The sequence below is a fragment of the Mobula hypostoma genome, chromosome 4, assembly GCF_963921235.1.
Source record: "Mobula hypostoma chromosome 4, sMobHyp1.1, whole genome shotgun sequence".
Taxonomy (NCBI): domain Eukaryota; kingdom Metazoa; phylum Chordata; class Chondrichthyes; order Myliobatiformes; family Myliobatidae; genus Mobula; species Mobula hypostoma.
Genome location: NC_086100.1, coordinates 78,832,905 through 78,904,993, shown reverse-complemented (window position 1 = coordinate 78,904,993; position 72,089 = coordinate 78,832,905). Strand labels below are relative to the sequence as shown.

At 41.6% G+C, this 72,089-nt stretch overlaps 1 long non-coding RNA gene across 1 annotated transcript; it reads left to right on the top strand.

Annotated features, from left to right (window-relative positions):
• The first annotated feature begins 27,330 nt into the window (after positions 1 to 27,330).
• LOC134344850 (uncharacterized) lies at positions 27,331 to 70,499 on the top strand. The gene is made up of 4 exons (XR_010017541.1): positions 27,331 to 27,405; positions 68,263 to 68,417; positions 69,418 to 69,486; positions 70,410 to 70,499. It is a non-coding gene; the product is annotated as an uncharacterized LOC134344850 (long non-coding RNA).
• Positions 70,500 to 72,089: the final 1,590 nt, after the last annotated feature.

Here is a 72,089-nt window from a genome sequence, read left to right as displayed (position 1 = left end):
ATATGACTCAGATACCTTAGTTATTAATAGCCATTTTTGGTGTGTTGGTGAGAAGATCCAGGTATTTGAAAAATTACTCACAACTCAAAAGAAGCATTATGAGGGCATTGTAACTTAGAAATTGTCCTGTTACCTTTGTTCAAAGGTGATCAGCTTGTGTGTGTCCCATATAAAGACTTTTACTTCTACCAAGTGTATCTCTCCAGTGGATTCGTTCACAGTCACGGTATTTGGGGGCTCATCTGAGATACATTTATATCCCATTGTGTGGCCGGTGATCTCAGCAGTCTGAGTGGGGGAGCAGGTTTTTAAGATTGGTACTCATACTTAGATCTGTTCATGTCAATGACCAGTATCGTGAACATGGTGAAGAACTGAACAGCTAGATAGAAAAGTAGTGTGATGTGTGTGCATACATATGTGCTTATATAGGAAAGTAGACATCTTTGTGTAATTTGGTGAGACAGAGCCATTAGTTGCAAAGGGTGTTTACTGACCGTCTGGATGCCAGTGAGGTGCACATATACTCGTCGTGGAACTGTATAGAAGAAAACTCATTTGCGGGTGTGTTGGTGTGTTTTAAAAATAAGTGCTTAGCCTGGGTGTAACAGTTTTAAATGCAAAGGAATGCAACATGCATAATGAGTTCAGGTGCACGTGTGACAGATTACAGACTACATATTCTGGGAATTTAAGTATCTACTGTTTAATTTTTATCCATCATTTATGTTTTATGTAGTGTGGGAATTAGTGTGGAGAGAAGGTTGTTATAGCTGGAGGTGGTAATGGGAACAAGATCCCACTACCTATTAAATGCTCCCAATGGCGTGCACCTCAAGTAGCCTCTGACAACCAAGTCCAGCTCCTGGCCTTCACCTGTGGCTTAGCTGCTAAATCCAGCAGAACCATTTCTACTGAAAGGAGAACAGACAAAGATGGGTTACTGGCACCTTAAAACCAGTCGCTTCAGGCAGATGGGGCTCACGGGGTCGGCAGCTCATCTAGGAGAATGAAATTTCTGGTCTCAAACCTCCACTGCCTTGGGGCTATACACACTCATGGGGAAGGCTTTGGGAGTAGATTCCAAGGGAAAAATCCAGAGCTGGAGTCCTTAAAGCAGTCCTATATTGAGTTCAATGCTGACTAGCAACTCCTGTGTTGCTGCTGATACAAAACTGTGTTGGTCTCTGCCATTCCTTTGGGTTCATTAGCTGGGTTGAGATGGGGAGCTTGCTGAATGGACAACAGCTTGCTCTCCATATCATACTGCCCAGGCCTTCGTATCTAGACAGCTAGGACACAATATCCATGGTCAACTCTGACCGACGGAGACCTGAGAGATTTGAGGAGGAGGGTATACCCAGATATATCCATCAGCATGGTTCCTATTAAGGTCAGGTAACATTAGGTCAAAAGCCCTGATGATCCACACTAGCCTTTGACCTTGATTACAGCCATCCATAAGCCCTTCACACCTGGGGAGAAGCAACATTTTTTGTCAGAGTTGCCCTTACTTAGACGCCTGTGGGAATGCAGAATTCTGGCACAAAATCGAGGAAATGTTTGAAGTTCGTCAGATGCACCCGAAAGATATACTCATGACAGTAAAAGCAAAGCGCATGAAGAATATATGGGACAGCATGGACTAGGGAGTGCAGGATGGTACATGGGCAACTTCTGGAAACACCAGCAATGAAGAGAGATATCGCTTTTTTAAGAGGGTGTAAGAGAGTGACTAGGGGAGGTGAGCATAACTGGGGAACAATAACATCATCGGTTCACAGAGCTGATGAGCCAGACAGAATGTAAGTATCGAATGTATGAGGAGAATTCAGCGTTGGGTAATCTAGGGCAGTATAACCCAGTCTTCCTGAAAATGCTGAAGGCAGGCCTGAGCTCAGACCACCAGCAAGTTTTAGGCTTGGGTATAGCGGTGGGATTGACCTACTCCGTGATAGTATCATGGGCCGGTAAGATAGACCAGAGGAGGGTGAAGAGAAGTGGTAACGTAGCTGCTGTGATGTCACAGAGGATTTGCTTTGTGTGTCAGCAACCAGGGCAGCTAGCAAGTAATGCTGGAATACAATAGATGTGGAAGGGTAAAGGAGGTGACTTATTACAGCTTTGGCCTCTTACACCATGGCTGGAGGCAGTATCCTGAAAAAAGAGGAAGATATGTGAGCCACTCACCAAAGCAGGCACCCTTTCTTTCTGATTTGACTGCTGAACAGATTATGAAGCTGGTGAGGTCAGACAAATCACTGATGGCAGCCTCTATTGTCAGTAGTGGCCGTCCACAATGTACACAATAGGTTTATTAGGGGGCCAGCTATGCAAAATGTTAGTGGACACGGGATCATCATTATTGATATCAGATTTACCCTTGCCCACGAATGGAGAGGCAATTTACATTACTTGCGCAGGAGGTGAAACAATAAGGGCAGAGAGAAGTCAGCCTCCAGTACTTGAGATTGAGGGAGTGCAGCTTCCTGTAGGTTTCTGTGTGTGCCCAAACAATGAAGGTACTAAGTGGGTATTGTCACACGGAGCAAGGCAGGTGTGAACATAGTCTCAGGAAAAGGAGAAATAACATGGACAAGACAGAGACAGCGAACATGTGTGATCCACAAAGCAGCTAACATGGCCAACAGAGAGACAGCAGCTCCAAGCAGGGAGGAGAGACAGGGCGATGTCAGGAGGTCCCAAAGGTAGGGGCCAGGCACATTCAGAAGCTGTTAGTAGTAGTGCAGCTACCCGTGGAGGTAGCAGTGATTAAAGTAAAGGTCCACCAGAAAGGGGATAGTTAGGAGCAGAAAGGGAACAGGTGGGCAAACATCCGTGCCAGGAGGGCAGTGGAAGAGCAAGAAGCAACAGAAATTCCAAGTGTACAGGAAGAAACTACAAATAGCATGTTAGCAAAATTACATGGAGATGAAAAGGACCACTGTAACCAGGGTAACATATTGATGGATCAAACAAAACAGTCGCAGCATAATGGTGTTTGGCGAGAGCTGGGGGTGAGAAGATAGTCCTCCCACAGAGAGGTGATCAAGTCATGGTAAGGGAGCTGGCTGAAAAGACAGGTGAATGGAACCACAGGTACTGCTCCAGACGAATGATGCCCATGTTGGTGTACAGTCCCGGCAAGGCAGCCAGTGGAAACACTGGACTCAAGTTCAACTGTACAACTTACCTTCTTGTTGCCCCACTGACAGAGTGAGAGATCAAGTGCACCCAGTAACAGAGTCATTACAGAGAACCTAAGTGATGAACATCAGCTGGCTGCATCAGATTTCACCACAACGGATGGAAGCAGACCCACACAAACACAACAGCAGAGGCCACCAGGACAGCGTGACAGCCAGCCGTGAACAGCATGTTAAAGTATAATAGTAACCGGCTGGTAGATGATTAGTTATTTTGCTCAGAATAGAAAATATTGGGTAAAGTAGATGCGAAGGGATCCGAGTTACAGCAGCGACATCAGGTTCCAGAACTTCAATGGCTTGGCAGACTAAGAGAGAGAAGGAACTACACACAGCATCTGAAGGCGGTCACCCCAGTCAGAATGGGAACGAATGGGATGAGATGGTGACACTGGAGTGAGATCCTTGCAGTCATTTAAATAGAGACCACCCCAACCCCTCCTCTACATCAATGACGGGGACTGAAAAACTGGTTGCCAAGATTCTGACAACCTTTTGTCATGGCATGGAGTGTGAACTGTTACCTGTGAACCTGATACATTTACCTTGCTGGTGCCCCTGATGAGGGAACGACAACCAATAGCCACTGTTGAGTTTTAGCTATCAGAGAATGGAGGAGTGAAGATAAGAACATGATTAAACTGCTTTTGGTCAGCAGGGATGCAGGCGGCAAGCATACAGATGATAACGCTGCATTTTAAAGACAGTTGGTTAAATTTCAGGAACAATCCCTGTTTAGAGCCTTGTGGGTAGCTATTAGGTGATAGTAGTGCAGATGTAGATATACATAGGGCTATGATAGGTAATTGTGGAAGATGGTCTGAAGTACAGGGCATTTTTCTGTCCTATTTAATTAGACCCACCTTTGAGCTAAGCTTTTCTTGGAACAAATTTATTTATGTCCAGGAGGGCCAAGAGGAGGGACTGTTAGGGTATATTTTGGAGATATGCAATATAGCAAATACTAATTTCAGACCATAAGACCATAAGACAAAGGAGCAGAAGTTGGCCATTCGGCCCATCGAGTCTGCTCCGCCATTTTATCATGAGCTGATCCATTCTCCCATTTAGTCCCACTCCCCCGCCTTTTCACCATAACCTTTGATGCCCTGGCTACTCAGATACATATCAATCTCTGCCTTAAATACACCCAATAACTTGGCCTTCACTGCTGCCTGTGGCAACAAATTCCATAGATTCACCACCCTCTGGCTAAAAAAATTTCTTTGCATTTCTGTTCTGAAAGGGCGCCCTTCAATCCTTAAGTTGTGCCCTCTCATACTAGACTCCCCCATCATGGGAAACAACTTTGCCACATCCACTTTGTCCATATCTTTCAACATTCGAAATGTTTCTATGAGATCTCCCCTCATTCTTCTAAACACCAAGGAATACAGTCCAAGAGCAGACAAACGTTCCTCATATGTTAACCCTCTCATTCCCGGAATCATTCTAGTGAATCTTCTCTGTACCTTCTCCAACGTCAGCACATCCTTTCTTAAATAAGGAGACCAAAACTGCCCACAGTACTCCAAGTGAGGTCTCACCAGCACCTTATAGAGCCTCAACATCACATCCCTGCTCCTATACTCTATTCTTCTAGAAATGAATGCCAACATTGCATTCGCCTTCTTCACTACTGATTCAACCTGGAGGTTAACTTTAAGGGTATCCTGTACGAGGACTCCCAAGTCCCGTTGCATCTCCGAACTTTGAATTCTTTCCCCATTTAAATAATGGTCTGCCCGTTTATTTTTTCTGCCAAAGTGCATAACCATGCACTTTCCAACATTGTATTTCATTTGCCACTTCTCTGCCCATTCTTCCAATCTATCCAAGTCTCTCTGCAGACTCTCTGTTTCCTTAGCACTACCGGCCCCTCCACCTATCTTCGTATCATCAGCAAACTTAGCCACAAAGCCATCTATTCCATAATCCAGATCGTTGATGTACAATGTAAAAAGAAGCGGCCCCAACACGGACCCCTGTGGAACACCACTGGTAACTGGCAGACAACCAGAATAGGATCCCTTTATTCCCACTCTCTGTTTCCTGCCAATCAGCCAACGCTCTATCCACGTATGAAACTTTCCCATAATTCCATGGGCTCTTATCTTGTTAAGTAGCCTCATGTGTGGCACCCTGTCAAAGGCCTTCTGAAAATCCAAATATACAACATCCACTGCATCTCCCTTGTCTAGCCTACTGGTAATTTCCTCAAAAAATTGTAATAGGTTTGTCAGGCAGGATTTTCCTTTAAGGAATCCATGCTGAGTTCTGCCTATCTTGTCATATGCCTCCAGGTACTCTGTAACCTCATCCTTGACAATTGACTCCAACAACTTCCCAACCACCGATGTCAAGCTAACAGGTCTATAATTTCCTTTTTGCTTCCTTGCCCCCTTCTTAAATAGCAGAGTGACATTTGCAATCTTCCAGTCTTCCGGAACCATGCCAGAATCTATCGACTTTTGAAAGATCATCGCTAATGCCTCCGTAATCTCCACAGCTACTTCCTTCAGAACACGTGGGTGCATTCCATCTGGTCCAGGAGATTTATCTACCTTTAGACTATTCAGCTTCCTGAGTACTTTCTCTGTCGTAATTGTGACTGCGCATACTTCTCTTCCCTGCCACCCTTGAGTATCCGGTATACTGCTGATGTCTTCCTCAGTGAAGACTGATGCAAAATACTCGTTCAGTTGCTCTGCCATCTCCTTATCTCCCATTACTATTTCTCCAGCATCATTTTCTATCGGTCCTATATCTACTCTCACCTGTCTTTTACTCTTTATATACTTGAAAAAGCTTTTAGTATCCTCTTTGATATTATTTGCTAGCTTCCCTTCATAGTTAATCTTTTCCCTCTTAATGACCTTCTTGGTTTCCTTTTGTAAAGTTTTATAAACTTCCCAATCTTCTGTCTTCCCACTAATTTTTGCTTCCTTGTACGCCCTCTCCTTTGCTTTAACTTTGGCTTTGACTTCTCTTATCAACCACGGTTGCATCCTTTTTCCACTCGAAAATTTCTTCTTTTTTATATGCCTGTCTTGCACCTTCCTCACTTCTCGCATAAACTCCAGCCACTGCTGCTCTGCCATCTTTCCTGCCAGTGTCCCTTTCCAGTCAACTTTAGCCAGTTCCTCTCTCATGCCACTGTAATTTCCTTTACTCCACTGAAATACCGACACATCAGATTTCGGCTTCTCTTTTTAAAATTTCACAGTGAACTCAATCATGTTATGATCACTGCCTCCTAAGGGTTCCTTCACCTCAATCTCTCTAATCACCTCCGGTTCATTATACAATCCCCAATCCAGTACAGCCGATACCCTAGTGGGTTCAACAACAAGCTGTTCTAAAAAGCCATCTCGTAGACATTCTACAAGTTCTCTCTCTTGAGATCCAGTGCCGACCTGATTTGCCCAATCCACTTGCATGTTAAAATCCCCCACAATTATCATAACTCAGCCCTTCTGACAAGCCTTTTCTATTTCTAGTTGTAATTTGCAGTCCACATCCCTGCAGCTGTTTGGAGGCCTATAAATAACTGCCATCAGGGTCCTTTTACCCCGGCTATTTCTTTGCTCAACCCATAAAGATTCTGCACCTTCCGATCCTATATCACCTCTTTCTAATGAATTAATATCATTTCTTACCAATAAAGCCATGCCTCCCCCTCTGCCTACCTTCCTATCCTTCCAATACACCGTGTATCCTTGGATGTTCAGCTCCCAGAGACATGCATCCTTTAGCCAGGTCTCAGTGATGTCCACAATATCATACCTGCCAATCTGTATCTGTACGACAAGATCATCCACCTTATTCCTTATGCTGTGGGCATTTAAGTATAACACCTTAAGACCAGTATTTGATACTTTTTGCTTTGATTTCACTGCAACTTTTTTTTGCACTGCAACTCATTCCAATGGCTACAAATTTGCTCCATCACCTGCCTGTCTTTCCTGATATCTTTACTGCTCACTATCTTAGATTTATTTCTGTTTTCCCCTTCCTCCACTCTGTCATTCCAGTTCCCATCCCCCTGCCAAATTAGTTTAAACCTTCCCTAACAGCTCTACTAAACATTCCCGCCAGGATATTGGTCCCCTTCGGGTTCAGGTGTAACCTGTCCTTTTTGAACAGGTCATACTTTCCCCAGAAGAGATCCCACTTATCCAAGAATCTGAAGCCCTGCCCCCTATACCAGTCTCTCAGCCACACGTTCATCTGCCTGATCCTACTATTCTTGCCCTCGCTAGCACGTGGCACAGGTAGCAATACCGAGATTACTACCCTGGAGGTCCTTCTTCTCAGCTTCCTTCCTAACTCCTGGAAATCTCTCTTCAGGACCTCCTCCTTTGTCTTATCTATGTCATTGGTACCAACATGTACCAAGACAACTGGCTGCTCGCCCTCCCCCTTCAGAATATTCAGGACCCGATCCGAGACATCCCGTACCCTGGCACCTGGGAGGCAACACACCATGCGGGTATCTCACAGAATCTCCTGTCCATTCCCCTGACTATGGAATCCCCCACGACTACAGCAATTCTCTTCTCCATCCTTCTCTCCTGCACAACAACACCAGGCTCAGTGCCAGAGACCCGGTCACTGTGGGCGTCCCCTGTCAGGTCATCCCCCTCAACAGCATCCAGAACAAGATATTTGTTGCTAAGGGGGACAGCCACAGGGGTGCTCTCCACTATCCGGGCATTTCCCTTCCCTCTCTTGACAGTGACCCAGTTTTCTGACCCCTGTAGCCTAGGGATGACTACCTCCCTGTAGCTCCTGTCTATCACCTCTTCACTTTCCCTGATAAGCAGTAGTTCCAGATCCCTAACACGGTCTCTGAGGAGCTGCATCTCGGTGCACCTGGCGCAGATGTGGCCATCAGGGAGGCTGGAGGTCTCCCTGGATTCCCACATCTGACACCCGAACAAAGCACTAACCCTGCAGGCATGCTATCTAATTCTACAGGAATGGAACAGGAAAAATAAGTCTACTCACTCAGTTACCTCACCAAACAAACCAACTTTTTAAACCGTTAGGTTGTACGGTTAGCTGTGAGAGCCCTGCTGTTCCTGTCTGTCCAGGCCGTTCTGCAAAAGTGGGTGGGGGGGTGGGGGGGGAGTTTCTATAGCAACTAATCTTCAGATCTTAATATGGATTGTAGATTGAATTTAAAATGCAGCTCAGAACAGTGGTCTTCCCGGAGCTGCATTTTAGAATAAATTTCAGACCAGGAAAAATCCAATTGATCTGTGACGTCTGCATATGCAAGAATACAGTCAACACCCCACTGCATGAATACAACTCAGAGACCTTCGTAATTAACACTCATTTTAGGTGTGTTGGTGAGAAGATCAGGTATTTGAAAAATTGCATGTAACTCAAAAGAAGCATTATAAGGGGATTGTAACCATAGAAATGATCCTGTAACCTTTCTTCTTTAACATTTAAATTGTGCTGTAATGTTGGGTTGGGAAGTCTCTCTCTCTCTGTCTCTCTCTTGAGTGACTACAAAGGCTGTCAGCTTGTGTGTGTCCCGAATAAAGACTTATATATCTACCAGCTGCATCTCTCTGGTGGCTGTTCTCAGTCATGACAAGCTCCAAGATCTAGGCCTAAATTCCTCCTTGTCCAAATGGATCCTTAATTTCCTCCTTGCAGACCCCAGTCAATTTGGATTATCAACAACTCCTCCACAATTATCATCAGTGCCGATGCACCACAAGGCTGTGTGCTTAGCCCCTTGCTCTCCTAACTTTATACTTATGAATGAAAGGATAAGCACAACTCCAGTGCTATATTTAAGTTTGCTGACGACATCACTGTCGTTGGCTGAATCAAAGGTGATAATGAATCAGAATATAGGAGGGAGACTGATAATCTGGCTGAGTGTTACCACAGTAACAAGCTCTCACCCGATGTCAACAAGACCAAGGAGATGATTATTAACTACAGGAGGAGGGAATTGGAGGTCCATGAGCTTGTCCTCATCGGGGACTGATCAACACCTCCACACACTACAAAAGTACGGCGTCATCTCTACTTTCTTAGAAGTTTGCGTAGATTTAGCATGTCATCTAAAACGTTGACATACTTCAGTAGATGTGTGGCGGAGAGTATATTGACTGGTTTTATCATGGTCTGGTATGGAAACACCAATGCCCTTGGATAGAGAAGCCTACAAAACACAGGTGATTTGGACCAGTCCATCACGGGTAAAGCTCTCCCCACCATTGTACACATCTACACAGAGTGCTGTTGCAGCAAATCAGCATCCACCATCAAGGACTCCCACCATCCAGCCCATGCTCTCTTTTCACTGCTGCCACGAGGAAGGACGTACAGGAGCCTCAGGTCCCATATCACCAGGTTCAGTAAGAGTTATTACCTCTCAGCCTAGGCTCTTGAATCAGAGGGAATAACTCAGCTTCAATCACCCTAACAATGATCTGAACACAATCTTTGAACTTGCTTTCATGTTCTTGAAATTTATGTTCATTTATTTATTATTATTATTATATTGTTGATTTTTCTATTTGCACTGTCTTTTGCATTTTAGTTATTTGTCCATTTTGTTGTGTCCTGTCATTCATTGAATCTGTTCTGTCTCTTTCTATTTACTGTGAATGCCCACAAGAAAATGAATCTCAGAGTTGTATACAAGAGATTATATATATTATATATAGTAAATTTACATTGAACTTTGAAATGAATAGTGCAACATACCTCGAAGTTGGAAGAAGCTACTTTTTTTGGCATATCCCCACTTCCATGAGCCCATTCAAAGTATGCTGATATGGTCAGTGCAGATCTGAATGAGGTTAAAATGACATAAAATTTGACCGATCTATCACATAATCAATAAACCCTTAATTCTGCCTCTTCTGTCTTGGTCACTTCAACATTTTTGCACTAGAACACTTCATACCATCCCATTATTTTGTGCCTGCCACCCTATTTATTGTTGCATTTATTATTGCCATACATGCTGTTACTCTGTAAGCTTCACTGGAGCAAGGAAGCTTTTGCACCCTGGTGTATATGGAAATAGGTTAATTAAAATCTGAAAGTGAATTAAAATAGCTTATTAAGTCAAATATCTTCTGAAGTAAAAAACAAACTTTTGTCAATAAATCAATGAATTGTAGAGACAACTTGATGCTTAATTAAAGACCTAGAAAGCAAGTAATAATAATTAGTATTTTTTCAATTATGTCTGTAAGTAACTAACTTAGACGAAGATGTATTTTGCATTTTCTATACCTTGGTACCTCTATGTAGTTAATAGTTTATATTTCATAAACATATATTGTCAATTCATTTATTCAAAGAAAGGGACTACTATATCTCTAATCTGGCCCTTGCACCAAGGGGCAAACCTTTCCTAATCCACGCCAAGCCCTATCCTTATATCCTCATCACAAGAGTCTTCCACTCTCCTCAGCTTATTCAATAGATTCTGTACCATTTCAATACAGTATATTCCAAGCTGAAGAAATGTTTACGAGGCCCCAGTCTCAGCCCATTGCTTCAGATGTGAAGTACAGATGAGAACTAAAGTTTCAAAGATTCCAAGCTTGCTTCTATGCTTCAGCTTCCTTCTAACACAAGCAAACATTTACTCTGCTTGGTAATTCATTTATTCAGAATCTTCTCACAAAGTTAAAACAAATAATCTATGTACATTACAAAATAGGAACACTTGTTCAGAAACCAGGATGTATTGTACAGTCAGGTGATTACAGGTAATGCTGTTTACATATAAGAACCAGAGTGGAATTTCAATTAGCTCTGTTGTTGTAACCTACATTCTTGCTTTTCTATGAGAACATAGTCTTTAACCAAATGAATTTTAAAAAATGATGAACATCCAAAGCAACACGATTCGTATGCTCTCTTGACAACTGATTGTCGTTCTGATTTGTGAAAAAAAAGTGCTTTTTGTTATTGTGAACAATTAAGGTTTAGAGAAAGGTATTTTAATATAACTTTAACAAACCCATTGATGTTATTCTGTACTGCAGTCTCTATAATCCCTTTCTTCCCTTTAGGTTCCAGCTGGACTTAGTCCTTAAACTGCTGGAGAACAGTGCGGAAAGAACAGGTGCTGTTTTCTCCCTGTAGGGATTAGTTTTTAGTTCCAAGTGCTTCTGCCACGTTTTGTCACCCTGCAACTTTATCCTTCAATCTCTTTGAATTATGGAGGACAGCATGTGTATAAATGTCTCTCTCAAGCAGACTTCATCATGATCATCATGACTCCAGTATTTCTACTATTTTTTAAGGTTTCTTAATTGTACATATGATTTTTTTTGTGTTCTATCGATGAGCAGCAATGAATCATCTGATTGGCCTATCAGAGTTCTCTCCGAGAACTAGTTGACTTGATCTGCATTTCTGATCTGACTATTGTTCACGATTGCACTTAATATATAAAAAAAGGTACTGTAATATTTGCAACCTATATGGTAAAACAGTTGAACTCAGAAAAATTCAACAGAATTATATGAGATTGAAATAGGTGTCATGGTAATTCTGGAAGTGTACACTCTATGGCCACTTTATTAGGTACAGGATTGTATTTCTATAATTTTATGGTCTACTACTGTAGCCCATCCACTCAAAGATTTGACATTTATATTGAGAGATGCTCTTCTGTACACCATGGCCATAATGGTGACTTGACTACTCTCGCCTTCCTGTCCGCTTAAACTAGTTTTGTCATTCCTCTCCCATTAGCAAAGCATTTTCACCCTCAGGACTGCTACTCTCTGGATTTTATTTTTGCTTTTGGCACCATTCTCTGTAAGCTCCAGAGACTGTTCGGCGCATGAAGATCTTAGGAGATCAGCAGTTTCTGAGATACTCAAACCAACCTGTCAGGTACTAACAATTATTCCACAGTCAAAGTCACTTAAATCATCACAATTCTTCCCTAGTCTGATGTTTGGTCTGAATAACAACTGAACTTCTTGACCATGCATGCCTGCATGCTTTTATGCATTGAGTTGCTCCCACATGACTGTCTGATTATATATTTGCATTATCAAGCAGGTGTAACAGTAATAAAGTGGCTGCTGTGTCTATTGTGTGACGCTACGTGGGCGGCTGTAGCTTCTTTGCATGTGGAAGGGTTGCAAAGTCAAATTGTTGGCAATTTTCAAGCTGTACTCCCATCAATTTACGATATCTGCAGTGAAGAATAGATTCCAAAAGCAGCTTTTCAAAATTGATTTGCTTTCTGCTGGTCAGCTCAAAAGACAAATACAAGCAGAAAAGCTTCATCTATTTTACAAAATGTTATAAAAGTACTATTTAGCTTCCCAAAAATAGGCCAAGTAGTTTTTTTAATATATACATTGTGGATAATTACTAATCACTGTAAATTAATATCATAAGGGGGTGTATAATATCCTTCAATAGGTATCTACTGAACATATGCTTGGGTACTTCGCTTAAAGCTGGTGTTTCAGTACACTACTGAAGGAAAACTACATCTCCCCCTCCCCCTCCAGCTTTCAAATCCCTTACTCACTCTTCCTTCAGTTAGTCCTGACGAAGGGTCTTGGCCTGAAACGTCGACTGCGCCTCTTCCTATAGATGCTGCTTGGCCTGCTGCGTTCACCAGCAACTTTGATGTATGTTGAAGGAAAACTACATTGTCAGAAGTGTTACTTACAATTTTAGCTGACTTCCAAGTTTTTTTCTACCCGGTCTGGGATTTTTTTCAGCCCTTCAGGATGTCTGCCCTCCTTTCTCCCTCAACGGACTCTACGTACAGTCAACATTTTCTGACAGTGCAACAGGATTGACTGGATTGGAAGGAAGCAGGAGAAGCCTGGCCCGAGGGCCAAATTCTTTCAAATGGCCACAGATGATGCAATGGCACAAATTGTAAAGCAAAGAATTCTTCCAAACCTTTGATCAATATTTATACCTTGTATGTTACACACTGTAAGGTTTCACTGCTAATGTAATGGCTTCTCTGTAATGTTCCACTGCTAAGGTAAGGGTTTCTCTGTAGCAGCAATGTTTGGGTTATGATTAGAGTTAATGGACATGTTAGCCACTGAGTGGGATGTTGTTCTTTCTTGTGTGTCTGAGAGCCAGGAATTCATCCGAAGGTCAGCGATGATAGGAAGAGGTCGGTGGTGGACGAACGGCCTTATCAGTGAGCTCCAACGTTGCGCACATTAGGCTGTTTCATGAGAATGGGCCCTTTTTTTTTGCTTCTTTACTAACCATGTAGTCAAATTAAGAATTATAAAGCTCAATCATTTAATTGCATATTGTGTACTGTTTGTTATTTCGGGGTACTAATTTGTAACGGGGACACATCGCGCAGCATCCACCCAAACGAGATTTCTTATGTTTGGCCAGGCCAGGAGCTATCATCCCCTATATTAAGCCGCTAGCAAACAGAGAGTTAAATGTATAAAATTGTGATGGTATTGGGGTTCCTGCCTGCAAAGCCAAATCTCAAAAGAAGATTGTAGGCCCTCTATGTTATGGATATCTACAGATATGCTCACTATAGGACCTATATATTGCATCCATCTACACTTTAAGGACTAGCTTACTTCCCTGTCCAGTCACTGCAGCTGCTTGATCTGTGGGTCCCCCCCTCCTCCACCAAGGAGAAAATACTTCCGGCTACCAGAGTAGTTTAAACACAGTTACTTTATTTTTAATGATACACATTTACATTAGACAAACAGTACCTTACACACATTTAACATTGACAGAAGATTTCTGATTTATAAAAGATTTCTAAATTACCAAGATTTACAAATCACCAAGAATTTCCAAAGACAGGTATAATCCTTATTAACTAGGAAAGCATACCAATGAGCTGCCCATGAATGAGTCATCTGTCACAGAAAATGAAGGTTGAGGAATGAATTCTAGTTCTTCTTTTTGTCATTCCATGTTTCTGTCATACTCCTTGTCATTCCTAACAACTACCAATGCTGCTGATATTTATACTGTTTTCTATTAGATGACATCATCTACATGTGATGCTTTCCAGATATATTTATTTTAAAGTAACTCACACAAATGTCTTAAAAGCTTCTGGCGACAGAGATCTCAAATACCCACAATCAATGCTCTGAGGGCGGACGTTCTGAGTACACAAATATAGCAACTTCTAATCATGTTTAATGTGCTAAGTGACATAACTCTATTGTCTTTCATTTGGCTAATGGAGACAAGCAGTCTCCTGGTCATTCACTTTGCAAGCCAGACGTCTTTGCAGCCAGCCACCTGCTGCGGTAAGTAACCCGTGCTTTGTAACACTGTTGTTTGCAAAGCTGTGTCTCCAGCTTCAAACTGATTGCAGCTGGTAATTTACATTTAGAACCAGAGAATGATTCTTCTTTACAACAAAATTTGAGTTTAACTTTATGACCAAAAATTCTGACCCTCTGGAAAAGTTATGTCACTCTGCTAGAAAGTTAAGGTCAGCAGTAAGCCTCTCAGGCCCCGGAAAGTGAAAAATCCATCACAAGGTTATTTAAATGAATACAAATGTTATACAGGTTGAAACTTTCTGGTCCAGCATCCTGTGGTTTTGTCATGATTTGAATTTGTGCAGATTTGTACTGATGAACTAATTCTAATTAAGATCTATCTGAACCCATATTTAATAAATGGAGATGCAAGAGAGACTGCAGATGCTGGAAATCTGGACCACCACACACAGAATGATGGAGGAACTCAGCAGGTCAAGCAGAAGTCTTGATCCAGCCCCTCCCCAACTATTTTCTGCAGGCTCTCACCACAACCCCCAACATTTTTCTTTCTGTTAGGGAGTATTCTAGAGTAATTTCAAAATAGCAGATATTAATTCAAACAAGAACCAATCTTCAGCTCATATTGTAAATGTAAATAATTTCAGGAAGCTTGCAATTAGCCTTCAGTGCTTATTGTAAGTTGCAAACAGTAAATGGAAGTTGAAAGAACAGGCTGCTCCACAGACTAAGAGATTGCATATGAGTCAGCCAAACATTAAGAGAATTGGTTTGTGGTAATTGGATTGCATCAAAGCAGACAACATGGCTAAATTGTTTACACCATTGTGACCGGTGACTTCAGCCATCTCGGTATTATTTTTTTAAAGAGCAGCACCCACACTTAGATCTGTTTAGGCCAATGGCCAAGGTATCATGCAGTAACAAAGGACATGGTGGAGAGCTGAACTGGTAGATAGAAAAGTGTGTGTGTGTGTGTGTGTGTGTGTTTCTCTATTTTGTGTAAGGGACGAGCTACCAGATAGTGCTGGGTAAGTTGTCAAGACAGGACCAGCAGTTGTGAAAGGTTGGCCATTCGGGACGCTAGAGGTTGCTTGTGTACTCTTCAGAGGGGCAACTGATTAAGTGTAGAGTGGCTACTGAGAATACTTGGGTAGTGTGGGAGATACCATGTGGGACACCAGAGGGTGTGTCTATAGTTGTTCAGGAAACTCTTTTTTGTGTCTGAATATGTTTGGGAAAACCTGCGACTCAAAGTTTAAGAAGGGCAATAGTGCAGAAATATATAACAGTGAGACAGTGTACAAGTAGACCTGGACAGATTGAATGAACAGTTGGAAGACTTAAGGCAAGAGAGGAGAGGGTGAAAAACAGGCAGAATAATCAGAACAATACAATAATTAATTAGTCGGAGCTTTAGGAAGACTGAGAGGCAAATGAGATAAGGCCTAGCAGTTGGGTGCTCGCTCGGCAGCAGGCATGGGAACAATGGCTGAGGAATGTGATGAGGTAAATTGGGAAGTGTTGGATCAGGGAGATGACAAGTGGGAAAGTACCCACAAACAGGAGAGGTTATACTCGGTTTCTGCCTGTCAGAATGGCACCTTTAGAGACCAGGCAACGGCAGGCCCAGAACCCTGATGATCTCTTCCAGCCACTCACACTCATTGCTACCATCCACAAGCCCTTCAGTCCAGGAAAAAGCAGAGCATTACATACAAACTTCACTCAGTTAGGTTTGTGTGTGGCAATGCAGAATTTTGGCTTAAGATAAAATAAATGATCAAAATCCAAGACATACACATATTGGTTACAGCAAAATGCCCAAGAAATATGTGGGACAATCGTACCCCAGGGGAGTTGGATGAAACATGGACAACTAGTAGGAATGCCAGCAACAAAGAAAGATATCAGAACTTTATGGAAGAAGTGAGCTAGCATCTTGGAGGAGAGAGTAACTGCGGAATAATAATGTCAGTTGTTCAGAAGGCTGATGAACCTGCATTGGACTAGCGCCAAAGACCCAAAATACCAGGAATACTCAGGGCTGGGCAGTCCAGGGAGGGATAATCCAGTCTTTCTGAAAATGTTCAAGGAAGGGCTGAGTCAGCCCACCAGGAGGTTTTTAAACTTGGGCATAACAGTGGGATCCACCTACTCCACAATAGTTTCATGAGCCGGGGAATTAGATGGAAAGAAATGGAAGAGGGGTCATAAGGTGGCTGAAGCAGGCATAGCTGCTGTGAAGACGCAGGGTCTTGCAACAACCAAAGGTACTTAGCAAGGGTCTATCATGCCAGACATGGAAGGGCAGAGGAGATAATATGTGACAACTGTGGTCTCCAGGGCCACGGGTGGAGACATTGTCCTAACAGGAGAAGGAGACATGAGAGTCACCCGCCAAGACAGGTAGAGACCAGAGGAGAACCCAGGCCCCCAACCCTGAAAGTGCCCTCTCTGTCCAATCTAACTGCAGACCAGATGATAGAACTAGTAAAGACAGGCTTAGGGTCAGACAAATAGCTGGCAGCAGTCCCCATCGAGAGCGCTGGTGACCCATGGAGGTACACAACAGTACAAGGGGTGATTGATAAGTTTGTGGCCTGTGGAAGGAGATGAGTTATACAGTTCTTGTTACATGCATGTGCAGTTCAACTTTTTGAGTGATTATGCAGAAAGTTTGAAGTTAATAACTCATCTCCATCTACCTTAGGCCACGAGCTTATCAATCACCCCTGCTGTGGACCACTTGCTGGAGGTCCAAGACGCCGACTTCTACAAAGAAGTATGCTCCACGACCACTGGACTAAGTGTGTAAATGTAGAAGGGGACTATGTTGAAAAATAAATGTGCTAGGTTTTCTAAAATTGACTCCTTCTACCTTAGGCCACGAACGTATCAATTACCCCTCGTATTGTTAGGTGGCCAGCAATGCGATTTGTTAGTGGACACAGGAGCATCGGTATCGATAACTGACCTACTCTTGCCAATGACTGGAGAGGCTATTTAGATTACGGGTGTATGGGGAAGAACATTGCAAGCAGAAAGAACTGAGCCACAGATACTTGAAATCAGTGGAGTGCAGCTTCCAGTGTGTTCCTGGGCCTATCCGAATATTAAGGAACTATCCTTGGAATAGATATACTGAGGGAGGAGGGGCTGTTATATATTCCAGAAAGGGAGAAATAATATGGACAAGTCAGGAGCAGAAAACACGTACAACCAACAGAGTACATTACCTGGTCAGTATAGTGCAGCTATTCTAATCAACAGGGACTAGAGCCAGGAAGGTGTCTATGGGTTACTCTACCAGCAGTTGACAGGGATGTGGGCTAGACACAAGCAAGTTTGTGGTTGGTGAAGATATACCCAGTTAAAATAGAGAGGGACCTGTATAAACCCCATTAGTGGCATCCTATAAAAACAGATGCCCTACTAGTAGTTCAGAGCATAGTGAAGGAACTAAAACTGCAGGGGATACTAAGAGAGACCTTGTCAACCACTAACTCACCTATATGGCCAGTATAGAAACCAGGTGGATCATATTGGTTCACAATAGACTATACCACAGCCTCAATAAGACCACACTAAGATGGCATCCCCTTGTGACAAGCCCTGCTACAATCCTGAATGACTTGTCTCCGGAACATAAAATGTTCTAAGTCCCGACATTGCTAATGGATTTTGGGGGCTCCCATTAGCACCTGAGTCCCAAGGCTGGTTTGTCTTCATCCTGGGTGGATAGCAGTGTACATGGACCAGACATCCCCAGGGATTCCACAATAGCCCAACCATTTTTCGTAAGGTTATTACGCAGACTTTGGAAAAATTCAATTTAACTTCATACTGGTTGACCATCTTACAAATGTAGATGATCTACTAATTGCCTTGGAGGACAAAACAGGTTACTTAGAGGCAACAGCCGGTGTTTTAGAAATACTGCGAGACGAGGAGTATAGAAACTGTGAAGTACATAGGATACAGAATTTCACAGGGGAAGAAGGACATGTCAGGTGACTGATGTTCTGCAATCAGCTCCATGCCCTAATCAATCAACATATGGGGAGAAGGGAAGATATTAGTCTCTTCAATTACTGACATAATTTCATATCAGGGTTCTCAGCACTAATGGCTCCAATACAGGCCTTAATCAAAGGAGGGCAGCCCCCTCTGGAGGAAGGAAAATGGGGGCCAGATGAGGAAAAGGCGTTGACAGATATTAAGAAAGCCCTGGCCTCTGCACCTGCACTAGGGTTACCCAATGTGGCTCACTCCTTTCACTGCAGCAAAGAGGGAGAGTATTACAGTGCAGTGATGACACAGGCCCATGGGGACGCAAAAAGATTTTGTTATTCAACAAAGCAGACACTCGTAGCAGCACTAAACAGTGCAGTGTGTGTGCAAGTAAGCAAACCTGTTGCAATGATGGGACAACCCATACAACATGCCACTGTGGAGTTCCTGAACACAGGCAGGCTGAGAGCAGTCACAGACAGCAAAACGGCAGCTTGGGAGGCAGTTCTCATTCTCAAAGAGAAGTCAGCGACAATAGTGAGGGACACGAGTGCCAAATGGAAATAGAGCAGGAAGAAGAAATCGGTGTGAAGGAGACAGCTCTGGAAGGCGAAATAGAGGGAATTTTTATAGATGGGTCTTGGAGGTACATAGATGGGCTGTGGTGCAGGAAACAGGTAAGGAATTAGCTGCGGGAACACTGCCAGGAGATTGCTCAGATCAGCTGATGGAACTGATGGCACTACGCTACAGTAGGGGCAAGTAAGTAACTATACAATATATAAAGACAGCACATGTGCTTTTGGGGTGGTGCATGATTATCTGATCGCATGGGCACGAGGAGGATTTGTAACCTCCGAGGTAGATATTTTCCCCAATGTATCTTTCGATTCTGATCTATTATATGCTCGGAGGAAAATGATTGATGGTGGTGGTGGGGGCTGGGGTGGGGCGGGGTGCGGTGTGATTCATCAGCAGTCAGGACCTAAAGGTGCTGGACTAGAGTGTTTCACCGTGTAATCGCTTCAATTGTAATTTAACTGAATGTACAGAGTATTTGGATAATCTAAAACAAGAAGAGAATAAAGAAATTACTCAAGTAAATGGAAATTAAGTATAGGACTGAATGGTGGATGAACTCAAATGTGTTTAAAATCCCAGAACGATAGAAAATGATTAAAAAAAACAGCAGCTTGAGCAGAAGTGCAAACCACACAGATAATACTGTATCGAGGGAAGCCAATATATCCCAAATGGGCAGGAGGGAGTTCCAGCTTTTGAAATCTAATTTACTCCTAGCTTTAGTTCAGAAGGGTGGCAAGGAAAATATTTTCGAGTTCAAGTTTGAATTTGATTGTCGTTCAACCATACATGAATACCAATGAATACAGTCAAAGAAACAGCGTCACTCTGGGACCAAGGTCCAAAACACAATACCAACAGTCACACACAGCACAAGACACATATAAGACAGCAAGCACATATGAGATATCAGTAAAATACAGCCACACAAAAACTATATAGTCCAAGACCCTGAATCCTTGAATATTACAGCAGCCTGCAGTCGAACACAATAAGCTTGTCTTCTACTGAGTGAACACTGGGGTGTTGGGGCAGCACCGACTCTGATGCCTCTCTCCTGGGTGGCTGTAAACAAGCAACACCACAGGTTGAGGCTAAGTCCTCATTACGACCAAGGCCATGCAGCCTCACGCCGTCCAACAATAAATCGGTGCATCAGACTTGCAGCATTTCACATTAACAATGCCCAACAGTGCTTTGTGATCAGAAAAGCGACAAGTATGATCACTGGCTGTTAGGCTGCATGCCACCTCCTGCAACACCGACGCCTCTCTGACAACACGATTTGCACCAAGTCCAACTCCTTCCATTTCTCCATCAACAAAGCAATTTGTTGATGGGATAGACCTGCAGTACTTTAAGTTCAAACATCGAGTTAACATCTGAAACACATTGCTTCAAAAGGTGCTGGATGTACAGTAGCCTCTCAAAGGGGCAATTGGAGAAAAATGCACAAGTATCCACAGAAATGAGCGCTACTGAGGAAGTGCTGGGGACGAATGTGGGTTTAGGTGGGAATAATGCTCGATTCTTTACAGCTATTACAGGCACAAAGGGCCAAAGGTGTCCTCTGATTCTCAAGTCCAAGAGGGTATATGAATGAACTGCAACAACCTTTAATAAAGAATTAGGTTTTCTGCTTCGATCAGATATTTAGAAATAATAATAAAGAAACACATTTTAAATGGCAGATCATCAACTGAGTTCAAATTTCTCAAATGCCATGAGAAAATTTGAACCAAGGATTTCTTAGCTAGTTAGTCCAGGCTTCTGACCTGCTAACTCAGTAACTAATTATTGCATTGTCTGTCAAGCAAATCACCGAATATGCCTCTTGATTGGAGACTTAAACTTCTCTTACTCTTGAGTAGAATACAATCCTACAGATTCCTATGTAGCAGCATGCGAAGGGTGTGAACATTTATAAGTTAATGAATACAAAAGATGCTGTACAATATCTGGTCTCTAGTGTTTTCTTTTGCAGTAGAAACATAGAAACATAGAAAATAGGTGCAGGAGTAGGTCATTCGGCCCTTCGAGCCTGCACCGCCATTCAGTATGATCATGGCTGATTATCCAATTCAGAACCTTGTACCTGCTTTCTCTCCATACCTTCTGATCCCTTTAGTCACAAGGGCCATATCTAACTCCCTCTTAAATATAGCCAATGAACTGGCCTCAACTGTTTCCTGTGTGGCAGAGAATTCCACAGATTCACCACTCTCTGTGTGAAGAAGTTTTTCCTCATCTCGGTCCTAAAAGTCTTCCCCTTTATCCTTAAACTGTGACCCCTCGTTCTGGACTTCCTCAACATTGGGAACAATCTTCCTGCATCTAGCCTGTCCAATCCCTTTAGAATTTTATACATTTCAATAAGATCCACCCTCAATCTTCTAAATTCCAGCGAGTATAAGCCCAGTTGATCCAGTCTTTCTTCATATGAAAGTCCTGCCATCCCAGGAATCAATCTGGTGAACCTTCGATGCCATGGTTTCCTCTGGTTATAAAATGAGACATTTAAAGAGCAGCCTATAATTTATTAATTCCTTTGTTTACTTTCATTGCTTTACAGTGCTGACTAAGGTCACCTGTTTAGTTTTTAATTTTCCCTGAACAAACTGAGGTGAGACTGAAATGATTACACATGCACTCTTGCATCTATCTCATCAGATTAGAAGAGCAACAGTTTTATCATTTAAAACATTCCTAGTATCTGCAAATTTTGTTATTCCTAAATATCTAACCAAAATACACAACCTTTTTCTTCTTTAAGATTAATGTAGGAGTACCTAAGTGGATAGTTAAAAGCATATTTGATGGGCCAAATAACCTGTTTCTGTCTTATATCTTTTGGTGACATCATGTCTCAATTTTAGGCAAATTCAAAATAAACAAACTTGCTACAATTTGGAATATCTAAACTGAGAGAATAGTATGATTCTATGAATGTGAGGCCAACTATGGAAAAGGGTAGAGCAAATGTCATGCACTTTCTTAAACAGTGGATAAGCCAAGCAGAAACAGATAATGTTAGAGGTCAGAATTGAACATGTGATCACTGGAGATGTCTGGAAGCTGCTTCACGAGCTGTGCCACTGCTCAATCAAACACTTACTTGATATCAAAGAAAATCCATCTTACCTCATCATTAAATTCAGCTTGTTAGTCCATGTTTGAATGAAAGATGCAATAGATTTGGAGGCAAGCAGTCTTAGCAAAACTCAAAATGAGCTTTAGTGACCAAGCTATTGATCAGCAAGTGCTGCTTGATTACAACTACGATGACCCTTTTCACTCTGAGACTATGAATAAGTCTGACATCACTGCATGAACTATTTGAAAATTGTTATGCACATTGTTGTATATCTGACACCTTACAGAGCCTTTTTCCTCTGATTCCCACATATGGATCTGCACGGTAACTCCACAAAGGATTAGCAACCCAAATGAGTATATATATATATCTTTTGGGGTGGAGATATACATAGGCAATTTTCCAGCTTATTGTGGTTCTACATACGTATATTTCATTTCATGGAAAATTGATCAGACAAATTTCAAGACTCTCAAGGACAAAGGAGTGGTTTCCATGGAGATATTTCTGAAATGGCCCAAAAAGAGACTTCTGACCTCAGATTGGTTCCTTCATCTAAAGGAGGCTCAGGAAACAGATAATCTTTTCAAAAACTGATGCTTTCTTTTTCTCCAAAGGTCAAGGGAGGCTCGTTACTGGAAATTACATCTGATAGTCAAGGCCTAAATCTTCAGTCTTATTATTATCTATAATTGCATTCTCCTTTACAAATAAAAAAATGATGAAAATGCTCAGGTGTGTTTCCAATATTTATAGAATAATTCATTTTCAATCTGTTACTTTGGAGGATAATTACGTGAAAGTGTCAAGCTGCAATATCTTAGCAGCAGTGAATGGTGAAAGGGATTTCCACGACTGACCAGGTTTAATTAGTTCTCATGGGATTTTAGTGGGAATACAGCCACTTAGATCGATCCTGATGGACACATGTCATTTGAACAGAAGGTGATGTGTTTGTGTTCCATCTGGATGAGATGCTCCATAACTGACAATTTTACTTAGAGGCATTGCCTTTGATGAGTACAAATAATTAAATTCACTGCTCAAAAATGTTGTGTACAGTAGGAGATGACTCCTTCAATTTGTGCAAAAAAGAAACCTTTTGACAAATGAAAATATTATTAAAAACTAGAAGCAATGTGGAAAGACAACCAAATTCATATCGTACTCTTTAGTTATTGTTTTTTCAGTGAGAAAGTTACACATTTACATTCATATTTTGATAAATTATTGTAAAAGAACTATTTCTCAAAACTCTTTCTTGCTAGAAACAAGAAAGTCGTTGTACATCACTCTTCAGTATCTTAATGAAAGTGGTCTACAAATTTACCAGATATGTAGGCACTCAACAAACAATAATCTCATCAATGTGGTGCAAGGTAACTTTACACACTTTTCTGTGAAAGATAACATCACATGGTCTTTATTAATGGAGCGTTCTTTGTACTGTGAAGTTATTCCCCTAAAGTACAAGTTGTGCAAAGAGCAGTTCAGCACCTAAAATTCCTCTCCAGTGATATTTTCAGCCACACTGAGTTAAGTAATATCTGGTACTGTTCACTTATAATTGAATGCTTTCACTGTTGATGTGCCTGCAAATAAATGTTAATTAAAGGGCTGACTCAGCCTTCTGTATAACATATCTCAAATTAGCTGACCCAGCAGGCGTTCTAATCACTACACAACCAGGTGTTTCTGCAGACTCTCCTCAAAAATTTGTGCTCCCAAAAATCCCAGAGGAAGTTATGTAAACAGAGAGGTAGTTCCACTTCATTATATGGAAAATGAATGAGATGCAGGAGAAACACAGCTGATAAAACAGTATGCACCACCTTGTCCACTCAATCTTGTCAAGAAGCTACTTCCTGCAGGGGGATTGTTTCTGCAGACTACCATCCATAAGGTGATCTTCACTCACATGAGTGAACTCAGAAAACCTGAAGAACTAGAGTCTGCACTCATCACAAAGTCAACAACACCTCCACTCTCAGAAACTTTGCCCAAGGTACTTTCAGGCTACTTCTGCTGTTATAAACAGAACTTTCTGCTTGCTTCTTGTCATAGCGCAGAAGTTAAAAGAAACTGAACTATCATAGCAGGGAGAAATATTTGATCTTTGGTTAACGTGACTCTGTTGGCCCAGCCATCTAGTTCCAGAGCTGGGTTCTCAATAGTGCAGAAAGGGCTCTTACTCTCTTATAGATGTTGCTCTGGTAACATCCTGCCAAAAGATCCCCCTGTACAGGGAAGGTACTTTCTAAATGCATTGCTCTTCAGCAGTTTTACACTCTCTGCTATTCATTATCAGCATTCCCAATAGCTGGAAAGGTGCAATTTTATTGATATGCGGGCGGGAGGAGAAGATGGCGGCACGACACAGCGCGCGCAGCTCTCCGGTGAAATGATATCGCATTTGTAAGTAGGATGCCGTGCACAATTCTGATTTGATGGAGACAGACGTGAGAAGCAGAGGAACATCCGGAGAAATTTTGGAAATGCCCGTTTCGCTGCCGCTGCTACTGTGCGATCGAGAATCTCCAGAGGGAAGGCCCCAAAATCCCCAGCTTTGCCTGCTGCTGGCGACCGAGGCTGAGGTCGAAGCATTCGGCAGAGATGGTGCACGGAACTTGGTGTCGGAGGGCTGATGGGGTACGAGGGGGAGGTGGGGCATTAGCGGAAGTTAGAGTCGAAGAGAGGATCTAAACTTCTTTGGTGTAGGCATAGGTAGCCTCCAACCTGATGGCATGAACATCGACTTCTCTAACTTCCGCTAATGCCCCACCTCCCCCTCGTACCCCATCCGTTATTTATTTTTATACACACATTCTTTCTCTCACTCTCCTTCTTCTCCCTCTGTCCCTCTGACTATACTCCTTGCCCATCCTCTGGGTCCCCCCACCCCCCCCGTCTTTCTCCCCGGACCTCCTGTCCCATGATCCTCTCATATCCCCTTTGCCAATCACCTGTCCAGCTCTTGGCTCCATCCCTCCCCTTCCTGTCTTCTCATATCATTTTGGATCTCCCCCTCCCCCTCCCACTTTCAAATCTCTTACTAGCTCTTCCTTCAGTTAGTCCTGACGAAGGGTCTCGGCCTGAAACGTCGACTTTACCTCTTCCTAGAGATGCTGCCTGGCCTGCTGCGTTCACCATCAACTTTGATGTTTGTTGGGTTGGAGATTATTTTAGGTCAAAACCCTTTATCAGACTGAAGTAATTCTCTGGAGCATGCATCAGCTTTTTCTTGAGCTTCAATCCACCTCCATTTTACTTTCTGTGGCAGTAATAGACCATAAGATCCAAAGACATAGAAGCAAAATTAGCCTGTTTGTCCTATCATTCAATCATTGTGGATCCTTCTATTCCCCCTCCTCAGTCCCATTCCCTGGCCTTCTCCCCATACCCTTTGATGCCATGGCCAATCAATAACCTATCAATCTCCACCTGCAATACACCCAACCATCTGGCCTCCACAGCTGCCTGTGATAACAAATTCACCACACTCTTGTTAAATAAGTTTCTCTGCATCTCTGTTTTAAATGGAAGCCACTCTATCCTGAGGCTGTGCCTTCTTGTCCAAGACACCCCCACATGGGAAGCATCCTTTCCACATCTACTTTGTCTAGGCCTTTCAGATTCCCCCTCATCCTTCTAAATTCCAGCAAGTACAGGCACAGAGCCATCACAAGTTCCTCATATGATAACCTTTTCAATCCTGGAATCATCCTTGTGTACCTCCTTTGATCCCTCTCCAATGCCAGCACATCTTTTCTTAGATAAGGAGCCTAAAACTATTCACAATACCCAAGGTGAGGCCTCTCAAGTGCCCTATAAAGCCTTAGCATCACAACCCCAGTCTTATATTCTAGACCTCTTGAGAAAGAAACCTGCCTCCTACCAATCAGTCAATGCTCTAACCATGCCAGTAACGATCCTGTAATACCATCTGCTCTTAACTTGGTAGGCAGCCTCATGTGTAGCACTTTGCAAAGGCCTTCTGAAAATCCAAATATACAACATCCACTGCATCCCCTTTATCTCTCCTATGTATAATCTCTTCAAAGAATTCCAAAAGCTCTGTCAGGCAAGATTTTCTTTTAAGGAAACCATGCTGACTTTACCCTATCTTGTCTTGTGTCACCAAGTACTCCATAACCTCATCCTTAACAATTGACTCCAACATCTTCCCAACCACAAAGGTCAGACTAACAGGTCTATAATTTCCTTTCTGCTGCCTCCCTACTTTCTTAAAGAGTGGAGTGACATCTGCAATTTTCCATTCCTCCAGAACCATGATAGAGACCAATGATTCTTGAAAGATCATTACTAATGCCTCCATAATCTCTACCTCTACCTCTTTCAGAACGCTAGAGTGCAGTTCATCTGGTCTGGGTGACTTATGAACCTTTAGGTGTTTCAGCTTTTTGAGCACCTTCTCTCTGGTAATAGTAACTGCACCCACTTCTGTTCCCTCACACCCTTCAACACCTGGTAGACTGTTAATGTCTTTCACAGTGAAAACAGATACAAAATACTCATTTAGTTCATTTGCCATCTCTTTGTCCGCCATTATTATTTCTCCAGCCTCATTTTCTAACAGTCCTATATAGTAGAGCTAAGAGAATTGCTGGATTTTGCAAGAATTTATTAAAATATATCAACAATACTAGATAGGCCTTAACATTAGTTACAATCATTGCTGTAGTTGACACGATGTGCACTTGCAGGTCTACCCCCACATGCGAGGAATGGCAGACGCTCTCTGAAACAGCAGTTGCTGGCACCCACTCAACCCGGGTACAGTGGAAGGCATTCACAGGAAGCGCTGACAATGACTCAATCCCAGGAGCGGAGGAATGGCAGATTCCCCATGAAGAGATGGAAACAGGAGGTTAGACACTGCAATACCAAAAGAGCCTTAGACGAACGACTCAGCAACACTACAAGACAAATCATTCTATTCAACACAATGACCACGCTAAAGCACTAAACAGGAGTCCTATTTAAATAGTCATAGGATGTCCGAAAAGCCGTGCCAATCACAATTAACTTGACAATATTAAACCGGCAGCACGTGGGCATTGACTCTAGTTAAGATAACAATTAGTAAATATAGGTGCTCGAGAAACCTAGGAGCTCAATACTCCATGCCAAGCTGCAGAGTTCATAACAGCAGGAATGTTTCTTTTCTTAAACTGACCGGATTTTAACATTGATGCAGTGTTCAATGCCCTGCACTTAATGCCAGGTAAGTACACCTACTTCTCTAGTCCTGCCTTTCTAGCCTGCTGTGTACTTCTTCCACAGTGTCCCAAGGTCCTGTAACCAGCATGTCATCCAAATAAACAGCAGCTCAGGGAAAGCCTGCAGAAACTCTTCCATGATATTGAGAGGTGCAGGGGAAACTCTGAAGGATGGCCGATTATATGTGGACAAACCTTTCTGTATGTTCCTTGGACAAGATTAACAGTCAGTCTCTAACCTTAATATATTGTGATGGATTTTTCGGGCTTTAACACTGGCACAATGGGAGTCGTCCATTCAGAGCAGTTAATGGGTTCAATTATTTCCTGTCTAGAAAACCTGTCAATTTCTGCCTCCAGATTTACTTTCATTGCATTAGGCACTGTCATTGGCTTGAAGAATTATAGTGGAATGTTAGGGACTTGCATTAATTTTGGCTTGGGCACGGTTCAAAATGCCCAGTTTATCTTTGCAGACTATTTTTTTTGTCTCCCCCTGAAATGTTCCAACCTGACACATCTTAATGTGATGAATCCAGGCGAATGTCAGCCTACCTCCTCCCAACAGATCTGGTCTGGAGACTGCAAATATTACCATTGGTAATGTTTTAACCTAACTTTGATATTTCATTGTTAGATCAACTATTCCACCTACTTCAATGCTCTCAAAAGGTGTCAGTTTTCAGTCTAAGGTGTAGCTTTTTTTAAAAAAAGTTCAGATATAATATGTTCTGGAGTCCCACTTACATATTTGGTCTGCTTCATTGTAGCATCACATCCAGAGTGCAGCTCAAATTTCAGGAAATGTAATCAGTCTCATGATGTTTAATTATTAGATAACAATGTTCTATCTAAAAAAAAATAGAATTCCAAGTGGCTTAAGCTTGTTTTATCAAGTTGACTTCCCTATATTTCCACCTGCACGCACAAATGCACTCAGAGTTTCACATGACTATGCTTTAGTTACTTCCCATATTACAGCAGTATTCAGTCCCCAGTCCTGAAATTTACATTCTCTTTTTTTTTCAATCCCATTATTGTTATTTACCATTTCAGTGTAGCACACTTGCCTTTTTTTGTCCCTCCATAACATCACCTCCCTCCTTTGAAAGCCTTCATAAATAATCTCCCTCTGCCATGCCTCCAAATCAACCCAGCAAACCCCACCTCTTTTACCTGTGACCCTCAACCTATTTCACTTCTGCTTTGCACTAAGCTCACAAAGGTTTAAAGTGCATAAATTACTGACCTTCCACTAAACATTGATGGTGCAGTATTGTGGAGTGCTGTGTAAATATAAAGCTAAATATGCAAATCTCATAAAGGCAACATTGATGAACCCCATCAAGCTCTCATGAAGTAATATCTGGGTGCTGCAATTGAATGGTTTAGATGATCAGTTCCTTTGCACAGTAATGAGAAGTCAATTACCTCTGCAGATTAAAAGCACTTTACAACAAATTAATGGTTTTGCAGTAAAATGCTTTTAATGCAAAGCAATGAACTATCATGTGGAAGTCATGTTTCATTGCTTAGGCTGCTGGTATGGAAACAGGCCATTTAACTGTCTGAATTTTTGCCAAGCATCAAGCACCCTTTTAGGATAATCCTACGCTCGTCCCATTTCTTCTCCCCTCTTCTCATAAAAGCCCCCAGATTCTACCCACTCCACTCACAATAGGAGCAATTATGGTGACTAAGGAACCACAGTTTTGGAATGTGGAAGATGATCACAGCACCTCAGGGAAAATCCACAAGGTCACAGGCAGGATGTAGAAACTCTGCACAGACCATTCCAGTGTTTGGGATCGAACCTGGTTTGCTGGAGCTGAGAGGCTGTGCCTGCATGACTGTGAGGAACATTGCATCCCACATATACTAATTTCTGTAGATCTGAATGTTCAATGTTCTGCTTAAATATGGATTATGAGATACTGAGATAAATTAACAGAGAACATCAAAACCACGCTCTTAGTTTTACATCACTGAGCACACAAAGTAATGAACCAATACAAAAGGGGAAAGCTGGAAAATGGATAATATACTAAGCATCATCTTTAAATAGAAAATACAGAATAAGACTTAATGTTTTGGTCTGTTTCTTCATCGTGAAACATTTGCCCCTACTTCATGTCTGCAGATTTTCTCTTTAACACCCTGGTGAAACTGTCAAAGAAACACATCATCAACTGCTGCAGAATCAGTTGTACCTATGCCCTCAGGTTCATGTTATACAATCAACAAAACTCCAAAAAAACATTAAAAAATAAATAATCGTACAATCATAGGTACTCTAAGGCAGCCTTAATTTAGAAATGCAATGTATTTTTAATATGTACCCAATATCCAAACCCATCCATATACTGCGGTGTTATATCTTAGTTCCAGATCATCATGTTTGCCGAAGATCATAGAACATAGAACAGTCCATCACAGCACAGGCCCTTTGGCCCACTATGTTATGCCAACCTTTAATTGACACCAAGATCAATCTAACACTTACCTTCCAAATAGCCCTTCATTTTCTTTCATCCATCTGTCAAGCTTACTCTGAGTCTCCACCCAGTTAACAGGAGTCACCTGCCACTCGATTCCAACTCGTCATCGGCAGCCTATTTAAACCCAGCTCTCGTTCGCCCGCATGAACTAGCTAGCCTCAACTAGTTGCTCCTAGCCTTCAGTTACATTGTTGGCTTGTTACAATAAGTATCCATTCCCTCTTGTTTTGTGGTTCCTCGTGGCTTGTTATTTTGCAGTTCATTATTAAAGTGATGGCTTACTGCAAATTGTCTCTGTTGCTCTGTTTTTTGGGTCAAGCCTCTACATTTCCTGACAGGATAGATGAACCCCCAACTGTCCTGACGAAGGGTCTCGGCCTGAAACGTCGACTGCGCCTCTTCCTATAGATGCTGCTTGGCCTGCTGCGTTCACCAGCAACTTTGATGTATGTTGACCTGGTAGAGTTTGATTGCCTCAAGGAAGTCATTAGCCATAACGAGTACAGGATCCAGAAGCAGCAGAAAACCACTGACTGTTTGTCTATGAAGGTTCTCAGTCATCCAGGTCATCGTCTATCAAGCAGTAGTAAACCAAGAACTGGACTGGAATTGAGCATTTGTTTGTGGCTCACAACCAACACTCTGTCTTGTTACAGCAACCCCACCTCCCCCCTTGAAGCTCCAGGTTCCAGTGCCTGAATGCTTCAATGGAACCCAAAACATGCAGAAACTTCCTGTCTTGCACTTTGAGCTGCAACCATCTCCAGATTCTACAGACTGAGCCGAGATTGCCTTTGTCATCTCTCTCTCTTGACTGCATGAGCTGTCAGCTGGACCATGTCAAACTGGGACAATAAGAACCAATAAACATGAGGAGTTCACCACTGAGATGTGGCGGGTTTTCAACCAACCAGGAAGTAGAAGGGAGGTGGCAGATCAGATACTGAAGGCTTATGCTCAGTGCTGGATAACACGATGGAATTCAGGACCCTTGTGGCAAAGCGCAGCTGGAATGCAGAAGCACTGCAGACCCATTACCATCACGGCCTTTCAGAGTGCTTGAAAGATGAACTGCCTACCCAGGAGATCCCCACTGACCTTGAAAACCTCATCACTCTGGCTCTCCAGATTATGGAACAACCTTCCAGATCACCAGCCGGTGTTGAGTTCAGTATTAAGTAAAGTTGTTGAAATGAAAGAAAAACATTTCCTTCTTGTTTGGTCATTAATAGTGGTAACAGAGGATGGGCTCCAATCGTAGGATCCTGCCGGCATTTGACGAGAGCAACTTTTAAGAAAGCTGGAAAAATGAAGTTGGAATATGGGCTTTGGTTACAGAACTGGAGAAGAAGAAGCCAGCCTTGGCTGTTGCTTTGTCTCTTTCAGGAAGAGTGAGAGAGATTACGCTGGGAATTTTGGTGGAAGACTTGAACAAAGAAGATGGTATGAATACGTTAATAAGTACACTTGTTTCTGTCTTTTTGAAAGAAGAAGAGGTTTGAATGTATGAGGCATAGCCAGACTTTGACAAAATTTACAGAGATAATTCTAAAAATATTATTGATTTCGAACAGAAGTACAGTCGCATGCATAAATACAAAACAGAACTTCCTGATGCTGTATTAGCTTTTAAGTTGTTGGATACTGTGTGTCTAAACATAAAGGACAGACACCTAGCATTAACTACGTGTACAGAACTTTCATTTGCATCTATAAAATCAACACTGAAGAGGATTTTTGGAGAAAAGGCTGCTAAGACAACAGTCTTAATTAGCTTCAGTCAGGAAACAGCATACTTCACTGAGCAGAGAAAGGAGTACAACAAGTGCATATCCCAGCGGGGTCAGACAAGGTTACCATTACCTGGCACAAATCCAATAAACAAGTACGGTAGGAGAGATGTGCCGTCTGTCAAACTATTTACACTGGGCAAGAAACTGTCTGCACAGAGCCAAACAAATTAAGCTAACTGAAGAAAATAACAAATCTGAAGATGCAGAAGAGTGCCACATCACATTGTTTGCAAAGGAATCACTTGCTAGTGCAAAGATTTTGATGACAGAATCTCTAGGATCTGCTGTTATTGATACAGCACGCACACACACGGTGTGTAGAAAAAAACATGGCTTGAAAACTATGTAAATGAACTAAACCAGAATGAAATGCAGAAACCGGTGGACACCGATACATCTAGTAACAAAACATTCAAATTTAGAGATGGAAGAAGATTGTACATTCCACCAAAAGAGTAAAAATTCCCTCAAAAATAGGCATACAAAATGTTACATTGAAACAGAAGTGGTACTAGTGAACATTCCATTATTCTTGAGTGAAACTTCTCTTTAAAAAAAGCAGGAGCAGTACTGGATATGGAGAATGATCAAGCAACGATGTTTCAACAACCGGTGTCTCGTGAGCTCACCAGCTCTGGACTTTACTGTGTGAACATTCTAGATTGAGACATTATTGAGAATCAATGTGAGAATGAACTACTGTCACACAAAACATGACCATAGATGAGAAACGCAAAGTGTTGCTCAAACTTCACAAGCAGTTTGGACACGCTTCAATTGATAGACTTCAGAAATTGCTCAGGAGTTCAAGGAACAAAGATGCAGATTATATTTCAATTCTAAATCAGATAATTGACAGCTGTGAGACATACTAAAAATTTGTAAAGCCCAAGCCCAAGCCTACAGTTGGTCTGCCACTAGCATCTGAATACAATGAAACAGTAGCCGTAGACCTATCTGAACTGGAGCAAGGAGTGTGGTATCTCCACATCATTGCTGAGTTCACAGGCTTCAGTGCTGAAAACATTGTAAATACAAAGAGAACCCCAAGATGGTTTAAAAAAAAATCATCCACTGTGCATGGCCCATCTTGGAAGATATTCAGTTATGATTGTAGTGAATTTAATATTGATGAATTCAGAGATATGGCACAGAACTTTGAAACAAAGATTACAGTGACATGCAGTCCTTGGAGTAATGGACTTCTGGAGTGACACAATCAAGTGCTTGCTGAAATAGTGGTGAAGGCAAAGAAAAGCAATGGCTGTGATTAGAACACAGGTGTGGACTGGGCCCTTATGGTGAAGAATGCCATACACAATGTACAAGGTAAAAGCCTGTATCAATTGATGTTCAGCCAGAATCCTAACCTTCCGTCTGTTCTGGCTGACCAACCACCTGCTCTAGAGGGCACTTCAAGGAGTGAATAGGGTGGGAAACATATTTCAGCACTGCATGCATCAGGGAAGGCTTTTACTGAAGCAGTGTGTTCAGAGAGAATTCGAAGAGCACTGAGGGCACAGGTACATCCTACAAATGACAAATATGACAGGGGGGACAAAGTATATTACAAAAGAGCAAACTGTACAGACTGGAAAGGTTCTGGAGTTGTCATTGGTCACGATGGAGTTGTGAGACATGGAGATACAAATGTGAGAATGCAACGCTCCAGACTACGTAAAACACAAACTGAAGATCATCAGAACTCTGTGAGGAATGCCACAGAAAATGAAACACATTTACCTGCCGCAGGGTCAAATTGCACAGACAGGGATGAGGAGAGTGCAGCTAAGGATTCAGAAGAGCTGTTCGACAGTGGCACAGACAGTGTGGAAGACAACACAGTTAGGAACTTAACAGACTTGCCTGATCAGAAATTACCACAAGCGCAACAACAACATGGAAGTTTCAGTCTTCAAACAAAACAAACTGAGATTTGTAGACCAAGACACTGATATCGCATACAAATCTGAAATCTTAGGTTGAGCAGGGAAATCCACTGGGAGAAACAAATAAGTTGGTACAACTTGAATTACCAAGAACCAGTCATGATCGCTGGCACTGCAGGATCAATCAACATGTCATGTGTAGACAGACTTCATATTGAATCGAGTATAGATCAGGCTGGACCATCTGAGGAATGACAAGATGAAGATGTCCTCGTAATGGTAACTAAAGAATCTGCTAAACAGGATGAAATCAGAAGTTGAAGAAATAATGGAGTGTTTGAGGAAGCCAGAGATATTGGCCAAATGACAGTGTTTACAAGATGGGTGTGCATCCTGAGAAAAACCAAAGGCACTCCTGGTGGCTAAAGATTTTGAGGAACTGAACAGATAAGAACCCTGTAAAGAGTCACCAAGATGTGCATCAGAGTCTCTCTGACTACTTCTGTCAGTGATATGTCAAAAGGCTTGGTAACTCCATAGCATGGACACTGTCATGTGTCATTTACATTAACCCCCTGCCTGAAGCCAGAAGTGAAGGAACACTGTGGAAACTCAAAGTGTGTGTATGGTCTAGCAGATGCAGCAACTCTACTGGTATAAAAAGGTCAAGGAAATAATGTTGAAAACAGGTGGAAAGGTGACATAAGTGGATCTAGATATTTTTCACTGGTAAGGTTCAAATATCATGTGATTGAAGCACTTGCCTGTCATGTAGATGACTTCATATAGGGAGGCTCTCAAAATTTTGCCACAGCAGTTATCTTTCAGCTAAAGTCAGCCTTTCAGGTTGGGCACGAGGAATGTGACAGATTCTGCGATGTATGGATAGACATCCTTGCTGTTGACAGAAGAGTGCAACTGCACCAAGAAAGCTACATCAGGAATTTTCAGACAATTTAGATTAGATTATAAGGACACACAGTCCTCTTTTATTGTCATTTAGTAATGCATGCATTAAGAAATGATACAATATTCCTCCGGTGTGATATCACAGAAACACAGGACAGACCAAGAGTGAAAAACTGACAAAAGCAACATAATTATAACATATAGTTACAACAGTGCAACAATACCATAACTTGAAGAACAGGCCATGGTCACAGTAAAAAAGTTCAAAGTCTCTCGAAAGTCCCACATCTCACGCAGACGGGAGAAGGAAGAAAAACTCTCCCTGCCATGCCCAACCACAGTCCGATTCTGAGGTGTCCGAAAACTTTGAGACTCCGATCAGCCCTCCGACACCGAGTATCGAGCACCATCTCAGCCAAACACTTTGACCCCAGCCTCAGTCACCAGCAGCAGGCAAAGCTGGGGGTTTTGGGGCCTTCCCTCCGGAGATTCTCAATCGCACAGTAGCAGCGGCAGTGAACCAGGCATTTCAGAAGTTTTCTCCAGATGTTCCTCTGCTTCTCACGTCTGTCTCCATCAAATCAGAATTGTGCACGGCATCCTACTTACAAAAACGATATCATTTCACCTGAGAGCTACGCGCGCTGCTTCACACCACCATCTTCTCTTCCTCACGTGCCACACAACGGCATGCACCCCTTGGTGAAGCTGAAGCTGAGCAACTTAGGTCAAAGATAGGTCAGATCTATGGGTGGTAAGGCAGATCAGTCCTGATGTTATGTTTGATGTCTGCAATTTGGCATCCAGCACAAAAAATGCCCCAGTACAAACTTTACATGAGGCAAACAAGATAGCACACAGAATTCAGTGTGAAAAATTAGACCTGAAGTTTCAGCTCACTGAGGCTCGTTGCCTTCAGTGCTGCTTCACTTGGAAATCTTCCTCTTGAGGTACTCAAGGGGACATTTTATTGTACTGATGGGAGAAGAGGGAAGATTTTCACCTCACTATTGGAAATCAAAAAGGATCCAAAGGGTTGTACGGAGTACACTGGCAGGAGAAACCCTTGCAGGGTTCAGATCCTCTCCCCGATCTTCTGGGACCTTGAAAACAAGTCGTCTCCCCCGATCATCTCAGATCTTAAAGGAGCCTCTACAGCATGAGCCTGCACTTACTGACATGCCTGACAGTCAGATATATGCACTAGCGGCCATGTGCTAGAGGCACTTTGATAGGTTCACTTCTCACCCTTCTTTAGCTGTCCAGGCACACAATGGACTCTGGATGTACTGCAACGCCGATTCTGGTGACCCATCAAGATTGGAAACATGTATCAATTTGTCACTGCCTACTCTCAACGTGCCCAGTCCAGTTCCTTCAACCAGTAGCTCCCTGAGCTCCTGTGACCCCTACCGGTCCCTCAATGCCCATGGTCACACATCACCACAGGTTTGCCCCCTTCCAATGGAGCTACGATAATCCTGACAGTGGTGAACCAGTTCTCCAAGCAGCACACTTCATTGTTCTCCCAAAACTTCCATCAGCCCCTGAGACAGTTCACCTGGTTCTCCAACATGTAGTTTCCACAGCTTCTGTGGGGACATCATATCAGATGGATACTCACAATTGGTTTCCAGCTTCAGTCAAGGCCCTGCTCCCTCCTCTGCACTTCAGTGAGTTTGTCCCCGATTATCATTGGCAGACCAGTGGTCAGTCGGAAAGAGCCTATCAGCAAGGAGAGATGTTTCTGCAATGCTTCATCTCCACATGAATGAAGTATTTGCTTTGGGCCAACCTGTCCCACAATCTATACACCTCCTCTTCACTCACTGAAGTGCTTCTTGGCTACCAAACCCATTGTTCCCTGGAGGAGCCAACAGTGGGGATTATGTCCACCAAGGCCTTGGTACACTGCTGCCAGAATGCTTGGAAGAGGACACAAAGGGCCATTTTGTCTAACAAAAGAAAAATGATCAGTGTCATCGACACTCTTAATCTTGCAAAGTTAATCTCCAGAATATTTTAGGATTGATTTTAAATTGTCCAGCTGCTATGGTGAATTTTAGTTCAAGCCCTCTGGATTATTCATACAGGCCTTTGGTCGATAAGTACACCAAATATTTAAACACCACACTCCTATTTCTCAGAGAAAATTTACCTTAAAAATATGTTTGCAATTTCCAAAGACTCAAGATCTAGTTAAGTTTTCAAAGGGAATAGCACCAAATGTGTTCTGCAGATGATGATTAAGTACAAAGCTATTTCCAGGGAAATAAACTGTGTAGAAATTCTTCAAGAGGAAGTGACAGATACTTATACAATTGTGAAAGCTCCGTGACAGCCATGCCAGTTATGTGTCCAACTTTAGCACTCAAATACCTTATGGCCAGATACTTAAACCCGATAACTGTTTTGCCTTTTATATTTGTTACGTTGATCGAGAAATCTGAATTTTATTCCTCTCATTCCTACAGTCAGAAGTTTCCAACTGCTTCAAAAGGGCAACAATTATACCAGTGCCCAAGAAGAATAATGACTATTATCCAGTATCGCTCACATGTGCGGTGATGAAATGCTGTGAGAGATTGGTCATAGCTAGCATCAACTCCTGCCTCGGCAAGCATCTGGATGGACCCACTGAAATTTGCTTATCACCACAATAGGTCTATGGCATATGCAAACTTAATGGCTCTTCACACAGCCTTAGATCACCGAAGTTAACAAATTTCATGACATATGCTGATGATATTAAACCTGATTCTGATTCTGGCAGGCTATACAAAGTTTCACCATGTCACTCATTACAAAAAAGAAACTTAACTGTAAAATGACAGGGGATTGCAGAAAATGATCATACAAAATATACAACAGTGAAAGAGATCAAATTATTCATATTGGAGTGTAGGATCCATTGAAGCCTCTCCTAGTTTTCAATAGTTTCATTTAATATCAGGAATGTATTCTATATACAACCTGAAGTTCCTGTTCTTCATAAACATCTATGAAAACAGAAGAGTGTCCCAAAAGAATGAGTGACAGTAAAAACGTTTGAACCCCAAAGACCCCCATTCCCTCCTCCCATGCACAAGCAGCAGCAAAGCAACAACATCCCCTCCCCCCTACTTCAGCCAAGAAGAAACATCAGCACCCTCCACCCACCAAGCAAGCTATAGCAACGCCCCCAAGGAAGACCATAATCTGTAGTACAACAAAAATCCCGACAATTCGACATACCACGCACTCTCTCTCTTTCCCACAGGCTCTCTGGTCCAGTCCTGATGAATGATCTCGGACCAAAACGTCAGCTATTTACTCTTTTCCATAGATGCTGACCAGCCTGCTGAGTTCCTCCAGCATTTTGTGTGTGTTGCTTTGGATTTCCAGCATCTGCATATTTTCTCATGTTTGTGAAACTGTAAATGTTGGCTTTGCAGGAAGTGTCCATCTTACCTCAGTGTTCATCCAAAACTGTACCCCGGGCTAGCTCAGGATTGGCCTGTTTAAGGAGCATTTCAGGGCTTCCACTAGATACCATTTGGTGTCTGCACCAGCTGATAATATCATGGTGCAGATAGAGTTTAAACCTAGGATACTAAAAGCACCCACATTCTATTTCTTTGGGGACCAGGTCGCAAATGGTGCCATGGGAACTGTGATCATGTGCTGCAGTGAGAGGGAGAGAGAGAGACTGAATGCATACTTTAGAGAAGTATTTATAACCAGGTGTAACTTGAATGGTTTGCTGAATATTTAGTGTTTGGCTTGTCCTATCAATAAATAGTTAACTTACTTACTTACTGGTATTGAATGTCTTCTGTCCCTACTCACCAAACCTGTGGACTTGATGTCATGTAACTGATGGAAATCTAGGATAAAAACACAAAAGGCTGAAAAGACTCAGCAGGTTGACCTGATACATTAACTCTATTGCTCTTTCCAAAAATGCAGCCTAACCTGCTGAATATTTCAGTATCTTATGTCTTTTTCATCTTAGATTTATTACAAATTTACTGGGCATCTCAAGATCTCCATTATCTTCTGCCCATGCTTGTGATGATCATCATCTTCACCCATTGTCCTTCGAGACAGATGAGTGCCAACCAACCACCATTATAACTTAGAATTACATAGTATATTTCTATTATGTCATTCTAGAAATAAACTCCCATGTTTGGTTTGCCTTTTCAAGACCTTTTCATCTTGTATCAAAACTTTTCTTGATTTTTTGTTTGGTATTCCAATCCCTTGGCTCCACGATACCATTTAGCTTTTTTATTTTCCAAGTAATATGTGACATTTTTAATTTCTGTACTGAGATACAATATGATCTTATACAAGTATTGAGGTAGATTTGCCAGTCATGCATGTCATTGAGACAAATTACAGAAATGCATTTAAGAGAGAACTGAGTGAGCACATGAATAGGAAAGAAATAGAAGGAGGGGAGTGAGTTTCAAGCTCACATAGAGCATTATCAGGGGGCTAGCTCAGTTGGGTCGAATGGCATGCTTCAGTGTTGTGTATTAACCATAACAAAATCAGTAAATGTTAGATATTCTAGCATCTGGTAATTCATGAGTAAGTATTAACTCTGCCCTCAATACCAAGAACACTAGTCTAGAGATGATTGCTAAATATGCTATCTTGCAGCATAAAACACACGATTAGCATAAAGAACATAATATAAACAAACTAAATATACACAATATTAGCTTATATACATAGAATGAGTGTATGTACATAAAGTGACATCAGGTGCAAGATTATCTGGACATAAGGTGACTGACAGAAAATGATAATGTAAGTGGTGGTGGGGGTTGTGATGGGGTGGGTTAGTGGGTGGAGGTGTTGATCAGCCTTGGGGAAAGTGACTGTTTTTGAGCCTGGTGGTCCTGCGAGGAGGCTGCGTACCCTCTTATCTGATAGGAGTGGAACAAACAGACCACGAGCAGGGTTGGGTGAGATCCTCATGATATCACAGACCTATTTTCTGCACCTTTCTGTATACATGTCCTTGATGGCCAGTGTGCAGATGCTAGTTTTAACTACTTATTGTAAAGCCCTCCTGTCTGCCACAGTGCAGTTTCCAAACCATGCAGTGATGCAGGATGTTAGGATGCTTCCAATTGCATATCAGTAGAAATTAGTGGGAATTGATGCACATAGTCTACCTCTCTTCAGCTTCCTCAGAAAGTAGAGGATTTGGTGAGTTTGTTGACTATAGGGGATGTGTTCTGGGACCATGAGAGTTTGTGTGAGATGTGCACTCTCAGGACTTTGAGACTGCTCACTGTTTCCATGGAGTAACAATCATTTTGCTCTTTACACTATATACCGAAGAATGATAATAAACAATCGTCAATCTTGAATAAGGTGATAGAGCCAGCTGCTGAGCAAACCAAATTTAATATAGAGGTTGAGTCAGTTTCAAAGAAACAGCAAAAGAAACCTATAGTTTTAGTAGAAATCAAAGAAGCCAAGAACATTAACAAATGCAATGGAGAGCAGATAAGTTAAATCTTACTTTTTGAACTGATCAGACTACTTAAAATGCCATTTCAATACCAAGTCTTTTGTCAAACTGCGTGTAGAGATCCAGTCAGGTCACAAAGGCAAGTCTTACATGAACATTGCTCGTCATGGGTATTGAGCATTCATAGACCTTCAATTCATGTCATTCGATTCCTTCAATTACCCCACGGGGATCTGACACTCATTACTCTGTCTTCATATTTAATTCCATCAGCCAGGGCAATTCCATCAGTTTGATTATTGGGTCAATTCACTACCTATGCATTTTTATTCCTTCTTCTCTGACAGTTCTATCCCAACAGACTGCAGTCATTCTAACTACAAGCACATAAGCTGTATGGTGTCATTTGCAGACATGTGAAATGGTTCCCGTCAGTCTGTGCTCAGAGCCCTGCTAAAGATGCTCCTCTCTGACACAGACTTTCTTGCAAGAGATTTCAACCAGGAAACTTTATCCAATTATAATGGTGCTAAATGGTAACTGAATTGAAAGTTAACTGTCCCTGGAAACAAATACCTTAAGCAATATCTTGGGTCTTGTATCACAAGTGTATGCAAAGGTGTAAACTTATTGTAAGCAGGATGTGTATCTACTTGCTAGTTGTAATTAATCTTGAAGTTCAAAGTTGAAAGTAAATTTATTATCAAATTACATAAATGTCACTATAAACAACCCTGAGAGTTGTTTTCCTGCGAGCATGCTCAATAAACCTCAGAAACATAGAATCAATTAAAGCCAACACCCAATAAGATTGTCAAACAACCAGTGTGCAAAAAGCAACAAACTATGCAAATACCAAAGGATAAACAAACAAACAAATAAATAAACAAATAAATAAGCAATAAATATCAAAAACATGAGATGAAGAGCTGGTAAAAGTGAGTCCATAGTTTGTGGGAACAGATCAGTGATAGTGTGAGTGAAGTTATCTCCTCTGGTTCAGGAGTCTGATGGTTGCGGGTTAATAATTGTTCCTGAATCTGGTGGTGTGAATCCTAAGGCTCTTGTACCTTCTTCCTGATGTCAGTAGTGAAAAGAGAGCATGACTTGTGTCCTTGATACTAGATACTGCTTTTCTGCTCAACGGTGGGAAGGGCTTTACACATGATAAACTGGGCCGTATCTACTGCTTTTTGTGGGATTTCCCATTAAAGGGCGTTGATGTTTCCATACCAGGCTGTGATACAATCAGTCAATATACTCTCCACTGTATATCTATAGAAGTTCGTCAAAGTTTTAGATGTCATTCTGAATCTTCGCAAACTTCTAAGGAAGTAAAGGCATTGCCATGCTTTCTTCATAATTGTACTTATGTGCTGAGACCAGCACAGGTCCTCTGAAATGATAACACCGAGAAATTTCCCAGGGGAAGAAGCTGAAAAAGTTTCCTAAAAAGTTGAGTCTGCACCCTCAAGCTCCTGTACCTCCTTCTTGATGGTAATAATAACAGAAGTGTATATCCTGGGTGGTGAGGGTCTTCAATGATGGAGGTTGCCTTCTTAAGACACCACATTTTGAAGATGTCCTCAATCGTGTGGAGGCATGTACCCTTGATGGGGCTGGCTGAATTTACAACCCCTGCAGCACTTTTTGATCCTGGGCATTGGAGCTTCCACACCAGGCAGTGATGCTGTCGGTCAGAATACTCTCCATGGCATAACTGTAGAAATTTGCAAGCGTCTTCAGTGACATACCAAATCTCCTCAAACTCCTAATGAAGTATAGCCACTGTCATGCCTTCTTCATGATTGCATCAATGTGTTGTGCCCAGAACTGATCTTCCTGATTTGTTGACACCCAGGAACTTAAAGCTATTCACCCTTTGCACTGCTGATCCCTCAGTGAGAACTGGTGTATGCTTTCCTGACTCCAGGGAAAAGAAAGATATTTTGATGAAACTAGTCAAGGTATCAGTTAACTATTGCTGAGCAATGGGCACTCATATAGGGGCTCAAAACAATAGTTAAGGAAAAAATAACTTTATTTTTAAACTTTTCCCTAATATATAATCAGTTGATAAGTTTATACAGTAAGTGTGAGTGCAAAAAGACAGGCAGTAGTCATTTGTAACAGGGAAGTAAGGTCTCTTAAAGAAAACTAAACACACAGGTGAAATGAGCAGAGATGGAGAAACTTTCAGCATAGTTGTCTCATTCCTTGTGCAAGGTGCAGTACAAAAGGTCTGTGCAATGATATAAACTGGGCTGGTTATGTGGGACAAAAGATGGTGAAACGCAGAATGGTTATATGTGATCTTGGAAACTTCCATACAAATACTTGAATCATTATTTCCAACTCACAATATTCTGAAGTTGAGGATCATTTTGAAAATGTGCAGGCACTGAATAAGAAGATTAATAAGGATTGGATTATGGTTAGTTGCAGATGTTAGCTATAGATTGGTTCTGATTCCCATTCCATTCTTACAAATTTGGGTCCACAGAAAGACAAAGGTTTTGCACTCAAATACGTTGTGCAGAAATTGCAATATTATTTTAACCCTTGGCCATTTGAGATTTATACATTCAGCGTGAGGAACTTAAGGGGAGAATTGGTCAGAAACACTATTATGGTATTAAAAGTTTTATCAAGGTTTCTGAATTTTCAAACAACACATGGGGAGGTGGATTTGTGTTGTTTTGAATGACCACAGATTCAATCCAAATTAATGAGCATGCCTCACTTTTCTCATCAATTGCAAGGCTATACCCTGAAGCAAGTGGCAGTGTAAGACCATATCTGTCAGCGGACAGCAACACGAATGGTAGCTTACAGTCAGAATGCAGTTAGGAAAGCTTTATGCCTGTTACAATGTCAACACTAAGTGAGAGTTGTTGCTGCTAATGCAACTACTGCCGCTGACCAGATACTTGCTCCTTTAAGAGAGCAACTTGCCCTATCAGAAGGGACACATAGAGACTACATGCAGGGAAAGCCCAGAAGCAACACCGAGGAGAAGAAACTTATCCAAAAGCATGATGTAAAAAGTAGATTGCATAAAATCAATGCTTATTCTAATAGAATGGAATTAGACTTATACAGCACCCTTGCTACAATTACAAATAGTTTGACACAGCAAGATCAGTCAACGAATGACAGAGCATTAGGTTGAACTGAATATTCCTGGACTGTTTTGATGACTTTATTATTTGATGTTTTATATTAGAACATAGAACATACTATATTCTGTGTTTTTAGCTCATTTTTTACCATTTGTGCAATTTTTTCTTTTGTGTGTGTTGGGGGTTTGAAGCTTTTCTTTGAATGGGTTCAATGGTTTTTCATGTTTCTTGGCTGTCTACGTGAAGATGAATCTCAGGGTTGTATTCAGGAGATATTTGCTTCATTGTTCGTCACTGGTGAAGCTGCTGACAACAGGAAGGTGGCTAAACTTTATCCATTATTTAAGAACAGTAGCAAAGTCAAATCAGAGAACAAAAGGCCTGTCAGCTAACAATAGTAGTGATGAAGTTAAAGGTAGGAATTCTGAGAGACAGGATTTACCAGCATTTGGAGAGACAAACTCTGATTAGGAGGAGCAGTGTGGCTTTATATATGGGAAGTCATGCTTAATTAACGTTTTAGAGTTTTTTGAAGAAATAAGCAAAAGGTAGATGAGGCAGAAGAGTGGATAATGTTCTATTTAGAGTTTAACAAAGCCTTTGACAAGGTCCCATATGGTAGACTGGTCTGGAAGGCTAGATCCCATAGAATTCAATGAGAACTGGTTAGATGGATTCATGATTGGCTCGTAGGCAGAAAGAAGAGTGTTGAAGGTTTTTTCTCTGAATGGAAACTTGTGACTAGTGGTGTGCCAGATGGATTGATGTTGGGAGCACTTGATATTTTTTATTTATATAAATGGTTTGGATATAAGTGCACAAGCCTTGATCAGTAAGTTTGCAAATAAAATGAGATTAGAAGAAAGTTATCAGAGGTTACAGGATAATCTTGGTCATCTAGGGAGTGGGCGGAGGACTGTCAAATGGATTTCAATATATATGCTGTATGTGTGAGGTGATGCATTTTGAGATGTCAAACCAGCATCAGACGTACTAACACTTGGAGAGCACTAAGGAGTGTAATAGAAACAGAAGAATTTAGAAACACAAGTGAATAGTGGAGTCACTGGAAGGCAGGGTAGTAGAAAAGGAGTTTAGCGTGCTGGCCTTCATCAGTCAGGGTAACGAGTAGAGGAGTTGGACATAAATTCCACAAGTTGTTGATGAGTCTGCACTTGGAATACTGTGTACAGTTTTGGTCACTCTGTTATAGGAAAGGCATGATTAAATTGGAAAAAGACTTATGAGGATGTTGTCAAGATTAGAGGGCTTAAGTTTCAAGGAGAAGTCCAGCAGCCTAGGACTTAATTCTTTGTAACATAGGAGAATGAAGGGTCGCCTTATGGAAGTTTTTTTAAAGCAATGAGAAGCACACATAAAATGGACAGTAATAGTCTCTTCCCAAGAGCAAGGGACTCTAAGCTGGGGGGGCGTAGTTTTAGGGCGAGGGGGGAAAAGTTTCAAAACAACCTGAGGGGCAACACTTTCTCGTAGAGGTTGTTGAGTATATAAAATAGGATGCAGAAGAAATCCCACTTCACTTTGAGTGGGATCCAGGATCAGCCATGATGGAATGGTGAAGCGAACTCGATGGGCTGAATGGCCTAATTCTGCTTCTAGTTCTTATGAACTTAAATATTTAAGGCAGGTACAATAGTATCATTTATGAAGCACTTCGATGGGTACATGAAGTGATGGAGCCTAGAGAGATATGGGCCAAACACATGAAATTTGGACTAGCTGGGTGGGCACCATTGTTGACATGGACTCATTGAATCAAAGGTCCTGCATTGCTCTATGTGACGGGATCCTGAATTATCCCTATGAACTGTGCTTTCAAAAAGAGAGAGAGAGAGTTGTTCAACACAGACACCTTGTTATTAAGACAGAGAGAAGTGAAGACTGCTTTGAGATGGTGTTATGGTTTCTCTGCAGCAAGTTTACACTTTTGCAAGGACACTGCCAGTTTCTGTGTTCTTACAGAGAGAGAAGAGAGGAGCTACTTGATGGACAGCTGGAGTTGAGCATGGGGAGATAAATAGAAGGTCAGCTGATAGACTCACAGTCACATGGTTTTGGACACTGGATGAGCTTTGTTGTGTGGACAGAAAGGTGGGTTTTCCGAGGATTGATCTGGAGGATCGATCAGTGGCTCTCGCAGTGTGAAAAAGTTGTGACTGGTGGGGAGTTATTTGTGTGTCCAATCCTCGCCTGGGTTGAAAATTCCACCACAGAAGAACGGTCCCCTTTGTTATGGTCACATTCGATGACTTCTAAAGGATTTTGGAGGACAACAGGCAGATCAATGGCATCAGCTCACCTGAAGACTCAAACCCCCCTCTCTCTCTCTCTCTCTCTCTCTCTCCATCCTTACTCGACTCAATACCATGAACTGAACTGAACTTTACCCATCACTGTAAGACTATATCTATTTACCCCTAGGCTTGAAGAAGCTTGGTTTCTATATTTTCACACTTATATATATAATCATTGCTAACCTGTTTGATTTACCTGTATTTATATTACTGTATTGCATAGTTACTAATAAATAGCATTAATTAATAGAAATACCAGACTCCAAAGTATTTTCTTTTTCTGCTGGTTCTTTAACCCGTCATGGGGTCCATGACAAAATGAGTAGTGATGGAGAGAAAGAGCTGTTTAGTTCTTCATGTGAGCTAATGCCATCGATGTTCCCGTTGTCTTCTGAAATCCTTTAGAAGTCACAGAATGTGACCACAACAAAGGGGACCGTTCTTCTTTGGTGGAATTATCAACCCAGGTGAGGGTTGGATACAAATAACTCCCCACCGGTCACACCTTTTTGACACCTCGAGAGCCACTGATCGATCCTCCTGATTGATCTTCAGAAAACCCACCTTTCTGTGGGCACAACGAAACTCATCCAGTATCCAAATCCATGTGTTTGTGAGTTTGTGTTTGTTAGTGGTGTTGGGTAAATTGAAGGGATTAAAGGCAGATAAATCCCCAGGGCCAGATGGTCTGCATCCTAGAGTGCTTAAGGAAGTAGCCCAAGAAATAGTGGATGCATTAGAGATAATTTTTCAAAACTCGTTAGATTCTGGACTAGTTCCTGAGGATTGGAGGGTGGCTAATGTAACCACAATTTTTAAAAAAGGAGGGAGAGAGAAACCAGGGAATTATAGACCGGTTAGCCTAACGTCGGTGGTGGGGAAACTGCTGGAGTCAGTTATCAAAGATGTGATAACAGCACATTTGGAAAGCGGTAAAATCATCGGACAAAGTCAGCATGGATTTGTGAAAGGAAAATCATGTCTGACGAATCTCATAGAATTTTTTGAGGATGTAACTAGTAGAGTGGATAGGGGAGAACCAGTGGATGTGGTATATTTGGATTTTCAAAAGGCTTTTGACAAGGTCCCACACAGGAGATTAGTGTGCAAACTTAAAGCACACGGTATTGGGGGTAAGGTATTGATGTGGATAGAGAATTGGTTAGCAGACAGGAAGCAAAGAGTGGGAACAAACGGGACCTTTTCAGAATGGCAGGCAGTGACTAGTGGGGTACCGCAAGGCTCAGTGCTGGGACCCCAGTTGTTTACAATATATATTAATGACTTGGATGAGGGAACTAAATGCAGCAACTCCAAGTTTGCGGATGACACGAAGCTGGGCGGCAGTGTTAGCTGTGAGGAGGATGCTAAGAGGATGCAGGGTGACTTGGATAGGTTGGATGAGTGGGCAAATTCATGGCAGATGCAATTTAATGTGGATAAATGTGAAGTTATCCACTTTGGTGGCAAAAATAGGAAAACAGATTATTATCTGAATGGTGGCCGATTAGGAAAAAGGGAGGTGCAACGAGACCTGGGTGTCATTATACACCGGTCATTGAAAGTGGGCATGCAGGTACAGCAGGCGGTGAAAAAGGCGAATGGTATGCTGGCATTTATAGCGAGAGGATTCGAGTACAGGAGCAGGGAGGTACTACTGCAGTTGTACAAGGCCTTGGTGAGACCACATCTGGAGTATTGTGTGCAGTTTTGGTCCCCTAATTTGAGGAAAGACATCCTTGCCATAGAGAGAGTACAAAGAAGGTTCACCAGATTGATTCCTGGGATGGCAGGACTTTCATATGAAGAAAGACTGGATGAACTGGGCTTGTACTGGTTGGAATTTGGAAGATTGAGGGGGGATCTGATTGAAACGTATAAAATCCTAAAGGGATTGGGCAGGCTAGATGCAGGAAGATTGTTCCCGATGTTGGGGAAGTCCAGAAGGAGGAGTCACAGTTTGAGGATAAAGGGGAAGCCTTTTAGGACCGAGATTAGGAAAAACTTCTTCACACAGAGAGTGGTGAATCTGTGGAATTCTCTGCCACAGGAAACAGTTGAGGCCAGTTCATTGTCTATATTTAAGAGGGAGTTAGATATGGCCCTTGTGGCTACGGGGATCAGGGGGTATGGAGGGAAGGCTGGTGCAGGGTTCTGAGTTGGATGATCAGCCATGATCATAATAAATGGCGGTGCAGGCTCGGAGGGCCGAATGGCCTACTCCTGCACCTATTTTCTATGTTTCTATGTTTCTATCAGCTGATGTTCTATTTATCTCACCATGCTGAACACCAGCTGTCCGTCAAGTAGCTCCTCCCTTCTCTCTCTATAAGAACACAGAAGCTGGCAGTGTCCTTGCAAAAGTGTAAACATGCTGCAGAGAAACCATAACACCATCTCAATGCAGTCTTTGCCTCTCTCTCTCTTAATAACAAGGTGTCTGTGTTGAACAACTCTCTCTCTCTCTCTCTCTCTTGAAAAGCACAGTTCATAGGGATAATTCAGGATCCCATCACATCTATAACTTTATCAATATTGTTCTATCACAAGAAGAGATGCACATGACAAGAAATCAAGGCATCTATCTTTGACAAAAACACAAATTGTCTCGAGAGATGCCAGTACAAACTACTGATGATGCTAGATCAATTATAAAGCATTGTATATTACAATGGACATTGATTGGAAATGCCAATAGTTGCAGCTAGTATACAGAGCATGACTGAAAATGGATTGTTTAAAAACACTTTATGTCTATTGGAGAAATATTTAACACTGTGTACTCATGCTTGAAAAAGCTACTACATCAATTTAACAAAACCTTAAGGATACATACACTGGGTCTCATTGGCTACAAGATAAATATCTGAATGAAGCTTGATACAAACCAACGTACCTCAACCCCTGATATCTTCACTGAAAAGCCTGGTGGAAGACTAGTTAAAAAATAACTAAAGAAAAGAATCTCATGAAGACAATTCAAACTGAATGGACAATCATTCATGGGGATACTCAACACTGATAAGACTGCATGATTATGTATGGCGATTACAAGGAGATCCTCATCCAAGTAGCTGATGAGTAATAGTATTCATCACAGATATCTCAAGGCTTTTATAGAGAATTGGGGGAATTAATATTGACAGAGATGGAGACTAGATTCAAGGGTATGCTCAATTGGAGTCAATTGCCTATCAGTATGGCTTGGCAACACATCTCCTCCATAGTCACTATCAGCACAGGTGCACCATATGTCTGTGTGCTTAGCCCCCTGATCTACTCAGTTTATGCCTATGATTGTGTGGCTAAGTACAACTCCAATGCCATATTTGATTTTGATGATGACACCAATGTAATTGCCAAATCAAAGGTGGTGATGAATTGGCATATTGGAGGGGGATTGAAAACCTTGTTGAATGGTGCCTATACAACAACCTCTTAACATCAGCAGTACCAAAGAGCTGATTATTGACTACAGGAAGAAGCTGGAAGTCCAGACACAGTCCTCATTTGAGGATCGGAATTGAATAAGTGAATATGTCTGTAACTTTAAATTCCTTTCCGTGACCATATCAGAGGACAGGTCCTGGGACCAGCATGAAAGAACTATCACAAAGAAAGCTCGATAGTACCTCTACTATCTTACAAGTTTACATAACTCAGCATGCCATGTAACACTTTAACAAACTTCTATAGATAGACGGTGAAAGCAGGCTGTCTGGTTGCATCATGGCCTGGTATGAAAACACCAAGGCCTAGGATTGTAAAAGTCTACAAAAAAATGGTGGATACAGTCCAGTCCAGCACGGACAAAACCCTTCTCATCATTGAGCACATTTACAAGAAATACTGCTCCAAGAAAGCAGCATCTATCTTCAAGGTTCCCTTTTCGCTGCTGCATTGGACAGGAGGCACAGGAGCCTTTGGTCCCAGATAACCAGATTTAGTAATAGCTATTACTTTCAACTATCAGGCTCCTGAACTAGCATAGATAATTTCACTCACCTCAAGGATAAACTAACTCGATAACCTACAGATTCTCTTTCAAGGGCTCTACAATTCAATATTATTTGTTTACTTATTTTTATTATTTTCACAATTTGTCTTTTCCACATAGGTTGTTCCTCAGTCTTTGTTATTGATAGTTTTTCATAAATTCTATTGTATTTCTTTTTATTTCCTGTAAATGCCTGCAAAAAAAAATTCAAGGCAGTATATGGTGACATAGATGTGCTTTAATAAAAACTTCACTTTGAACTTTGAAATCCACCTCATCATAAGTATGATATAGGTCCTATGTCATATCAATTCATTGTTGAAACTCATGTGGCATATAGAGGCAAGATGGTGCAAGATGAAGATCATCACCTGTGTAGCAGTATTCATACTTAGAAGAGATTCTCAAATGGAAACATTACTACAACGTGAAATTCAAACAAAAGTGTCTCTATCCAGCAAGAAGTTGTCCATCTCGAACTAAAGATGGTACTAATAGTTTACAAGCTATCTAGTGAAGTTAAAGCCATTTTGGATATGATTCAATATTATTCCAGCCACACACGCAGTTATCATTGAGACAATATATAAAGAATACCTTCTCAAAGATTGAGCTATTTGAAGAGAATATGGAATGATCTTACGATTACCAACTATTCAAGGAAGTCTTACGAAGCCAGAAAATAAAATTTTGGATGAATTGAATTATGTAAGCAATTGTCAAAAACTTTGTATGTTGGCCAGGTACTAATCTACAAAATTTGATGCTCACGTGTGTGGTCTATGAAAGGTGCAGAACCCTATAGACGTGGATGCGGCCAACATGATATTTCCAAAGATCCCACATTGATGTTTGTCAGAGATGCAAGAACAATTTGCTGGTCCTTATCAACACTCATTCCAAATGCATTGAATCTAGACATGTGGAATTTTGCATGGCAGGACAATATGTAATTGCCCTAGTGCCATGGTAGTATAGTGGTTAGCATGGTTTCCTCCTGGTAATCTGGTTTCCTCCCGCAGTCCAAAGACATGCTGGTTAGTAGGTTAATTGTTCATTGTAAATGGTCTTGTGATTAGACCTGTGTTAAATAGGTGGGTTGCTCGGAGGCATGGTTCGTTGGGCTGTTCCACGCTATATTTCTAAATAAAATAAATAATTGAGGAGCAGAGAATATTTTCTTGCATTTTGTGTTATAGATCAATAATTGCCACATAATAGGACTCAAATCCTGTCATTTCTTTCTAAGTATTTTACAAGATGCAATGACCTGAGGTATTCACACATTCCTCTGTACCATCAGCCCTCCCACGGCGCCGTCACCACATCTGGAAGCACTCTTTAGGAGTCCTTGAAGACACCAGTTTTTTCAGCTTATTTAAATGTAACCATAAATTCTACTTCAGCTGGTTTCTGGTTTAAGAACCATAAAATGCCATATTCTGCCACAGGATTTATCTCAGAGGAGTTGTTTTGAGTTAGAAATGTTTAAAATGTTGACGTTTGCTGCAACCTTGTTGGAGGAGAGAATGGAGGGTAGCTATTGAAGCTAAAGCAACATCATAATACAAATCTAAACATAATATTAAGGAAAGACAATGAGAAGCAGTTCAGACAACATGAATAAGTCAGATTATTAAAACTAACAATAAGATTGAGACACAAAAAATGGATTATAACAGAGATCATGCAGTCTGCAGTACAAACCAAAATCTTGTGTGAATTGTTCATGCTGACCAAATAATTGCAGTGTACATCTGTTGAAACATATTGCGGAAATATACAATGACAAACCGAGTTCAGAAATTAATATAGAACCAACCACAGAAAAGGAGACAGAAATCATAGCAAGTTGAGTCATGTTTTTACATATTATCTCAGGACAAATTCAATAGCTAAACCAGAGACTTGAAGTGTAAGTGTTTAAGAAAGCCATTTAACAAATACCATTTATAATTTCGGTCAATATATGCATTACATTTACTTAGAGTGCATGCAATGTAGTTTACTAGTACATAAATATGCAAATGAGACATACTCTGATGGACATCTTTATATGACAGAACCCATGATGGGCAGCACAGTTATGTAGTGGTTAGCGCAATACTTTACAGTACGTATGACCCAGGTTCAATTCCCGTCACTGATGTAAGGAGTTTGTATGTTCTCGTGAACGTGTGGGTTTTTTTCCAGGTGCCCTGGTTCCCTCACATAGTCCAAAGACATATCGGTTGGTAGGTTAATTGATCTTTGTAAATTGTCCTGTGATTAGGCTAGGGTTAAATCAAGGGATTGCTGGAGAGCATAGCTCAAAGGGCCAGAAGGGCCTATTCTGTGCTTAAATAAGTAAATCTTCTATAAGGCACATGTCATGCAAAAATTTGCAATTAAGTGTATACTCGTGTTCAGATGCTCCTGGAATGCTGTAGAGATTCTTAGAGGTTGTACTTATTACTCATTCAGGTCTGGTTGGAAGACCACCTCCAAATGCAACATAATTCTCAGATCTGATCCTGTTATTATGCAGAAAGTATATACATATTGGTAAAGCTCAAAGTGAAATTCAGTTCTATTTACAATTGATTATTTTCCTGTTACCTTCATCCGACTGTTAGAATTCCATAGGGATCATTCATATTGCAAAAGAGATTGGGGAGATTTAATAAAGTTTTTCTAGAATTACGAGTGGTTCTGATAGAGTAAATAAAGAAAATCTTCCTCCATGTAGTCAGTAACCAAAGGAGACAAGTTTAAGATGATTACATTAAAATGCGAAATGAGGGAATATTTTTCAGCACAGCAAATTATACAGTTTGGAATTGATTAAAGATGGAGGAAATAGTTAAGAAGTTACTTTGACACGATTTTCCACCTGGAGTTAAAGAGGAAATATTATAGGAATTTGGGTCAAGAGGAAAATAATGCAACTAATTGGATAGCTTGGTCAGAAAGCCATCTTTGACATAATTAGATGATTGGCCTACTTCTGTGCTGCATTATACTGATTGGGGGACATAGGATTTCACCCATATATTTACCAGGAGAACTTTTACAAATGTTGTTCTCAAAATATGGTATTATTGAAAGCTGTGAGGAAGAGCTTAGATTGATTTATTATGTGTGACGCCAAGCAAAGCTATCGGACGATTGATGTTAATGAGAGAGATAAGAAAAACAATGGAGAAACATTCAAAATGCTAGTAAGAGAGAAGAGAGGGATTAACGTAAAGAAACACAATTCAGAATATTGACAGACCGGTTGCTTTGAACCAGAACTATTTGAAGTTTGATGGACAGGTGATACCCCAGCAGGTGGATAAAAAGAGCAGGCTTGCTAAGGCACGAACACACCATGAGACCACGAGACCTTGGAAAGAGCAGTGTACCCCCACAAGTGGTGGGATCTTGGAGGTCCAGTTCGCGGGAACTGGCCAGAGGCTCACAGGGTGTAAAGGTACAATTGGTGGGAACCTGAGGTGTGTGTCCGCCCCTGCCTGGGTGCCGGGTTCACCGCAGAAGAACGATCGTATCTGGAACAGAGGGGTCACAGTCAGTGACCACAGCGGGGATTAGAAGACATAAAAGGGTCTGCCTGAAACCAACTGCGAAGACATCAAAGGTCTGCCTGAACCAAATTGCATCTCTCTCTCTCTCTCTCCAACGGTACAACAGCGATTACTGCGAACTGCACTAAACTGAACTGAACTCTGCTTCACTTAAGACTGATCATTTTACCCCTAGACTGCGATAGAGCTTGGTTGATTCCTATTACCCTATTTCTGTGTCTATGTGTGTATTATCATTGCTAACCTGTTACATTGATATCCTTACGATTAGTGTACTGTATTACTTATGTCTTTAATTAAACTTTATTAGTTCCTAGTAATCCAGACTCCAACGAGCGTTCCATTTCTGCTGGTTTGGCAACCCAGTTACGGGGTACGTAACATAAGGTACACGGATACATGGGATGAAGCAAAAATATGAAACTACTGCAGTCCACTGTGGCCATGAATACAGACTCCTTCACAATGTTGAACAGGTTCACTGGAATCAACATCCGAAGCAAAAGATTTCTGATTTTGCTTTTAGGATTTGTTCATGCAATGTGAATAGTTATTTATTTCTTTCCTAAGAAGAGTTTCTTTGTGAAATCCAGCAAACTTTGCATTGGTGAGATGTCTTATGATTCATAAACACAAGAAAGTCTGCAGATACTGGAAATCCAAAGCAACACACACAAAATGCTGGAGGAACTCATCAGAAGGGTCTTGGCCCGTAACATCAACAATTTATTCATTTCACATAGATGCTGCCTGACCTGCTCAGTTCATCCAGCATTTTGTGTGTATTGTCTATGATTCAGTTGTAAATGCCAGGATTTAAATGGTGAAGAGGAATTTTCTGTTGACACTGTATTCAATGAGAAGAGTTAACAGGGTCAGTGGGCAGAGAAATTCCCAAAACTGTGAGTGGAAATTCCCAAGGTTGCATCTTAAAGAGCAGGAAAACATCACCATGTAGTCTGTAGAAAAAATAGCCCAGTGTTCAGATTCTAGTCATACTCTGTCAGCTATGTCAGGCAGGCCACTTTATTTGAAATCAGACTTTCAAAACAACCACTCTATTCTGAATTCATGGGAAGAGACTGCAGGCTGCCAGGGTGAAAGGTATTCAAGAATGTGCTCATCAGTTGTCTTGAAGTACAACCTCTGCATTCAGTCTTGAGACTCTCTGGCCCAAATTATTACAGATCTCAAGGGTATATATCAGGAAGCCTGAATGTGTAATAGGCTGGGTTGATGAGACCAAGACCAAACAATTCAAGTGTCCAGAAGATGTGCTAATATGCATACAAGCACGCCAAAGTAACTGAAGGCTGATTTATTATCATAAAATAGAAAGCACAAATAAACCACACAAAATACTTCGTAGTAAGTTACAAAGATTTCCACAACAATTTCAGGGCTCAGGATTTTTAGTTATTTCTTGATTGTCACTGTTTTAGGGGAACTCTGTGTTGTAGCGTGGATGAAATCACTGGAGAGACAGAGTCACTGGTAGATACAAAGCAGCTTCTTTATTTGACACAACAAGGTACAGCAGGCATCATACAGATGGAGACGCTTTCGGTAGAAAGGTCTGCTAGCCCAATGTGGGCTCGATATTTGTATGCTAAACACAAAGGGAAATAGCTATTTTCAAAGTTATAGACAATGCATGGACAATGCTTCCTTTTGAAGTTACATACAAAACATCGCACCTTTTGACTTCATCCTTTCCTCCCGATGCCAATATGTCTGGGTTGGTATCCACAGCCTTTAGGAGTGCAAGTCAAATCCACAATACATTTATTTGGTATTTTACGTGCTAACATAGAGGACAATTAATATTTATAAAGTATAGATAAGGCTGTCTTTGAAACTACCTGTAAACTTCATACTTCCATCCGCAGCATCTGGCTAGTATTCCGATATACACAGCTTTTAGGAAATGCATTGTTGTGAACTCAATCCACAGTACTTTGTCAAACAGAAGACTGGTGGCCAAAGTCATTTAAGTGTAAATGAATCACCTACCCAAAAACTCACTCTAACACTCTGAATTATGTCTTGTGAAAGCACCCTGGGTCCTAGGCACTGATTGTGATTCCTTAGTCTAGGTGAAATCTCAAGAACCAAGGGATGGGTACCCCAATAATAAGAGTTCCACAAGCATTGAAAGACACACAGAGACAGGCAAACTCTCATACCATTAACTCAGATTGTTTTTCTTCATTCATACAACTCATGTTTTCATTAACATCCTCATGCCAATGGTGCCTGAAACCAAGAAATAATTCAGCCACTATCAGCAAACACCAGACATTAACAAAGCTGCAGTGTTTAATTTGTACAAACACTTTACATGCTGCAAGCTCATAAAAGTTAAATTGTCACTTAGAACTGTTCAGACTTTCATCTAGTATTTTAATACAATACAGGAAGTTAGGGAATGAGTCTAATCTCTGACAAGCTACCCACAATCTCATCGAGTCCTAGGTCTTGGAGCTGACAGGTATGCATGAAATCAAAACGTGGCATGGCAGTTGGAAGAGTCAAGCCTGCATAGCTGTAAGGGTGGATACCATGCATTAGGATTTTTTTTTTGTCTCTAATCAGGAGCAATCAACAATCACACAGAGAAATATGTAATAAAAGCTATTCATACAAGAAATTTATCCACTATGCAAAACATAAGTGTAATACAAAAATGTCAAAAGACAAACCGGTCCTCATTGGATGAATGTGATGTTTAACGTTTCAAAATATTTATAAATTACCATTACACATACTTGTTGTGTATGCTAAGGCCATAAATAGCAACTATTACTTTCCCATTTTTGAGGATGTATGCCATTTACATTATAAATTGATATTCCAACCTTGCTAATTCATACATGTTAGAAAACTGAAATCAAGCTTCACCATCAAGGTATAAAGTTTATTAAATGCCTAAATTATTCCCCTCCCCCGCCTTAGATTGGCTCACATTACCAATTTCGCAATAAAACTTTGCCACAGAGCTGCACTGTGAGGTATAATTGACACTACTTTGCCAGATTCACAAATAACTGGGAATAATTGAAAACCGGGTTATTTAAATGACCTTACTTTTTTCACTATATCCATGATAACAAAATTATCACTATTACAATGTCAAGAACTAAAGATTAAACTTAGTATATCTATTAATTAAAATAGCTTAAATAACCAGTGCACAATATTAATTTAAATCTATCACATTATCTCAATGCTATCTGGATCTTCTCAGCAAGTGAAAGCATAGTTTTATTCAAGGCACAAAATATAAGCATGGTTTCGCTTGGCTAAGTTTCCAACAAATATTTGATTATATACATTGCAATTTTCCCGTATTCAGTTATTGCTCAAGTGACTTGAATTTGCATGAAATTGCAGAAAATAATATTAGTCTTCCCAATGTATTTTAAGTTCAAGTGGTTTAAAATAAGCATGAGCAACAAAGGGCAACCGAGTACAATAGTCGGGAAAGCAAGAGCCAATGATTTAAAAGGAACTTTGTCAGTGAAAGCTGGTATCACACAGCAAGACAATCTCAAGTGATATCAAAGTCAGCTCAAAAAATACTATCTTATGGAATTACATTTCAGCCAGTTAGGTGGATTGAATTTAACATTAAATGTCCAATTTCCTTTAAAGATACAGTATATCTAGTATACCAAAATAATAGGTGCTATGTAACCAGTTGCTAATTACTTTTAAGTCAAACCATTTGATAAGCTAATTAATATTACACCATAAATAAATACTTAGTTTTCACAAAACACGTTTATTACTGGTTAGACCAACATTTATTCTTCACCCTTAGTTGCCCTCTGAACAGAGTAGTTGCAGAGTCAACTACATTGAAATCAGATGCAGAGCAAATTATCCTGAAGGATATGATAGAATCAGACAGCTTTTAAAATGAAAACCTTGTTATTTCATGGTCACTATGATTGATGTTAGCTTTAAAAAAAATCTGATCATATTGATTACTTGAATCCCTGATATTCACACACTTCCCTGAGCCACTGAATTAACTAAAATGCCCAAATTCAATTGATTTTACACTCATATCTGTTGAATGCAATTAAATAAAAAAAGGAAAAGCAGCATATATAAATGAATTATTGTCGGATGACTACCGTGAATTCTATATTTAAAACATGCATGGAAACACTCTGGAGCAATGAGCTCAACATCGGTGCTAGAAAATGGAGTCGTTACTCAAAGATATCGCAGAAAATCATTTATAAACTGGAAAGGTGATAGAGAAATCAGTGTGGATTTCAAAAGTGAAAATAATGCATGACCCACTCCTATTGAACCTCTGAAAGAGTAGGTATATAGGGATATTTAGATATACTGTATATGTATTTGTGTTCCATGTCCTGGAGCAGAAAATGGAAAGTGAAGAGCAAGGACCAGAATTATTGACACAGAAAAGAAACACAGGGGCCAAAGGTATTGCTCAAACATGATAAAGTGAAGTGGTGATAGATGAGGTTAATTATTATTTATTTAGAGATAAAACGTGAATCAGGCCCTTCAGACTCTTCAAGTGGTGCTGCTAGCAACCCCCAACTGAATCCTAGCCTGAATGAGTGAAGCATCCGTCAGTCACAGTCGACTATGGATGTTGCGTCCTAGCTGTCTAGATAGGCAAGCCTAGGCAGTACGAGGTGGGGTAGAAGCTGTTGCCCTTGTAGCAAGCACCCCCTCTTCATGCATCTGATGAACCCAAAGGAACGGTAGAGACCAATACAGTTTGGTAAGAGCAGTGTCACAGGAATTGCCAATCAGTATTGAAGTCAACATAGGACTTATTTAGGGACTCCAGCTCCGGATTGTCCCTTGATATTTACCCCCGAAGCCTTCCCCATGAGTGGGTACATATCCAGGCAGTGGAGGTTTGAGATCAGAGTTTTTTTGCTCCTAGATGAGCTGCCAACCACAGCCAAAAAGGCCCATCTGCCCAAAGTGACTGGTTTTAATGGCCCAGTAACCCACTTTTGCCCTTTCTGCTGTCAGTGGAAACTGTTCCGCCAGGCTTTGTAGCCAAGCCCCATGTGAACGCCAGGAGCTAGACTTGGTTGTCAAAGGTTATTTGAGCCACACGCCATTGGGAGCATTAAACAGGTAGTGGGAGCTTGTCCCCATTACCACCCTTGGCTATAACCACCTGAAGGAACCTAGCCTAATCTCAGGAGCCCTTGGACTGTGGGTGGGGTGAGGAGGGGGAATAGGAGGTGATGATAGATGATGAGAAAAATGTATCAGCCTTTCTAATGAGGCTATAATACAATTAAAGGCTGATTTATACTTGTCCATATGGGGCACGCCTTAGTTTACACCGCAGCCTATGCAAGTGGCCTATGCCATTGTGAGCATTTATACTTGTACGTTGGTGTGTCTGCGTTGCTCTGCAATTCACTGCCAAAACGCTAGTTGGCGGTGGGGTTTCTATGCTACTGTGTTGAGTTTCTTCCTGTACTTCAAACAATGGCGACTGAAACTGAGCGCATCATGTTGGAGTTAGAGCTAATAAATATTGAACAAGAGTTTCTTCTCTCTCAATTCTGAAATGGCGGAGAAGAAGAAGCAACTGGAAATGCGATGCTACCAAGCGGACCAATCACAGTTGTTGTGGTTTGCTTCGTCGCGTCGCATAGTTATATTTTGGGAGAGGTGCGTGTCAGGCTACAGTGTAGAGTACAGCATAAGGTACGCGACTACACCATACCCACGGTGTACATTTGACGCAGAAGTATAAATTGGGCTTATCAAAGGTTGATCAAAAGCAGTCATTCAAGGTAAACCAATCAGAGCAACAGGAACATTTAAGCTGCAGATATTGAGGACCCAGGGCAATCTATTAGATACAAAAAGAGAGATGACTCCCAAGTCCAAATTATGGATTTGAGGAAATAAAGAGAGTTATTTATGAGAACAGTTTTATATGGGGTTTTTGCAATGTATTTACTAAAACCCATTGAAACTATTCAATGAGTTTAGAGAATTGAAGCCATGTATTGGGATTCCCCAATAATCAGTGCTTTCCTTTGTGAAGAGTCTGTGATCTGTTGTGTAGTTAACAATGAGGAAGAAAATCTAGGCTGCAAGAAGGTATCTTTGAACCACTCAGATGGGCAATGAATAAAGTAACAAATGGAAATTAATTTGGAGGAAGTAATTCACTTGAAAGAGCAAACAAGATATTCATAATGAGGAACTTGTAGGAATAGAAGGATATTGGAATGCATGTTTACAGAGCTATAAAGCTCTGACTGTAGAGATGCCTGGTTATGTGTCTGTGGTCTTGCATGGCTTACTCAGCATTGTGGTGAACTGAGGCTGTGGCCTGTACAGCTACAGTGATGCCAGGCTTCCTGTTTTTTGAAAACTTCAGTCTGAAGCTATTTTCTTACTTTTAAGTTTTTGTATGATTTGTTTTTTTTTCTCTCCCTGCACATTGGGTGTTTGTTGTTTTTTTTTAATGGGTTCTTTTGAGGTTTCTTTATTTTGTAGCTGTCAATAAGGAGACAAATCTCAACGTTCTATCATGTATACATACTTTGATAATAAATGTACTTTTAATTTTGAACTGAAATGAAGAATAAATAATAATTGTTCTCGTTGTGTGAAGCACAAAATATAAGAGTGCTATGCTATATCTAAAAGATGAACCTGGATGAACATTAGTTAATAGGTTATTAATTAATTTAATCTTTAATTAATCTTTAATTAATTTAGGTTTTCTTAACTTCATTTCAGCTCTGTCAATTACACAGTTCATTACTGATTATTGGGAACAGGGCAAGAAAAACATAATTGACTTCACTTCTTAAGCACAGGACATACCAAACAACTTTTTACTTTAGTAAGTAGAAGTGCGACAGTTTAAGATCCATAACTCATTCAGGAGCATAGCTGTTCTGATCTCTAGAGGCACAGTTTGCTTTGTATGAACATCAGTTCATGTACATAAGCTGTCTCTATATAATTTCCTGTGTGTGTTAATTTGGATTCACATGGTGGAACGACATCTATCTTGATCCTCTCATATTAGCCCTTGAGAAAGTAATATCTGTGAGTTGAAAGGAGGAGAAGATGGCGGCGTGACACAGCGCACAGTGGCCACTCCAGTGAATGATATCTGTAATCTGTCAAGTAGGGTGCCATGCACAATCCTGATTTGATGGAGACAGACGTGAGAGCACAGAGGAACATCTGGAGAAACTTCTGAAATGCCTTCTTCTCTGCCACTGCTACCGTGTGATTCAGAATCTCCAGAGGAGAAGGCCCCGAGTCCTCGGCTTTGCTTATTGCTCGGCGGCCATGGTGTGTTTAAAGCACTTGGCAGAGGATGGTGCTCAGGAAGCTGTATCGAAGGGGCTGGTCGGAGGCTCAAAGTTTTTGGACGGAATCAGAGTCGGCTGTGGTCGGGTGCTTCCAATGCAGTTGTCGACGCCTGGAGGTTTATGGCAGGGAGAGTTTGTCCCTTTTGCCGCCTGCTATCCGGACTATCAGGAGTCGATCGGAACTTTGAGTCTTTTTTTTACCGTGCCCATGGTCTGCTCTTTATCAAATTATGTTATTGCTTTGCACTGCTGTAACTATATGTTATAATTATGTGGTTTTGTCAGTGTTAGTCTTTGGTTTGTCCTGTTTTTTTCTTGTGATATCACTCTGGAGGAACATTGTATCATTTCTTAATGCATGCCTTTCTAAATGACAATAAACGAGGACTGAGTGTCCTCATAATCTAATCTAATCTAATTTTAAATTTTGTTAGTATAATAAACAGCAAGTAGATATAGTTTGAAGGACATACTGTTTATCACTTAATCATTATTAAGACATCATTGCACCATGCATTTACTCTTGTTTACACAGCACTTTTATGGAGTGTTACATGCGTGTATTGGTTAACACCAATTGAGAGAATAATCAACATCATTAGTATATTCAGACATGGGGTGATTCTATATTGTATTCAATATTTATTTTACTTAACTTTCTGCAGTTTCAAAAGTAAGGTCTCATTAAAACACTGAAGAAAGCTTCCATCTCGGGTGATATTTGAGGTTTTTAACTCACCGTGTAACTTTGTATATATGCACTGTGAGAGCAGTAGAATAACAGTGCAACACTATAACTGGGATGTTGTTGAGGCTCAGAGATTTTGCAGTGCACAGTACATTCGTCTGCTTCCAGATGTCACCCACAGTGAAGTAAATTGATTCAAGATTGATTTATGATAACATGGAACTCAAGATGAGATCAAAATGGATCATCTGATAGAATTCTGATAACAATGAGACACAGGAATCTGGGAGCAAGAAATAAAAGAAAGAAATGTCTATTACCCTTCAGATCTGCTCTACTTTTTAGTAAAATCCTACTTAATATTTTACTTCAGTTCCACTTCCCACACCAATTCCACATCCTTTGATTCCCTGAATATCCAAATAATAATCAACCATTGCCTTGAACACACACTGTAACTGGAAGTCCACAAACCTTTTGGATAGAGAATTCCAGTGATGCGCCTGGTGAAGATCTCTCTTACTTTCTCTATCCTAAATGACCAAAGTGATGTTTTGAGACAGCAATTAATAATTCAAGTCTCATTAGCCAGGGGAAACACCCTATCAATATCTAACTTGTCCAGTCATGAATCATCCAGAGTGGAAACAGGGGTTTGAGCCATCAATTCCACACTGATCATCAAACAGCTACAAATACAAATCTTGTATTTTAGTTTTTACAGAGAGCTCTCATAACTTTGCACATTTCAATAAGGTCACTTTTCATTCTTCTAAACTCCAGAGTGCCTAGGTCCAAACAGCTTCATCCTCTAACATGAAACAATCTTCTTGTCCCAGAAATCAATTCAATGAATTTCCATTGCAATTCTGTTATAAATCTATCCTTTCTTTTGTAGGGAAACCAGAAATTCCAGGCACGATCATACCAGGACCCGAAACAATTACATTTAAACGTCTTTCCTTTTGTATCCACTTGCAACAAAGGGCAACGTACCATTTGTCTTGGAGATTCAAAAAGACTGCAGATGCTGGAATCTGGAGCTACAAACAGTCTGCTGGAGGAACTCAGCGGACCAAGAAACATCCATGGGTGGTAGAGGAGAGGGGAGGAATTTGGAATGGTCAACATTTCAGGTTGAAACCTTGAATTGGGATATTGGTCTTCCTAATCACTTGCTCTGTTTGCATATGAACTTTGGAATAAATTAGGTCACCTTGTATTCTCCCATCATTAAAAATACACAAATTTTCAATTTTTTTCTACCAATGTGGATAACTTCAGATTCTTCCATTTGCCCTGCCTTCATTCATCCTCAGAAACTGAGGATGATTGAATCCTATGGCGCTCTCTGCGTCAAACAGAAACAGAGAAACATAGAAAACCTACAGCACAATACAGGCCCTTCAGCCCACAAAGCTGTGCCAAATACGTCCTTATCTTAGAGCTACCTAAGCTTACCCGCAAACCTCTATTTGTCGAAGCTCCGTGTATCCATCCAGGAGTCTCTTAAAAGACCCTATAGTTTCTGCCTCCACCAACGCCGCTAGAAGCTCATTCCACGCACTCACCACTACCTGTGTAAAAAACTTACCCCTGACATCTTCTCTCTGCCTACTTCAAACACCTTAAAACCATGCCCTCTCATGCTGGCCATTTCAATCATGGGAAAAAGCCTCTAATTATCCACATGATCAATGCCTGTCATTATTTTGTACACATCTATCAGGTCAACACTCATCCTTCGTTGCTCCAAGGAGAAAAGACCAAGTTCACTCAACTTATTCTCATAAGGCATGCTCCCTAATCCAGGCAATATCCTTGTAAATCTCCTCTGCATCCTTTCTACGGTTTCCACATCCTTCCTGTAGTGAGGAGACCAGAAATGAACACAGTTCTCCAAGTGGGGTTGACCAGGGTCCTATATAGCTCCAACATTACCTCTCGGCTCTTAAACTCAATCCCACGATTGATGAAGGCCAATGCACCGTATGCCTTCTTAACCACAGAGTCAACCTGCGTAGCAGCTTTGTGCGTCGTATGGACTCGGATCCCAAGATCCCTCTGATCCTCCACACTGCCAAGAGTCTTTCCATTAATGCTATATTCTGCCATCATATTTGACCTACCAAAATGAACCACCTCACACTTATTTGGGTTGAACTCCATCTGCCACTTCTCAGCTCAGTTTTGCATCCTATCAATGTCCCGCTGTAACCTCTGACAGGCCTCTACACTATCCACAACACCCCCAACCTTTGTGTCCTCAGCAAACTTACTAACCCATCTCCCCAATTCCTTATCCAAGTAGCGGTCCCAGAACAGATCCCTGAGGCACACCACTGGTCACTGGCATCCATGCAGAATATCACCCGCCTACAACCACACTTTGCCTTCTGTGGGTAAGCCAGTTCTGGATCCACAAAACAAGGTCCCCCTGGATCCCATGCCTCCTTACTTTCTCAATAAGACTTCCATGGAGTACCTTAGCAAATGCCTTGCTGAAGTCCATATACACTACATCTACTGCTCTACCTTCATCAATGTGTTTAGCCACATTCTCAAAAAATTCAATTAGGCTCGTAAGGCACGACCTGCCTTTGACAAAGCCATGCTGACTATTCCAAATCATATTATCCCTCTCCAAATGTTCATAAATCCTGCCTCTCAGGATCTTCTCCATCAACTTAACAACCACTGAAGTAGGAGTCACTGGTCTATAATTTCCAGGGCTATCCCTACTCCATTTCTTGAATAAAGGAACAACATCCACAACCCTCCAATCCTCCAGAACCTCTCCCATCCTTATTGATGATGCAAAGATCATCGCCAGAGGCAGAGCAGTCTCCTCCCTCGCCTCCCACAGTAGCCTGGGGTACATCCCATCTGGTCCCGGTGACTTATCCAACTTAATGCTTTCCAAAAGCTCCAGCACATCCTCTTCCTTAATGTCTACATGCTCAAGCTTTTCAGTCTGCTGCAAGTCATCCCAACGATTGCCAAGATCCTTTTCCATAGTGAATACTGAAGCAAAGTATTCATTATGCACCTCTGACATCTCCTCCAGTTCCATACACACTTTTCCACTGTCACACTTGATTGGTCCTATTCTCTCACGTAGTATCCTCTTTCTGTTCATATACCTGCAGAATGCCTTGGGGTTTGCCTTAATCCTGTCCATCAAGGCCTTCACATGGCCCCTTCTGGCTCTCCTAATTTCTTTCTTAAACTCCTTCCTGCTAGCCTTATAATCTTCTAGATTCATATCATTACCTAGTTTTTTGAACCTTTCATAAGCTCTTCTTTTCTTCTTGACATGACTTACAACAGTCTTTGTACACCTCGGTTCCTGTACCCTACCATTCTTTCCCTGTCTTACTGGAACATATCTACTCAGAACCCAAAGCAAATATCCCCTGAACATTTGCCACATTTCTTCCATACGTTTCCCTGAGAACATCTGTTTCCAATTTATGCTTCCAAGTTTCTGCCTGATAGCCTCATATTTCCCTTCTCTAAATAAATGTATCCCTTACGTGTCTGTTGCTATCCCTCTCCAATGCTATGGTAAAGGAGATAGAATTGCGATCACTATCTCCAACATGCTCTCCACTGAGAGATCTGACACCTGACCAGGTTCATTTCCCAATAAGAGATCAAGTACAGCCTTTCTTCTTGTAAGCTTATCTACATACTGTGTCAAGAAACCTTCCTGAACACACCTAACAAACTCCACCCCATTTAAACCCCTCACTCCAGGGAGATGCCAATCAATATTTGAGAAATTAAAATCTCCCACCACGACGACCCTGTTATTATTACACCTTTCCAGGATCTGTTTCCCTATCTGCTCCTCGATGTCCCTGTTACTATCGGGTGGCCTATAAAAAATACCCAGTAGAGTTATTGACCCCTTCCTATTCCTAACTTCTAACCACAGAGACTCAGTAGACAATCCCCCCATGACTTCCTCCTTTTCAACAGCCGTGACACCATCTCCGATCAACAGTGCCATGCCCCCACCCCTTTTGCCTCCCTCCCTGTCCTTTCTGAAGCATCGAAAGCCTGGTACTCTAAGTAGCTATTCCTGCCTCTGAGCCATCCAAGTCTCCTTAATGGCCACAACATCATAGGTCCAAGTACTGATCTATGCTCTAAGCTCATCTGCTTTGTTCATAATACTGCTCACAATAGACACATCTCAAACAATCGGTCTGAGTGTGTTCCTTCTCTATCACCTGCCTATCCTCCCTATTGCACTGTCTCCAAGCTTTCTCCGTTTGTGAGCCAACCTCCCTTTCCTCCGTCACTTCAGTTCAGTCCCCACCCCCCAGCAATTCTAGTTTTAACTCACCCCATTAGTCTTTGCAAACCTCCCCGCCAGGATATTGGACCCCCTCAGATTCAAGTGCAACCCGTCCTTTTTATACAGGTTACACCTGCCCCAGAAGAGGTCCCAATGATCCAGAAATCTGAATCCCTGCCCCCTGCTCCAATCCCTCAGCCACACATTCATCCCCCACCTCAATCTATTCCTATACCCACTGTCACATGGCACAGGCACTGATAACTTACAGAGTTCCAGCTATGAATGAACAGACTTACAAATATGATACTTAATCTTCTCATCCAAATAAATGAGGCAGAATGCTTTCACGGTAGCTTCTAGCTATATAATTGAGACTGCAGATGCTGGGATCTGTAGCAAATAAAAATAAGCAGCTGCAGGACCTCAGCAGGTCAGACAGCATCAGCTGCTCAAAACAGACAGTCAACATTTCAGGTTGAGGCTGTTTATCTGGACGTTTCTCTCCACGGGCGCAACCTGATCCACAGAATACTGTCAGCTCGGTTTTTGTTTCCTATCGTTAAAGTGTTTCTTAGGGTAAGCACATAGACCAAATAACTTCAGCAGCTGTGTTCAGCCACCAGTCTTCAGATGCGAATATGAACTGCAGATTAAATCTGAAATGCAGCTCTGAACAATGGATTCCTATGACTTTGAACCGTATTTAATTGGAAGACCAGACAATGCTGATTAAATTTGTTATTTGGTCATCATTTAGGAGTTTGTTGTGTGCCTGTGAAGGGGGAGGTGTAAGGGTGGTGTGCGGTTCGAAGGAAGCATTGTAAGTATAGAAATGTGTTTTGATCTTTAGCCTGAATTGTTCTTTGATCTTCGGCATATAAAATGTTGTGTAGTGTTGGGTCAGGAAGGCCTTTTTCCTCTAAAAGGGGTCTCAATATGATGACTTCTCTGTCTTACTTTGTTGACTAAAGAGACTGCTATACGTCAACCAGCACTTCTGTCCAGTGGCATTGTTCACGAGATAACATTTGGGGCTCGTCCAGGATGCCTTTGCGACCCATGGTGTGGCCAGTGATCTCAGCAGTCTAAGTAGGTGAGTACTTTTAAAATTAGCACTTACTCTTGGACCTGTTAGGGCTGATGGCTATCAGATCGTGAGGTATCAGGAAAACAGTGGAGAGCTGATCTGGTAGATATTAAAGGGGTTTGTGTGTGTGTATGTTTTTTTTAGATTATGAGGACACACAGTCCTCTTTTATTGTCATTTAGTAATGCATACATTAAGAAATGATACAATATTCCTCCGGTGTGATATCACAAAACACAGGACAGACCAAGACGGAAAAACTAACAAAAACCACACAATTATAACATATAGTTACAACAGTGCAACAATACCATAACTTGATGAAGAACAGGCCATGGGCACAGTAAAAATGTTCAAAGTCTCTCGAAAGTCCCACATCTCACACAGACAGGAGAAGGAAGAAAACTCTCCCTGCCATGCCCGACCACAGTCCGACTCTGAGTCGTCCAAAAACTTCGAGACTCTGACCAGCCCTCCGACACCAGGTATCGAGCACCATCTCTGCCAAACACTTTGACCCCGGCCTCGATCACCAGCAGCAGGCAAAACCGAGGATTTTGGGGCCTTCCCTCCGGAGATTCTCGATCGCACAGTAGCAGCGGCAGTGAACCGGGCATTTCAGAAGTTTCTCCAGATGTTCCTCCGTGCTTCTCACGTCTGTCGCCATCAAATCAGAATTTTGCACGGCACCCTATTTAACAAATACCATATCATTTCATCGGAGAGCTGCGCGTTCTGCGTCGTGCCGCCATCTTCTCCTCCTGCCTTTTATGTAAGAGACTAAGCATTATTTGTTAATTTGGTGAGATGGGGCTACCAGTTGCTGAGGGTGGTTACTGAAGGTTCGGGACACCAGTGGTGGCATGTGTACTCATTCCAGGAATTGTATTTTAGCATACATGTTTGCTAGAGTGCGTGCATTGCTTCTGTTACCAGTGGTGGTCATTCATGGATGTACACAGGGGTTGGTAATGCAAAATGTTAGTGGACACAGGACTGTCAGTAATGTTAACTGATCTACCCTTGCCCATGACCGCAGAGGTGATTTACATTACCAGAGCAGGAGGTGAAACAATGAGGGCGGAGAGAAATCAGCCTCAGGTACTTGAGATTGAGGGAGTGCAGCTTCCTGTCAATTTCTGTGTGTGCCCAAACAATGAAGGTACTATCCTGGGCATAGACACACTGAGCAAGGCAGGTGTGATCATAAATTCAGGAAAAGGAGAAATAACATGGACAAGACAGAGACAGCAAACATGTGCGATCCGCAAAGCAGCTAACATGGCCAACAGAGAGCCAGCAGCTCCAAGCGTGGAGGAGAGACGGGGTGATGTGTGGGAATCATGTCAGGAGGTCCAAGGGGAGGAACAAGCACAGCAACCAGCTGTTAGAAGCAGTTCAGCTGCCCCAGGTAACTACAGTAAAGACTCACCAGAAAGGGGATAGTTAGGAGCAGAAAGGGAACAAGTGGGCAGACATCAGTGTGAAGAGGGCAACAGAAGAACAAGAAGCAACAGAAATTACAAATGCACAGGAAGAAACCACAAATGGCATGTTATCAAGATTAGATGGAGATGTGAAGGACAACTGTAACTGGGGTAAAGTGCTGAAGGACCGAGCAAAACAACAGCAGCACATTGCTGATCAGAGAGAGCCAGAGGGAAAGGAGATAGCTGGGTGACGATGTCATGGAGAGGGTGCTGCCAGAAAGGGCAGGGTTTGTTCCCTGATGGATAGGACCACAGATGCTACTTTTAACAAGTGACACTTCTGTCTGTATGCAGACTCAGTGAGGCAACCAGTGGAAATCCTGGACTCGGCTTCAACTGTATGAGTTACCTTTCTGTTGTCCTCACAGACAGAGTGGGGGATCAAGTGTACCCAGTAACCGTGCAATTAAACAGAAGCTAAGAGATGAACACCAGCTGGCCACACCAGACCTGACCACAATTGATGGAAACACACCCATAGCAAATGTGAAGGCAGAAGACACCAAGAGTGTGACAGAAACCCGTGAGTAGCATGCTAAAGTGTCATGGTGACGGTACTCTGTTATGACAGCTGGTTGCTGAAGGTAGATGATTAGGTGGATAGCAGAGAATGGAAATGATATTGAGGAAAATAGATGGGAAAGGATTTCAATTGCAGCAGAGACAGCAGGTTCCACAACTACGATGACATGGCAGACTGAGAAAGATTGCACGTGGCATCAGAAGGTGGTCACCCCAGCCTGAATGAGAAGCAAATACAAATTAACCTGGCCCCTTTCAGCAGTCAGCCCAGCAACTGGCTGGACAGTTCAGAAGGGGCTGAGACCTGGGAGAGATCCTTGCAGTTATTCAAATAGAGTCTACCCCAAACCCTTCCATACATCGATGAGAGGGCCTGTGAGCCTGATGCACTTACCTTGCTGGTGCCCCTGGACAGAGAGTTTTAGCTCTCAGAGAATAAGGGGAGAAGACAAAAAATATGATCAAATCTACAATCAGTCTGCAGGGAAGGAGGCAACAGGCATACAAATGATGAAGTTGCATTTTTAAAGACTGTTGTTCAAATTTCTGGAACAGTCCCTCTGCTTAGTATCTTGTAGGTAGCCATTAGGGATCAGAGAGTAGAAACAGATGCATTTTTTTCTGCCCTTTTTGAGTAGATCCACCACACGGTTGGCTTTTCCTTGTACATATTTATTTTTCTCCAGATGGGCCAAGAGGAGGGACTGTTAGTGTTTTTTAGGGTGGCATATGCAGCAAATTAACTTCAGCAACTGACTTCAGGCACCAGTCTTCAGATGCAAATATGAACTGTGGATTAAATCTAAATTGCAGCTCTGAACAGGACTGTGAACCATAGTTAATTGGAAGACCAGACAATGCTGATTAAATTTATTATCTGGGTCTCATTTGGGTGTCTGTAATCATTGATCTTAGGCTAACCATTCCTTTGTTCCATGCCTTCTCTCTTGCTACATTCTCAGATATATGGGTTACTGTTCCTACCTTCTGATCTGTTCTAGTTGATGAAAGCTGAGAACCAGAGCACCCAGTACCTCTGCAGCCACCTCTTTCAAAGCCTTAAGAAACAGGTCAGCTAATACCAATAATGTATTGGTTTTCTGTCCCACCAATTTCTCCGAGATATTTGTTTTTTTAAAACATGGTAATTGCTCCTTCTTCATTTGCTCCAGATCTGATGTACACTACAATCTTTGATAGTTCTTCTTTTCTGTCTTCTATGATATATCTGCCATTGCCTGTTCCAAATTGTCTTTTGTACTCACAGGCTTGGGTCCTCCATCATTGTAAATGGTGATGCTCATGAAGTCTCCTCTTTTTGTTTGTTGTTTAATTCCACCAACATTCATAAGCAGGTGTGACAGAACCTCTGGGCTTCCCCCTCCCCCCCACTTTTCTTTCTCCCTGGGCCTCCTGTCCCATGATCCTCTCATATCCCTTTTGCTAATCAACTGTCCAGCTCTTGGCTCCATCCCTCCCCCTCCTGTCTTCTCCTATCATTTCGGATCTCCCTCTCCCCCTCCCACTTTCAAATCTCTTACTAGCCCTTCTTTCAGTTAGTCCTGACGTAGGGTCTTGGCCCGAAACATCAACTGTACCTCTTCCTAAAGATTCTGCCTGGCCTGCTGCGTTCACCAGCAACTTTTATGTGTGTTGCTTGAAATTCCAGCATCTGCAGATTTCCTCGTGAGAGAACTGCAGAGCTTTAGTCTGAGCCGTTGGCTGTGGGATCACTTAGCTGAAGCAGTTGTGTGCTGTTTTTACTGTTCATCATGCAGCTCACCTCTGTGTAAGTCAGCTACATTGGTGACGCACGGCTAATGATGCCTGGTTTTGCTCTGATGTGCCACTTGAATAAAACTTGATCTTCTGTCTTGATGGTAATGATAACTTCCCGGCCATGAGATTATGAATATAACTCTGCTACTGATGATGGTTCACAATGCATTATGGTTGCCAGCTTGAACTGACTATATCTTATTTCACTCAACAGACCCACACTAAGCAACAGAAGGTTTGTGAAGAGAAGCACATCCATTGCCAGAAGATTGATGGACCTGCTCGCATGGAGAGAAGCAGATGTAACACGCTTATTTATTATGTTGTTCCACATCAAATGGGTTAGAGCCCAACTAGTAACAAATTCATTCAGGATTTGACTAAGTCTGGTGGAGGTGAAACAGCTAATTCATTCCTAGTGATGGACAATTAAGTGACCCAATTCAGGGACAGTTCAGTCCATCCCCACCCCATCACCACGTGTCTACCTCTATTCCCCTCCCTGATCCTTTACATGTCCTCACCTGCCTAAGACTGCCCCCTGCATCCGATCAGACGCCTTCATCTCCAGCGTTAGGACTTTCCCACCCACCTGGCTTCACTTATCACCTTTCAGTTAGCCTCCTTCCCCTCCCAGCACCTTTTTATTCCGGCATCTTCCTCCTTCCTTCTCAGTCCTGAAGAGGAGCCTCAGCCCGAAACGTCAGCACTTTATTCATTTTTATAGATTCTGCCTGACCTGCTGAGTCTCTCCAGCATTTTATGTGTGTTGCTCTGGATTTCCATCATCTTCGGACTTACTCATGTTTATGACTTGTTGTCATTAATTATTTTTTCCAATTTGTACACCTATTTTTCAGCAGAGAGAGAACCATAGGAAAGTTTTCTCTTCCTCTAGTTTAACCTGATATCATTACTGTTTTGATTGGGTGTATATTTAACGCGAGGACTTCTGGAGCAATTTCTTCCTCCCTCTTTTCAACATAATTACTATGATCAGAATTAATTGTTCAAACTTGGCCCTGCTTTCTAAATATGTCTCATATACTAGATGTACATTTTTCCAAAACTGTTACATTTTCTACATTAAACTTGTAAAAGTTACAAGTTGCTTCTTCCTATTTACTTCAGCTAAAACACAAAACTAGAGTATGCATTGTTCTTTTCTACCTCTGATTATAGGATTTAAGATTTATATACTTTAATTAACGCTTTTGTTATATGATTAAGAATCTGAATAATGAACAGTCTGTATTTTTGTTTTATGCTGCTTTATGCATATTGACAAGAGTACAACGTGTTTGTGCTTTTAGTTCCTCCTGGTTTTGAAGAATCCAGAACTCAGAGCCCAATAAGCCCTTTGGGTAGACATTTCGGAACAGCTGCCATACACCTTACACCAAATCTCAACACATACTTTTACAATAAACATTAACTCTGTTTTTTCTCTTCACAGATGCTGCCTGACCTAGTTCTTGAATTATTAGATTAGATTAGATTAGATTAAATTATGAGGACACTCAGTCCTCGTTTATTGTCATTTAGAAATGCATGCATGTATTAAGAAATGATACAATGTTCCTCCAGAGTGATATCACAAAAAAAAAGGACAAACCAAAGACTAACACTGACAAGACCACATAATTATAACATATAGTTACAGCAGTGCAAAACAATACCATAATTTGATAAAGAGCAGACCATGGGCACGGTAAAAGAAAGTCTCAAAGTTCCGATCGACTCCCAATAGCCCCGATAGCAGGCAGCAGAAGGAGAAACTCTCCCTGCCATAAACCTCCAGGCGCCGACAACTGTCGATGCATTGGAAGCACCGGACAGCTGTCGATGCATTAGAAGCATCCGACCACAGCCGACTCTGAGTCCGTCCAAAAAC